We start from the raw sequence: 66,138 nt of genomic DNA, 5'->3' as shown, positions 1-66,138 counted from the left end.
ATACTTGTAATTTGAAATTTTTCTATCATTAGATGTACATCATATTTTTGCCGATATCATCAATAAAGTCTTTTCAGAATTCTTTCAACACACATGATTGAGAAAGTTATGCATTGATGTTTATTGAAGACACAATTAATGTGAACCCAAGTCAAACTCAGGTTCACATTGGGGGCAAAGAAAAAGCAGAGATTATTCCTTAATTCACTTGTTGAAATTTGTAGCAATTTACAAGTTGGAATTAAGCTGATTCCTTATCTTCACTTGTTGAAATTTGTAGCAATTTACAAGTTGAAGTTAAGCCGAGATTATTCCTTAATTCACTTGTTGAAATTTGTAGCAATTTACAAGTTGGAATTAAGCTGATTCCTTATCTTCACTTGTTGAAATTTGTAGCAATTTACAAGTTGAAGTTAAGCCAAGATTATTCCTTAATTCACTTGTTGAAATTTGTAGCAATTTACAAGTTGGAATTAAGCTGATTCCTTATCTTCACTTGTTGAAATTTTAAGCAATTTACAAGTTGAAGTTAAGCCGAGGTTATTGCTTAAGTTCTCATAGCAATATATGGGTTACTTAAACCTAAGGAAGATGCTTAACACTTGTTGAAATTTTAGCAATTTACAAGTTTATGTTAAGCCGACATATGGTCACCAGCCGAGGTATACAGAAACTTACAAGTTGAAGTAAAGGCTAAGTCTATTGTTTAAACACTTGTTGAAATTTATTTAACACTTAGAAAAGTCTACAGTATATGTTAACACTTGTTGAAATTTGTAGCAATTTACAAGATTGCAGGTCAGTATTTTGCCGAAGTAAAGTTTTGTAGTTATAGTCGAGGTATGTAACCCCGAGAAGATTGCACAAAGGATGCAACATGAAGAAGCATACAAAAATTTCCAAGTATAGAACTATGCAGAAGCAATCAACAGAACATCACAAGATTAAAAAGCATCTATAGAAAGAGCAGTTGCAGTTACATATTGAAAAAGTTATGTCGACCATAAGAAGGAGTTTTACACTATCTAGAAATTAAAAGAAAGTACAGAGTACAAAGTACAGAAAAAGAAGAAAAAAGTACAAAAGGCATTTTAAATCAAGACTCTTCAGTATTAGTAGCTACAGGGACTGGGACCTCGGACGATTCTGGTGGTACCTCGTCAGCCACTTGTTCCGCTTGTATCTCGGCATCAATCTCTGCGATTGTTGTCTCAACACTTCTTTCTATCAAGAGAAGATCGGACGATAGCTGCCCAGTGACAATTTCCTTAGCGACAATTTCCTTGGTTGCCCCCTCAACCTCATCACCCTCCTTATCCAAGGTTAAGTCCATAACCTGCTCAGCAGGAGGAGGGGACTTGGCTTCAACACCATCCTTGGATTTCCTCACCAAGGCTTCATCATCATTTTTCTCTTCATCCTCATCCTCAGCATCAGCCTCAGTCTCTGATTCGTCTTCAGTCTGACTTGGAGGAGGAAATGGTAAAGGAATGACATTGGCATTACGAAAAGGCGAGTCAACAGGAAGATCAAGCTTTTTAATCAAGGACATCCAACCAAGGGAAAATCCCCTGTTGCATGCCTGCCTGACTTGAAGTTTGTAGTCCTCTGCGACGTCGGCCATGCCCTGGGCATAGGCCTTTTCATCGGCCTCTTTGACTTCGGCCTCTTTGGTGGCCAGAGCTTGCTGGAGCTCTTTCTCCGCTTGGGCCTTCTTAGCCTCGGCCTCTCTTTTCTCAGCCTCAGTAACTTTTTTAACAGCCTCAGCGGATTCGGCCTTCTCAAGAGCTAAAGTTTGGGCCTTAGTAGCCGCCTCGGCCTGATCTTCTAATTTTTTTCATCCTTGATTCAAGAGATTTGATCTTTTTCTTCATGGAAGATGCTTCCCTCTTCATATCAACCAACCTTTGCCGATTTTCAAAGGATTGCATTGAAAATGAATGGGCACGTTGGATGGCCTGAGGAAAAAACAGAAGTATTAGAAAATATTCTCAGTAAAAAACAAGAAGGAAGAATCACAAGCACAGACAAGAACACTTACTTGGACGGAGTGTTGGAGCATAAGAGCGTAATTCTCATACTCACTAAGCTCAGCATTTCGGTTCAAATCCTTCGGAAGAAGAAGAGTAGTGCTGAGGGCAACACCAACGTTAATATCATCGGCACTTTCACTGGCCATGATAGGCCTATCCTCTAGAGTTAGTTCAGGAGCCCATGGAACGTCGGGCTTCTTTGACGCCGAGGTCGTCGCGGACGATGACCTTGGCCTCTTTGATTGTGTAGACCCTGAGGGTTGGCCCTCAGCAGACCTCTTGGTGGAAGCAGAGGTTGATTTTCTGCTTTCTGCCAGCTTAGAAATAGGCAAAGCATCCTCAGCCTCGGCATCTGTAGCCTTGGCCTTGGGCTGAGCCTTTTTAACTCTCTTTGGCTTTGGTGGGAGCATTGATTGCGTTGGTACAGCTTCGGCGCCAGTTGGAAGGTCGGCAAGAAGATCTTGAACGACAGGCCTTGGACGAACCATCTCGGCAGTCTTTACAAGTCTTCGTCGACGTTTACGTTCTGGAATTGGTATTAAGTAGGGGGCCGAAGTTGATGGAAGATCGGCTGGGTCAGAGGTGGATCCTTGATCTGTTCGGGATGAAGAAGCGGTTACAGTTGTAGCAGTAGGTGGAGAGAGACTCTTTTTCTTCCTTTTTGGGATGTCGGGCAAAGTGGATTTATATGTAGGGATGAAGTTTAGTAACAGTGGGGCTTTTCGTTTATGGACTGGAAGGTCAAGGAGTTTTTTCAGATCTGTTCCTGGAAAGAAGGATTGACGGAAGTTTTTCGGTGGCTGATGAAGATCTGCAGAACAAAGAAACAGACGTCAGAAACAGAAAGTATTAAAGACTTAAATAAAAACAACTAAGTGTTGGCTCAGGGCTCTTACCCTTGCCCTCTGTAATTGTTCGAGGAAGAGGGTAGAGGTGCACATCTTCGTCTGGGCCAAATTCCCAATTTTCCGACGCAATAACAAAGTCATCTCCAGCCCCTTTGTTGGAGTCTGGAAGGTCGGCTACAATTTTAAACTGGGTAGATCTCGGCTTAAGGTAATAAACGAAGCCCCTATCCTTCAGGTTGAGGGGACACATGGTATAGCAGTACTGAAGGTCAGCCAAGGTGATTCTAAGATTCTCCTGCCTAGCTAAAGCTATAATACCGTTAATCACCCTATAGGAGTTGATAGTAAGTTGCATGGGGTTCAGCCTGTAGAAATGAAGAACTTCACGAAAAAGGGGGTGAAGTGGAAGCCGAAGTCCACATTCGGTAAAAGCTACTATAGGAAAAGGCATTGTATGATCTGTGGGCATGATGGTATCATTATCCCCAGCTAGCTTAAGGTGAACATCGGCTGGGATAGAGAATTCCTGCCTAAAGTATTCAAGTTTTGTTGGGGTATTTACCCTATGCCTCCACATACCCATTATATCAGCTTAAAATGTGTTTCAGAAGATGGGCGTTTTAAAGGGTTGCAAGAACCTCGGCAAAGACCTAGGAAAGGACTGATAAGGTTTGTTTCAGTTTTCCCTAAAAATTGAAGGTTCTACACACAACTCCCAAGCCAAAGAACTATAAAGATCAAGATCGAAGGCACAGATCTAAACAAGAAAACAAAGGCGACGCTTCAGAATCAAAGAACAGAGGTATGATTCTCAGAAACAAAAGAAATACATAAGTAAAAAAAGAAGAAGAGAAAGTGGTAAAATAATGCAAGTGTTCAAGATGTAGCCATGATTCAAGATACAAACAGATCCAAGGCTTTGAACAAAAGCGATAATAGCAACAGGCAGACGGAAGCACATAGAGAGAATTAAGAAAGAAGGGAAGAATCTTACCAGAACAAATGAAGCCGGGGCAATGTTCGCCGAGCTCAGAAATCGGTTGCAACAGCAAAGAAAGTTTCGCAAGAATGGGAGATTAAGGACAGTTCCAGAAGAGAGATCGAAGAAATGGCAGATTCGAAGAAGAAAGAGCTTTCGGAGAGAGAAAAAAGCAAGAAATCAGAATGAAAAAGTGAAGGAAAAATAGAGACAAAGAAGAGTTTTGTCAAAAATTTGAAACGGCGGCAAAATTAGGGCAATTATTGCGCTTGGAGCAACGCACGCGTCAGACGGCGCAAACAAATGACAGACAGCTTTCAGGCGCGTCACAGACACGCTCCAATAAAGACAAAACACGTGAAAGGAACGATTAGATATGCATGACAGCTCATGCGCGTGGGAAAGTACGTTCGAAACCTTGTTCTCCGAAGAGAACACGTCGACTGGAAGAGGATTATCTCGGCTAAACAGTTTTTGAGCCATTACTCAGAAAAGAAATGTTGAAATGTCGATATAGGTTCCATCACCTCAGAATGCCGAGGTAATAGAACCTAGGAGGCAGTTGTGGAGATATATTTTCTGAATACCAACACGTGGCATGGTGACGCCGACGTGTCAGCCGAGGTGCCACGTGTCGTCATAGTTAAGCCGAGATGGTCTCGGAGTTGCCGAGGTTATCCCCGAAGATATCGGAATCCGAGATAAGCAGATAAGGGACAAGAGTCCTAAGACAAAGAGGGGACTTAACCAAGATAAAACTCTTAAGGGAGTTTATCTTTATCTCTTAAAGAGTCCAAAGTAAGCACTAAATTGGAGTTCATAGAAGTCATACTTCTAGTGGGACTTGGGTTGAGTATATTATAAAAAATAGGCACCCCCGTGGGTCTAAAGTATGCAATTTATGTTTTGAGTATTAAGTTTTGCACTTGATTATCTTTGAGAGATATACTGACTTGATCGTCGGAGTGCCCCCGGGTGGAAGAACCACCGCCGGAGCCTTTTCTTTCTGTTTCAGGTTGCTGAAGCCATCTATTCTGCCTCTGCTCTCCAGTTGATCACTAAGCAGGCAGTGTGGTCAGATTTTCACCCACACATTTGGAAATGATGGAGATGATATATATAGAGAGAGAGGGAGACAGAGAGAGAGAGGGGTGATGATGATGTGGAAATGGAAGATTAGGCGAGGGACGTTGGGACTAAAAGAAGCTCACCAACGACCAATTATATATTTTGTTTTCTATACAGTTGGGAAGTCTAATATAATATATTTGCGAGTGGGTCTCTCTATGTATATTCTTCGGAAAGCAACCTAACATCAGCAATAAACGTGACTTCCTCACCCAACACAAGTACAGGTTTTTGTGTGAAAATAGCAACAAACTTCTCCTTTCTCTCTTTTCGTTTGTTTTCAGAGATAGAATTGAAAAAATTAATAGTGAAGAGATTAATAATAAGAGAATTATTAGTGAGGGGATTGATAATGAGAAATTGTTAAATTATTTTTACATAAAATAATAAAACAAATAAAAAAAATATAAAAATTAAACATTAACATTTTAAAAAAAATTTCTAATATATAAAAAATAAAAAAATTTATAATCCTCTCATTATTTTTCTAATATCATCTCTACCTCCTCACTATGAATCCCCCTTCCAAGGGTCAAGAACGGATCCAAGATTATAACTTTGGGGGGGCCAAAGTACATTTAACCTCTAACAAATAAAATTTAAAGTTCAATACCAATTTCTACTAATATGGAAAAAATCAATAATGTTACGATAAAATATTAAACTATATATTCCTTGTCAACATAGTTGAGTACCAAAAGATGATTATACAATTGAGAATATTTTTTTGCCCATATTCACTTACAAAAAGTAGTAACTATTTCTACATGCATTTATATACTAAAATTAGGCATCTTCAATTGAACTCGACGCTCTTTCATAATATCAAAAGTATGGATGATAGAATCTACATCAAACCCTTGAGCAATGTTTTTTTCAATGTACGTAATCAAGTAACTAGCCAGAAAACCATCTTCTATCTCATTGCGCAATTTAGACTTAATGAGTTTCATAGCTAAAAATGCACGTTCTGATGTAACAATTGAAACAAATAAAGTCAACACAAGACGGATCAATCTATCAATAAGAGGATAACTTGTCGACTTTTTTATTTTTGCCAACATTTGACACAACTTAGAAATGGTTGACAGCTTCTGAAACTCGGAAAGTATGGAAATATCAAGCTTATAGTTTTCCAACTGATATTTCAAATGCAATTTTTCTTGCTTGGAGAAATCCATGGGATAAAATTTATTTGCAAGTTTGCAAATATCCTCAATTTTGAATGATCTATGACCATCCCTAGGATCCAAAACTGAGCTAAGAACAAGCAATTCCATTACATCTTCCTTAAACCTATTGTTTAATTCTTGTAATTGAGAATCAAATGTAACCATAAAAATATCAACTCGAAAATGATGTTCCATGGTGAGTTGATCTCTTTCAGAATGAGACCGACCTCGACCTCCTTTATAAGGACAACTCATATCAGGAATCTGTATACGATGATCATTAGAAAATAATTTAATTTTCTCCAACAATGGAACCCATCAATCTTCTCTAAATTTTTAAATAAGTATCTTCGTTGTAGATACCAAATGCATTGCATTTAATATATCTTAAGATTTACTTGCAAAGCTTGGCAAAGATCATCAGTAATCTCCATGATATCCCTCATAAGATGTAAGATGAAGACAAACTCAAAAGATGTAATGGAATCACAAACTCCATCTGCCTCAGCTCGTTGATTCGATTTGCTTCTATCATTAATTATGTTTCTTAGGACTGCACAAGTAACACTGAACATGTTTATCAAACTACAAATTGGGGGGCTACTCTATATAATTTTGAAATTATCTAAAAAAAATTTTGGAGTGCGAACTCTTATAATTTTAAATTATTTTAAAATTTCTAGTATAATATATGATATTTTTCAAATTTTTGGGGGTACGGCGGCCCCCCTTTGCCCCCTCTAGAACCATCCTTGCCAAGGATATTAGCAATACCAATGTATTAGTAGTCCCAAGGTCATCTCTCAAAACAAACAAGGTATTAGTAATATCAAAGTATTAGTAATCTCAATCTCCTTTTTATAATCCCAAACAATCAGGCCTCTCTCTCGGTTGCACTTGAGAGAGAGAGAGAGAGCAGGCATAAATTTGGAATTTGCACATGGAGATTTGTCCATCCTTTGCTTGCTTGCTTGAGAGATGGATTTGCCTAATTTCTTAATATTTCTATTAAATTAAACACAACTCTCATTAAAAAAAAAAATAATAATCAAACTCATCGCTCATATGACCTTTTGGTGCTTATAATTTGTTTTCTAATTTAATGGTGTTTATGTTTATTTTTCTTTTAGAATTGAGTCTCCCGGTTCAATTATTTGAATAATTTATTTTGTAAATCACTTTATCTATTATTCATGAAAAAAAAATTAATTTAATTTAATAATTGCAGTCTTTTAATTTTATTTCGTTTGTCTCCAACAAAAAAAAATGCCTATTTTCCAAAATATATTTGTCATCTTTTTTTTAAAATACAAATATAATAAAATAAAAATGATACGATTATCAAATCGATTTAATTTTTCCATAATATATATAGAAGACTTTACAAAATAAACGGTTAAGATCATCGAAACGGATCCGTAGTGAGCTCCATGAGCCCAAACAACCCCAACTTTTTTTTTTTTAAATCGAAACTTATAAATGGATTAAAAATTTATTTTAAAAAAATAAAAAAGTTGGATTAAAATGGACATTCACATAGAAAATAATTTTCACCATATTTAAAAAATAATGTGACTCGTCAAGATACATGAAAAATCACATGGGAGGCTATTATTTCAGTGCAATATTCTCATAATAAAGAAACAATAATCGATTCACAATGTGAAAAATATTTTAAATTTATGAATAAGTCAGTGATCGGATCTAAGCGAAAATGGGCCTATTTTCAAAATTGTATTAAAGGTAAAATTTTAAATTTTATTTTTATATTTATATTTAAAAAAAATACAAAAAATAATGTGACTCAAAAAGTTAAATATAGTTAATAAACTCACTTTTAACCTAATTGCCAAAAGAGGCAACTATCATTTGCAAAATAATTCTCACTGGTATTACCTTATATTTTCATAAATTTGTAATTATTTTTTATTTTCATTAATTTGTAATTTTTTTATTATTATATTGTTAATTGATTTGGTAGAAACATTTGTAACTTTAATAGTAATAACTTTGAACATGCACATGGGATCATGAGTTCAAATATTCATCAAGAATCATTGAAAAGAATTAAAATTTTAATTTATATTTTCATGCATTTTTGTAATTTTTTTAAATAGTTTAATATATACTTTTCAATTGTTATATTGTACGTACCTCTTAAAAAATATGTACAGTATACACATTATAATTAAATAATAAAATGATATAATTTCATACTTTTTAAGTCATAATTAAAAAAAAAATCAAAACCAAACAATACATGAGATATAATCAAAAATTTCATAAATCATAACTAAAATAAAGCCATTATTAAAAAAAATCATAAATAAAAAAAAGTTAATGACCTAAAAGTCTTATTTACAAATCTTATGGTAGCTCAGACCCTATCTAAGATTTTTTGAACCAATAAGTTTTATTTAGTAAAATTAAGAATATTATCAGTTTGTCATAATTTTTAAAATTAAGAATATTATCAATTTTACATAGTAATATTCCAGATAATTGTTTTATTAACTGATAAAAAAAATAAAGTATAAAATTAAACGTTTTTACCCTTCTACTTCTTGGTTTGAATGAACTATCTAATAAAACCGAAAAAATTGTCAGTTTTTTTCAATTTAAAAACTGAGAACATTATTAATTTTTTTATTTTTAAAGTTTTTTTTTTTCAATTTCGCACATAAATGTTTCATAATCATGCTCTTTTATAGACACAAAATTTTCAGTTTTGCACAAAAAAATAATTCAGTTTTTTAAATTTTTTAAAAATAATTTGCTAAAAAGTGTTTTTAGAAAATCATAATTTTCTGTTAAGTGTTTTTAAAAAATAGTTTTTTTTGGCACATAATTTTTTGAAAAGTGTTTTTAGAAAATCATTATTTTCTGTAAAGTGGTTTTAGAAAATAGTTTTTTTTTGGCACATAATTTTTTTTTTAGTTTTTTCAATTTGAAAGTTAATATTTTAAAATTTTAAAAATCAAAATAAATGTCAAATCATTATATTCCTTTACATAATCATAAATAATGAATAATCATTATTTAAAGGATAATTTCGACTATTAAAAATTTAATAAGGCTTAAAGGTTAAATTTTTTTTAATTAAGATTTAATGAAATATAAATTTATAAATTAAGATTTATATGTAAATGCCTCAATAAAAAAAAATAATATACCTTAAAATACATATAATATAAAAGGTGTATAATAAAATTTTCAGAATCAAATAATCACTGCCCTCCCTTTTCAAAAAAAAAAAAAAAAAAAAGCTAATCCAACGTCTGGTCGATCATTTGATTTAAAAAATTATTCAGCTTGTTTGGTTGTGTTTTTTCAAGAATACTTTTAAGAAAATTCTACTTTCTTATTTTCTGTGTTTTTTTTTGTTTTTATTGAATTTTTTTAATATTTTAAGTAATTTTTTTTTTACTTTTTAGACATACTTAACATAAATATACCTAAACAGTAAAAAAATTGTAAAAAAAATTATTTAAAAATTCATTAAATATCAAAAATTTTAAAAAAAATATGAGAATTCAATACATTCTTTTTGTATTTTTATGTATTTATTAAAATTTTAAAATATTTTTTTATAAATTTTTTATTTTTTAGATATATCTAAGTAAAATGTATCTAAAAAGATAAAAAAAATTATTTAAAATTTTAAAAATATTCACTAAAAATAAAAAATTACGAAAACTAAAAAATTAAATTTGTAAAAAACTTAATCTAAAAAAGTAAACCAAACACATTGATTAAGATATTCTATCATTAGACGTATGATTTGTCTGGAAATCACAGAGATTCACTGTATTTTGGCAATGATTAGCCATCAAGCACGGCAGCATATAGAGAATTTTCATTTATTTATTTTTTTTGGAGTATTTTTTCCTTTGAAATTGTATTGAACAATCAAAACACAGGGTTGTTTTGGGAAGATGATAAAAAGTAATTTTTTGAATTTTAACCAAGTTTTTGGTTTTTTTAGACAAATGGTTTGGGAAGTTGGTAAAAAGTGACTTTTGACTTTTTTGATTAATATTTGTTTATGATGTCAAATCATAATAAAATGACTAAACTACCCCCATTTATTTAAAATATTTACAACTGAACCTATGTAACACATTGTGACCCATGAGGGGTAAAATTATAATTGCACCGTTGGCTAAAAACCAACTTGCCAAATGAAAAAAAAGCCAAAAAAGCCAACTTTTGGCTTTTGCTACTAACAAAAAAAAATGGCTTTTAGCCAAGTTCCCAAAATAACCCACAATCTCGGAATTTGCACATCGCACGACACGACACAAATGGTACAAATCACTCTGTTTGGTTTGAGTTTTTTAGATTAAATTTTTTAAAAATTAAATTTTTTAATTTCATATTTTTTTTATTTTTAGTGAATATTTTTAAAATTTTAAACATTTTTTTTATTTTTTTAGATGTACCTTCCTTAGATGTGTCTAAAAAGTAAAAAAATTATTAAAAAATATTTTAAAAAATTAAGAAATACATAAAAATACAAAAAATGTACTAAATTCTTGTATTTTTTTATATTTTTGGTATTTAGTGAATTTTTAAAAGATTTTTTTATAATTTTTTTACTTTTTAGATGTATTTATGTTAGGTGTGTCTAAAAAGTAAAAAATTTGCATAAAATATTTTAAAAATTCAGTAAAAACAAAAAAACACAGAAAATAAGAGTGTAGAATTTTCTGAAAACTGTTTTTAAAAAATGAAAACCAAGTTTCTATAGATTTTTTTTTAATACGAATTATTTTATGTAATTTTAAAAATTATAAATAATATTTTGTTATAATTTTTTATTTAATAAAATTAATAAAAATAAAATAAATTTGTTAGCTATTATCTTGCACAGTAATAAAATTATTTGAATTTTTAATTAAATTATATTTCTTTCTCTTTTTTTTTGGTTACTAATTAAAACATATTTATGATATTATTAAAAATTATTAATTGACTTAATAATTTTTTAATAAAATGAGTCAGACTTAAAAGGGTAGGATATAATTTTTAAAACTATATAAAATAATCTATATTTTAAATAAATCTCAAAAAGTATATTTATAATGTAATCAAAAATAAAAAAGTTAATGCGTAATAATTTGAATATGAACTCAATTACAAGTATTTAATAATATTTTTTTAATGTCATATGAATTGTATAGAAATTTAGGCACATATTAATGAGTGCCTTGAGACATTGGTTAATATTAGGATTGAGCTAAGAAAATATTTTGAAAATAGATAAAAATATTAGAAAAAATGTATTAATTTTAATAAAAAAAATACATTAAATTCAGTGAAAAATATCTCATCATATTCTTTATTTTTTTTTATTTGTGCCTTTTTTTGTACTCTAGAAATACTTGCTCGCAAAACCTATAAAAATTAATAAGTTATGATTAGTTATAGATTTGATGATGTTGAATTTCATTGATGATTCTCCCCTTAGTTAAATGGTTATATATTATGGGACAAATGTTTTTATATAACTTCGGGTTTGTTTGGTGAAATAATAGTTTGAGAGATTGAGAGAGGATAGAGAGATGAAATAATAGTTTGAGAGAGTGAGAGAGGATAGAGAGAGAGAGAGAGACACTGAATTGTTTCTGTAATTGTATGTATTTACAAAGAGATGTACACGCTCTTTATAGAGAAGAGAAGACAACATAGGATGCCAATTGAGGCACCGAAAGCATAAAGCAAGGGGGGACACTAATTATTAAAGCTAAACACTAACATATAATAATATACTAACAATACTAACATATAATAATATACTAACATCCCCCCGCAAACTCAAGGAGGGAAAGCATCAACCAAGTTGAGTTTGGAAACAAGATCATTGAAGCGGCCAGGAGGATGAGCCTTAGTGAAGATGTCAGCGGGTTGATCGACGGAAGCAATAGGGAGAAGATGAACAGTACCACAGGTAACATGCTGGCGAATGAAATGACAATCAATCTCAATATGTTTGGTGCGATCATGAAAAACATCATTGTGAGCAATCTGAATGGCACTCTGATTGTCACAATAGAGAGGGGTAGGACTAGAAGAAGAAACACCCATATCAGCAAGGAGCCAGCGAAGCCAGAGAAGTTCTTGAGTAGTATCAGCAAGAGCTCGGTATTCAGCTTCGGTGCTAGAGCGGGCAGTGAGGGATTATTTTTTGCTACGCCAAGCAAGAAGAGAATCCCCTAAGAAGAAGCAGAAACCCGTGGTAGAGCGTCGATCCGTAGGATCCCCAGCCCAATCAGCATCGGAAAAGGCACGCAGTTCAAGAAAGGAGGAAGCAGGGAAGTGAAGGCCATGGAACAGAGTGCCTTTGAGGTAGCGAAGGATGCGGAGTAGAGCAGTATAGTGGGGAGTACGGGGAGCCGACATGTATTGACTGACAATGTGAACAGCATAGGCAATATCAGGACGAGTTACTGTGAGATAGACAAGACTGCCGACGAGCTGGCGATAAAGAGTAGCATCTGAGAGAAGAGTCCCATCGAGAGGAGTGAGACGAATCTGAGGATCAACTGGAGTAGAGGTAGTTTTGCAATCAGTAAGACCAGCACGAGCCAGAAGATCGGATGCATATTTGGCCGGGGACAAATAGGAACCAGTAGAATCATGAGAGACTTCAAGGCCTAATAAGTAGTTAAGAGTACCAAGGTCCTTCTTCTCAAACTGTCAATGGAGAAACTGTTTGAGGTGGAGAATACCAGCTTCATCATTACCAGTGATAATCATATCATCCACATACAGAAGAAGAAGAGTGGTACCATGAGAAGTAGTCCGTATAAAAAGAGCAGAGTCATAGGAGCTAGAGGTGAACCCGAAGTCATGAATGGTAGAACTGGACGTAGCAAACCAAGCACGAGGCGCTTGCTTAAGGCCATAGAGAGCACGCTGTAGTTTGCAAACCTGATGAGGTAGAAAAGTGGACCCAGGTGGAGGTTGCATGTAGACCTCCTCAAGAAGATGACCATTGAGGAAAGCATTTTTGACATCCATCTGAAAGAGCCCCCAGTGGCGAACAGCAGCAACAGCAAGTAAACTGCGAACAGAGGTAAGTCGAGCAACATGAGAGAATGTCTCCTCATAATCAATACCATATTCCTGGTTGAAACCCTTGGCAACAAGACGAGCTTTGTAGTGTTCAATAGAGCCATCAGAATGTGTTTTGATTTTGTAAACCCATTTGCATCCAATCGCAGTCTTGCCAGGAGGAAGATCAACAAGATCCCAAGTATGAGCTGTGTCCAAGGCCTGGAGTTCATCAGTCATAGCTTGCTGCCAAAAAGGATTAGTACAAGCCTCATGATAGGAGGTAGGTTCATAAGTAGAGAAGGCAGCAGATCCAACAATATAATCACGAAGATGGATAGGAGGTTGAGTTACCCGGCATGGTCGACCCGTAGGAGGATAAGTGGGAGGAAGAACCGGTGGAGAAGGAGGTGTGGCAATAAGAGGTAGATCTTCAGGGAGAGCAGGCTGGACGGGATCAGGAGTGAGCAAGGGCGTCTCGATGAAGGAGGAACCTGTATCAAAATCAGCAGAGAAAAGATCTATGGAAGGATTAGTAAACAGTACAGTAGTGGAAAGTACGGGTAAGTGAAAGGAGGATAGCGAGGAAAACATTTGGTGCTCCTAGAAAACGACATGGCGGGAGATACGAAGACGTTTAGAGAGAGGATCCCAACAGCGAAAGACTTTATGTTCAATTCCATACCCAAGAAAGCAACAAAGATGAGAACGAGATTCAAGCTTGGTGTGTTCATGGGATTGAAGTAGAATAAAGCAGGCAGAGCCAAAAACCCGGAGATTGGCGTAAGGAGGGGGAGTACCATGCAGACGTTCAAAGGGAGTTTGATTATGGATGACAGGGGTAGGAGCACAGTTGATAGTGTAAACAGCAGTGAGGGCAGCTTCCCCCCAAAAGTTTTCAGGGCAGGAAGAAGAGAGAAGGAGAGCGTGAGTAGTGTCAAGAATATGCCTATGTTTCCGTTCAGCGCGGCCATTTTGCTGGAACGTGCCAGCACAAGAACGATGAGGCAGTGTACCATGATGCTGAAGAAAAGAAAGGAAATCTGAATCCCGATATTCCATAGCATTGTCAGAGCGAAAAATTTTGATGGCTTTGGAGAATTGGGTGTGGACCATTTGGGCAAATCTATAATAAATATGTTTAAGTTCAGACCTATTTTTCATGAGAAAAAGGCAAGTAAACCGGGAAAAATCATCAATAAAAACAACAAAATAGCGGGATCCCCCCATAGTAGTAGTAGGGGAGGGTCCCCAAATATCCGAATGTATAAGATCAAAAGGTGCAAGGGAAACAGAAGTACTTTTATTAAATGATAAAGCAGGTTGTTTGGCAAGTTGACAGGGTATACAATCGAAATGATCGGGAATTACATGACCCAACTGTCCACTAGAAACCAAAGACTTTAAGCGATTAACAGAAATATGCCCTAAGCGACAATGCCAAAGATGAAAGGGAGATAATGAGGAAGTAGATGTAGGAGCAGCGATCTGAGGAGAGGCAGGAACATGAAGGTGAATGAGTTCATAGAGACGTCCACGCTTACGGCCGATCCCAATAGTCTGTCCTGTCTGAGGGTCCTGTACCAAACAATCAGTAGCAGAAAATGTGACAGTTAGACCAAGTTCACATAATTGACCAATGGAAATAAGGTTTAAGGTGAGAGCAGGGATATGATAAACTTGAGGTATAGATAAAGAAGAGGTGGAAACAGTACCAACATGACGGACAGACATGAGGGAACCATCAGCTGTATGAATTGAGGGAAAATGAGGAGATGAGGAGAAGGAAGAAAAGATAGTAGAACTGGAGGTCATATGATTACAACAGGCAGAGTCAAAATACCAAGAAGAGTTACCTGGGATTACAGACAAAGCAGTAGGATGAGGTGTACCAGAAAGGGAGAGAAGTTGTTTGAGCATGGCCTCTACATCCGTCGGAGAAAAGTGAGGGGTAGACGGAGCAGGTGACTCAGAGAACCCCGCAGAGGCAGAAGCATCAGTGTGATGAGACTGATTCCCGGAAGCAGCAGTAGCAGTGTGATGAGACTGATTCCCGGAACGATGAAAGCTTCCCCGGGAAGAGCCACCGCGAGAGGAGTAGCTATTGGAGGATGATCGGGATGGATTGTGAAAACAATCCTGTTGCAGATGACCAGGACCAAGTTTGTTACAGTAGCAACAGGATCTGACGGGGCAATTGACCAGGAGATGGGTTGAAGGAACGCCCCGATTCTGACAATAGAGGCAAGCAGTGGTCCGCTGGGTAAATGATGGCCGGTACGGAGGAGTGGCAAGAACAGAGTCCACATGATGAGTTTGAAGTGTACCGAGACGAGTCTCCTCTGATAGCAACTCAGAAATTGCTTGTTCAAGAGTGGGCAATGGATGGCGATGAAGCAGAGAGGTACGTACGGGCTCAAAAGAGGAAGTAAGAGCCATGAGAAAGTGCACCAACCTTTGCTGGTTGCGATAGATAGTAAATAAAACAGTATCTTCGTGGTTATGCCAAGTTGGTTCTGAAAGAGCAAGCTGATCCCAAATAGAGTACATTTGAGAAAGAAAGTCATTAATGGACTGAGTAGATTCTTGGCGCATGCGGTGAAGTTGGTTCTGAAGTTGATATTGATGGGCAAGACCAGTAATCTGGTATCGTTCTTTCAAAAAATTCCAGATGTCCTTTGCAGGAGTAGTTACAGAGTCAAGCTGAAAGCGACCAAACTGAAGACTGATAGAGGTAACAGAGGTATTACGAAACCAGGTAATGATTTGGTAATTCTTACTGTCCCATTCCTCAAGTCGGTCTTCATATGTAGCAGTAGGAGCAGTAGTTTCATTAGTGGCACTGTCTTTCACCGGTTTAGTCACATCCCCGGTGACAATTCGCCAGAGCTTCTTGCCTTTAAGGAAGGAGGACATGGCTTGGGCCCACAGAACATAGTTTGAACCATTCAAAATAACGGAAATGGGATGGGAGGCATCATGACGATCCATAATACTAGTTGAGTAAGGTTAAAGCAATAGGAATAGACCTGTATGAGCAAAATTAGGTAAAACAGAGTGTACCAGTGAGTCCGGAAGGTCGAAAATAGCAAGGAAATGCATGCTGGACAGAGATGATGTCAGCAATGATGTCAGCGGCGCACGTTAGCAGAGTGCAGGGAGGAGCACGCTAGCAGGAAGGCGGCGGCGCACGGTAGCGGACAGGCGCAGGCGCGGCGCACGGTAGCTGTTTTGGCGCACACGGGTGCACACTAGTGAAGCGGCGCATGAGAGGCGTATAGTAGCAGGCACGGCGTACGGGAGAGGTAGGGCTGACGTCAGCCGCGGACGTATGGGTGCGTGTGGGCGCGTGGCGGAAGTGAGCAACAACAGATGGCGCGTGCGGGCGCGTGTGAGAGTGGTGGCGGAAGTGGTGACGCGCAGAGGACAAAGGCGGCGCATGTGGGCGCGTGGAAGGTTTTCTGAGAACGGGCTTGGTGCCGTTGGAATCGTGAAGAAATTTCGAGCGGTTTGATGTAGTGCCACTGTGTACGGGACTAAACACCAAAATCGAAAATTGCCAGAAATGTAACACTGGACTCTAATACCATGAAATAATAGTTTGAGAGAGTGAGAGAGGATATAGAGATGAAATAATAGTTTGAGAGAGTGAGAGAGGATAGAGAGAGAGAGAGAGACACTGAATTGTTTCTGTAATTGTATGTATTTACAAAGAGATGTACACTCTCTTTATAGAGAGGAGAAGACAACATAGGATGCCAATTGAGGCACCGAAAGCATAAAGCAAGGGGGGACACTAATTATTAAAGCTAAACACTAACATATAATAATATACTAACAATACTAACATATAATAATATACTAACATTTGGGAAGTAGATTGACTTTTTTGCTATTTTAGCCTAGAGTTAAAAAATTTAGTTTGGAAAGGATTTTTTAGTTTTTTTGACTTTTTGTGAGAAAAAAAATAATAATTATGGGTTGGATGTAATATTTTGTCTTATTGGATTAAAAAGTTTATATATATATATTTTTTGTGACTATTTTAGCCAAAAAAGTCCAAGCTCCAACTTCCCAAACGAGCTCTTCATAAATGTTACAATTGAATTGAAATTTTTTTTATTATAATAGGAAAAATAAGTACTTCAAAAAGATATTAAACTCTTTTTTATTTGAATTAAATCCACAACTTCATACTACAACGCTAGTTAATTTTGGACTAAATTTTGATCAAGGAAATAAAAAAATTAATCTTCTATTTGGATACAACCAACTTATAATAGGAAACTAATTGGGTTAACTCAATTAGTTATGGTTGTACACTTCTATCTAAAAATTCTACTTATTAAAGACAAAGATTGATAATTCTTCTCCTATTATGAAACTTTTTTCAACTGTTTTTTTTTTCTTTTTTTCCTATTTTGGTGCTAATTATTGGACTGATGTATATATAATTATTTGATTGTAATTTTTTATATTATAAATACTTTTGCCAAGTGCTAAGAGAGAAGTAATTGAATAGTGAAGTCTTCGTCAGTCGAATATTTGTTAAACAAGTCATTTTTTACTAGTTCAGTCATGTACTGGGCCCTTTTTCTAGAATTTTACCCCTGTTTTTGTGTATAGACCTATTCAACTATTCCACATATCTTGCTTCTTGTTTTTAATCTGATTCATACATAAATCAAATATAACAATAATTAATACAACAAAACTCACACCCAGGTGAAAAATTTTAAACCACTAACCTCCTAATCAGATACATTAGTTCTAACTAGTTTCACATATCGTGCCAATTTTAACCTCTCAATTATTATTATATGATTATTTTTACCCAATAAATTAATAATAAACAACTTTTATTTCTTAATATTTTCACCCTTTTGCTTAATAGATAAATAAATGATTGAAGGCAACTTATTAGATAACTCGAGGGACTTTTTCACTTGTTAGAGTCCTTGTCCCCTTTTTCGTATACCTATATTAATATAGATCTAGAATTAAAGGAAATAGAATGAAAAAAGAAAAAAAAAAGTTTAGAAAATAAAGTGGACTATGTTTTTTTTTTTTTTTTTAAAGGTTAGAAAAATAAAAACAAAATGAATAGAGATTTGTAATAATAATGAAAATAATAATTTATCCGTTTACCATAAAAAAGATAGAAATTGATGAATATGTATATGGGTCTTTTTACTTTTATTTCATTTATTTTTTGGAAGATAAATATCAAAATATGTTAAAAATATGACATTTAGTCATAAATTTATATTCACCTACTTATATTAAATTATTTTCTTATATTCTAATAAGTCTTGTGAGCGACATAATTATCAAACTAATAATAATATTCATATTAACTGTCAAAATTCACACGTCAACGTAAACATTCACACTGTAAAACATGAATGCTCATATCACTAAATTGCTAAGTGTTTAAAACAATATTTGTAAAGATAAAATTATCCATCAAATATCTTAAATATAAGAATTATGATTTATTTAATCAAATATTTAAATAATAGACTTAAAAAAGAGCATATTAGGAGTTGCAAATGAAGACTATCGTAGGATAGTTAACAAAACCATACTTGGGATTTACCTTTGTGCTTATGAGTGACGTGGAATTACACAACGTAGAACAAGTTGAAAGAGCTAGAGTAATGCTAGAATGATAAGTATAAATAGAGAGTTTTTAAAATATACAAAAAAAAAAAAAATAAATTTAAAAAAAAAAGTTTTCTTAAAGTAGATTATTCCATAATTTGACAAACAAAAAAATATGATGATTGTTACTTTCTCTTCTCTTTTTGGGCTAGTCTTCCTCTTAATAACCTCACCTTTTTTCTTTTCTTTTTTTTCTTCTTTTCACTTTTCTTTTCAACTTTAATATAGGCTTGTTTTGAAAAATAGGTTAAGACTTTTTAACTTTTTAAATTTATTTTATAAAAATGTATTAAAAATAGAAAATGTGATATAACTCAAAAAAATTACTTTTAGCCAAGCTATCAAAACAAGTCATAAAATGACTTATTTCAGTACAGAAGAGTCATCCAATGGAGTCACTTTGCGGGTGTATGGAAAGTGAATTTTTTTTGTAAGGTTTTTTAGTTGTAGGATATTATTGGAGAAAAAAACTTTTGTATTTGGGAAGATAGTTGGGTTTTTTTGTGATTTGATGTGATGTTTGTAAGAGAAAAAGTGAAATGATTATGAGGTTTGATGTGATATTTTGTTTGGATTTATTTTTTTTGATTTTGTAAAATATTTGTCTTATAGTGAAAAAAAATAAAAAATAAAATCCAAAAATCAAGTTCTCAAAAGCACTTGCAATAAATTAGAGAGTGCAACCATGTAGCCATTTTCTAATACTATATAAATTAATAAATTTTATTAAAAAATTATTATTTGTTAATGTGATACTTAGGCCTCGTTTGGCAACCGAACTTTTTAGTCAAAAAGTCAAAAAGTTACTAAATTAGCCAAAAAGCCAACAACTCATACCAAAAAGTCAACGTTTCTCTTTTTTTCTCTACTTTTTGCACATCTTTTCGTAAAAAGTCAAAAAGTCATCCCAAACATACTAGTTTTTTTTAACTCATATTTTAACCAAATAACCAAAAAGTTACTAAATTAACCTGTTCCCAAACGAAGCCTTATTACATTATTGAAGTGGGTGATGTTTTATATTTTAATTTTTTTTATTGCATGACACGTTGGTTACTAACAAAAAATTTATTAGTTTGCTTAACAACCATCTCTACATTTTCATTTTTTTTTTTTCACTTTGAGATAGAAAATTATGTTTTATATTTAACTAATTTTAGATCATTTTATTATTTGTATTATAAATTTTTTTTGTTACACAATTTCAACCATAGATGTCTTTTTAATCATGTAATTTTTTCAAAACAATATAATTTTTTATTAAATACAATTAATATTAATCTCGTTTTAAAGGTATCATCAATATCTACTCAATAGTACTAATTTTATAATAATCAGTGTTACATTTTAAAAGTTATACAGTAAGAAAAGAGAGAATGAGTGTGCCCACACCCGATTTGATAGAAAAAAGTGTGAGGAAAATAAAACCAAAAAGGGTAAAGAGGTCCATTAAACAAAGAATGACGTAGACTTATTATCGCCAAAGCAAAATATATAATATAACATTTTCAATGCATAATTTTTACATGCCACTGCTATTAGAATTTTGTGAAAGTTACCATTAACTTCCCCCATATTCTACTGCACAATATATTCCCCTTTAAAATAAAGTTGATCTATTATCGCTAAAACAATAGGTATAATATAACATTGCCAATGCATTAATAGTGGTACATTACTTTAACGGGTAATGTTTTGATACCAAATTTTCTATCAAGCAAATAATTAAATGTCTCATATAAGTGAACCCCACATCCATGTAAGATATTTGATCATTTATTTAATAGAAAATTTAGAACTTATAACATTTTTCTTACTTTGACAACTACTATAAGTGACGGGGCTAAATAAGAAGTGCGTCAGACTCAAACCTTAGGCCGGTCCAATCCCCTAAGCCCAAATCCAAATGGGTTAGACGAGCATGTGGGCAACTCAATTAAGCCCAACTCAATTACTAACAGTCCACCCAAGTCCTCAAGCACTTGGGCCCAACTTACAATGGAAAGGCCAGCCCAGTTGCAATACTGGGCTAGGGCCGAGCTGCATGACCCCTCCTATGGGCCAAACTGATGGGTCGAACCCATCATCAGAACCAAAGTGGGCCGAATCCGTACACAAATGTCTGAATGGGATAGCCCATCCCAATAGTAGCCTCGCAAAGGGCTGAGCTAAGGTACAACGATGCCGAGCTGAGGGAATCTCTCAAAAAAACGTGGAAGCTATGAGCATATGTATGTGCAAGTTGCCACCTCACCTGGTCCCCTACACCTAGAATCACAGAAGCAGTTAAACCAGAAGAATGTGGTTTGTTATTAGCATGACTAGAATGAGTATAAGCACCTCTAGACAATTACCAGATGGTCCCCCACTGGGGACCATGCTAAAAGGAAGCTTGGCAGCACCAGAGCTCCATGAAACCATCTTGGAAAACAAGTAAGGAGCTCTATATAAACTATACTAACTTCACATTGAAGGTAATTGATCTAAGCTGAACCCCACTTACTACAAACTCAACTCTCTACACTTCTTCTCCGATAACTGATTCCCACACCGAAGGGGTTATTCGGCCAACCCCAGCCAGGCAGCTCTTACGGTGTTTCTTGCTGCAGGGACCTCATTCCTTGGATAGTCCAACCGAGTTTGGAGCCCTGATCCACTTTCATCTAGTGCAGTATTCAGTACGCACAATTGGTGCAGTGAGCATGGATCACTTTGTCTCTGAGCTCTGCACTCAGTTCTGACGATGGGGATTGAGGACATCCCATCATCGACACATACTCCATAGACGGAGAAGACAAAAGACAAAGGCTTGTCACTCCCAACAGTCCTAGAAGAACAAACTGGAAACAATAACCGGACCCCCGAATCCGTTGAGCATCGATTACCCTTCACTGGAGGTTCTTCTCATCACTTTATTCTGGAAAAGGATTACAGAGATCGAATCATAGACTCTATGGGGATGGAGATACAGGAGCTGAAAGCGCAACTTAAAACGGTATTGGGTGATCCAACAGAAAAGAAGATTGAAGCAGAGCCCTCTCGCTTACGACGGAGGAGCTTATCTAGAGAACCACCAGCAAAGAAGTTCCCCAAAAATGAGTCTGGGCAACAAAGCCAGCCAATCCCGGTACAGAGTGAAGTGACGAGCAGCCACACCCATGGGTCACGCTGTAGAAGGGCTAAGAGGCAGAAGACGGTTAGCCAACAGACTAAGTACCCTCCTCAAGACCTTCATACTTGGCTAATTGGCAACAAGTAGAACGAACAACGTTGGGATCATCTAGACCGTACCATTCACCAGAGAGAGCACCGAGCATTAGATAGGCTTGTCTCTTCCCCATTCTCCCCAGAAATTGAGGCCATGAGACCCCCCAAGAAATTCACCCTGCTAAAGTTCACGTTGTACGATGGAAAGTCAGACCTATTGACGCATATTAGCCATTATAGACAGATGATGTCTCTATGAAACCGAGATGAGGCATTGATGTGCAAAGTCTTCCCGTCCAGCTTGGGAGAAACCGAACTTCGATGGTTCAATCGACTTCCCGCTAGATCAATTTATGACTGGAAGCAGCTCTTTGAAGAGTTTTTAGCCAGGTTTGTCTCCAACACTAAGATTCCGAAAAAGTCGGATACACTGTTCGGTCTCCGAAAGGAGCAGGAAGAAATGCTACGCAGTTATGCTAGGAGGTATTGAGAAGAGTACAATGACTTAGAGGAAAACGTTTGCAGTGAGCAGATGGTTGTTATGTTCTTCAAACATGGTCTGCGCCCGGAAAGTAAGTTGAGACAGTTACTTACCAAGCGCCTGCCCATAATATTGAAAGATTTACGTGCGGGGATTGAGTAGTATGCTTGCCTCGAGGATGACCAGATCCCCATCGAGATAGCATCCGCAGAACAAACAACTCGGCACAAGAAAAAAAACGGACCGAGGGGAACACCGGGGACTCACACTGAATGAGGTAGATAAGTCCAAATCTCATGAAGCAGTCGTGACCGTATTTAAGGAACCCATCTATCGTATCCTGGAAAAGATCAAGAGGGAGCCCTTCTTTATTTGGCTGCCGAAAATGTTAGGAGATCCAGCTCGGCGTAATCAGAAGCTTAGATGTATCTATCACCAAGACAAGGGGCATATGACTCAGAACTGCAGAGTGCTGAAACAACACTTAGAAGACCTAGTAGCAGCCGGACATTTCTGGGATTGCATTGATCAGGATAAAGCAGTGACTGAGCCGGGGAACCCACCACCAGAACCGAACATTGAGCATCCACTTCAGCTGATAATAAATGTGATCCATGGAACAGCGATCCAGGAACGTAAAGAGGCACTGAAAGAAGAGATTGCTAAGGCTGTGCAAATTCAGCAGGTCGTGTCAGTAGGGCCCGCATCGAAAAAGGTATGCACGGCACCCAAATCCCCCTTTTGCACTGTTTCGTTCACTAGAAAGGATTTAGAATGCATACAACACCCACATACTGATGCACTGATTATAACTGTGGGAATTGGAAATGGTTTGACGTAAAACGAGTCCTGGTAGATCAAGGCAGTACAACAGACATATTGTATTATGACTTGTTCAGAAAGCTTGGTCTCTCCGAGCAGCATCTCACCCCAGCGGCAGCTCCGTTAGTTGGCTTTAATTCACAGCTAGAATGGCCGCTTGGCAGAATAGTGTTGCTAGTTGTGGCATGAACGAAGACCCTCCAGATAGAGTTTCTAGTTATTAATACACCTTCCCCTTACAAAGCCATACTTGGTCGTCCATGGATTCACCAAATGGAAGCGGTCCCTTCAACCTACCACCAGCTCATTCGTTTCCTAACAGAACACGGAGTAAAGCAGATCTCAAGGAATCAAGTTGCGTCCAAACATTGCTTTACGGCGGCATTAAAGGCTAAGCAACTTTGTAACTGGGTACGGTCAGTGGAAGTGGCCGAACAGCCAGTCTTGGAAGATGTAGGGGAAGCCCTAGAGGAAAAGATGGTAGAGGATTTGGAGAAAGTCCTAGTAAATGAGGATGATCCAGAAAAGTACTTCCTTATCGGTACCTCGCTAGGCGCTGATGAGAAACTTCAGCTGCTTGAACTGCTGAGGGAAAATATGGAGGTATTCGCGTGGTCAGCATATGATACTCCAGGATTGAACCCAAAATTTGCTTGCCACAAACTCAACATCAACCCTTCCGCTTAGCCTGTTGTACAGAAAAGTCAGAGATTTTCAGTTGAGCACACTGAGGCAGTAATTACCGAAGTTGAAAAACTCCTAGCATCGAGAGCAATCAGAGAAGTCCAGTACCCACAATGGTTGTCCAACACAGTTGTAGTAAAAAAGGAGAACGGAAAATGGAGGGTCTGTGTTGACTTCACCTGCCTAAACAAAGCTTGTCCCAAAGACAGTTTTCCTTTGCCTCGCATCGATCAACTGGTAGACTTAACAGCAAGGCATGAGCGCATGAGCTTTCTGGATGCTTATAGCGGTTATCACCAGATACCACTGTTCGGTCCGGATCAAGAGAAGACAGCATTTATCACTTCAAGGGGCATTATTGCTAAAAGTAATGTCGTTCGGCCTCAAGAACGCCGGAGCAACTTACCAGCGAATGATCACTCGGATGTTCAAGGACCAACTCAGAAAGACCATGGAAGCATATATTGATGATATGGTAGTAAAAAGCAAGCTCTCTACAAACCACCTTGCAGACTTAGGAGAAGTCTTTGGTATCCTAAAGAATCATCAACTTCACCTTAATGCCTTGAAATGCGCTTTCGGGGTAGGAACAAGAAAGTTCTTGGGGTATATGGTCACTCACAGAGGAATCGAAGCAAATCCAGATCAAATCAAAGCCATACAAGAGCTTGAAGTACCAACGAAGGCTAAAGAGCTACAAAAGCTGGCCGGAATGGCGGCCGCCCTAAATCGGTTCATCAGCAAGTTCTCAGACCGGATGAAGCCTTTTTTCCAGCTGTTGAGAAAAAAGGCAGCGTTTGAATGGAGTCTCGAGTGTATTGAAGCATTGCAAAGTCTCAAAAGATACCTCAGTACACCACCTCTTCTGTCCACTCCAGAATCAGGGGAGGAGTTGTACCTATATCTAGCAGTCTTAGATCACGCCGTAAGCGCGGTATTGATTCGAGAAGTTAACAAGAAATAGACACTACGCCAAATTTGATCTTTAACGGCGGTTTCATTCACGGTGGTAACAAGACTGTCGTTAAAAATATACTTAAAATGGCGGTAAAGATATCGCCTCTAAAATTTTAGTATTCACGGCAGTTACGAAAAACAGCCGATAAAATGTGAGTGTTAATGACGAAAAAACAGAGTGAAACTGAAGGGTCAGTCTTTTATGGCAGTTGTTTGAAGACTGCCGTAAATGTAGTCCACATTTTTTTAATTCCCTCTCAAAAAAAATTGGATTCCCTCCCATTAATTGTTAAACGGCATCGTATTTTACCTATTTCTTCTAATTGATTAGTTTTTTTTCCTTACATCTCTAACTTCTGGAAGAGAGGCTTTGCAAAGTGAAACGAAAAGTCACCATTGTCGTTTGAAGGTCGTATGAAGTACCAGCATCGGAGGTCGTTCGAAGCACCATTGTCGCACTATAGCACCATCGTTAGAGGTAAGAGATCTTTGCCTACCTTCTGATTCCCCTATTGGCTTCATGTTGCCTCCATTGGTTTCTTTTTCCATGCTTTTCCTTCTCTTTCTATTGCCATTCTACCTTTGCCGATAGTGTTTCTATGAAGCTATCAATGATTAGAGGAAAGGTAATTTCATTTTAGGGTTTGTTTCAATGGAATCAAGTATCAACTATACATTTCTTAAATCTCCCTCTTATTATTAGTTTTGATACACATACATATACATATATACACATATACATATATATATATATATATATATAGGTTAACAAAGATTAAAGAAGCCAAAATAAACAAACCCATAAATCAAAACACAGTTTTTCAGGGAGATTTTTGTGGGTTCACAGATTAGAGACATTGAAATTGGGGATTTTTGCATATACATGCAGGCTCTCTTTCCTTCAAGAGAGCCTTCCCTCTCACTTATCAGTTTGGATCTCTCTTTCATTGAAGAAATTTTATAGAGTTTTGAGCAAAACCCAAGTTGAGAAAGACCTCCATTTCACTAAATGTTCTTTTTGCTAATCAAAAAAAATGATTGAACTCATTTTATTAGTTATTGAAATTCAGAATTATTATGCTTTTGTATGTTCAAATTTTGAATTTTAGTGGCACTCACCACCTGTTTGATGAAATGTCTATTATGTCTTGTGTTTGTTAAACCTGTAATATGAAGGGTAATGGATTATTTATTAAGGCCTATAATATGTAGACTTGCATATATTTCAACTTGTAAGTATTGTAATATGTAGACTTGCATATATTTCAACTTGTAACTATTGCCATGTAGAGATGTACAGGCAATGATCTTCACTTAAATCTTTTTGGATAGATTCCCATAATAAATAAATAAATAAATAAATAAGTAGGCACATAAGTTTTATAGCGACCCCGGTCTTTTCCCATTTAATTATTGTATCCGGACTGTTCCGTAGATTCTGTCATTGTATAATGGTTGTTGTTGTTATTTCTTATTTTCTCTTTTGGAATTATAGGATGTGTTGGGCAGGTTTGTTTCAGGTTGGTTGGGTTTAGAAACCAAGAGTTGCTGTCCAGGTTTTTGGTTCTTCGCTCGAGCGAGGAGTTGTTCGCTCGAGCGAGAGGTAGTGTTTGATTTGGACCTGTAGCTGTGCATTCTTGGCTCGAGCGAGCTTTTCTTCGCTCGAGCGAGTTAGTTCATCCTTCGCTCGAGCTATAGTTCCTTCGCTCGAGCGTGTGTCTGGGTTCAGACCTGAGGGTTTGAGTTCTTCGCTCGACCGAGCTTTCTTTCGCTCGAGCGAGCATTTGAGTTGTTGGCTCGAGCAAGGCTTCCTTGGCTCGAGCGTAGTTTCTCTGTGTCTGGTCGCTCGAGCGACCAAGTCTTCGCTCGAGCGAGCCTGTCCAGTTTATATACACAGCAGCGGGATTTGATCAGTCTTTTTCATATTCTTTTGATTCAAAACCCCAGGTTCGACTTCTCTCTCTCCCTACTCACCTTCTTTCTTAGATTTGATCCACTTAGGGTGTGTTTCTACCCTAGATCCTTCATTAAAAAGATAGAGTGAGGCAAGGGCTACCATTTAATCTGAGCATTTGACGATTTGGAGCACTTTGGTTTTTTGGGCACTCATCTCTTTCTTCACCTTTTTGGGTTGTTTTCTTTGAGGTAGGGATTTCCTACTCCATTTTATAGGTTATGTTCTAAGTTTTGGTATTTTAATATGTTGGGAATACTTTGGTAAATTTTGGGAAAAACCTTAGTTGAATTATTGAATTGATCTGTATAAGTAATTCATGGAATTGGGAAAAGATGGTTAAATTCATGGAATTGGGGAATTCATTGATTAAATGGCATAATTGGATAATTTGAATAATTTGTCTATTGAATTGTGGACATAGTTATTTTCAGTTTAGAAATAACTGTTTTGGACTATCGGTGGAGGATAGTCATGATTGTTATAGACATTGCATGTGGATTAGGAATAACTGGAACTAATCACATGGGTTAAGTCATTAATTTTGACTGTGGCATTGATACAGAAAATACGTGTATTGATTGAGCATTGCATTTGCATACATTGTTTGTGTGTGGGAGGAGATAGGGGATGTACTCCACGGTTTAGGGGAAGACAGGGGATAGACCTCTAAACCGGATTTTGTTTGGGAGGAGATAGGGGATGGACTCCATTAGCATCACTTTTATGTGTGCTTATTTATATAGAAGTGTTTTATTGATACAGCACTAAAATGTGTATCAATCTGGAAGTATGAAGTGTTTGTTTTGAGCTTGAGTCTCATTTGTTAGTTGATATTGGAAGGATGTGAATATGATATATGGGATTCACAGTTGTAAGTTTGGCCAAGTTCTGAGCCATGTTGATAAAATTGGAAAGTAAAATGTATCTTAGACAATAGTGTCATGAGACTGTAAAATAAAGTAATTGATTATCTTGGTTAACCATCTGTTGAATGCTATTGCTTTATTCATTGCTTATATGTGGTTTAGTATATTTCTACTGGGCTGTGGCTCACCCTTTATGGGAACATCATTTTCAGGTTCAGGTGATAAACTACCTCCAAGGAATTAGCTTGGGAGGGTTTGGCTTCTGGATTGAAGAAGACAATTTTTCTGTTATTTGCTTTTATTTGTTAGCACATGTAAAAACTCAAGCCTAGGGCTTTTCTTGAATTGAGTTAGAATTCGAATGTTTGTAACCAAGTGTTGGCTTGGAAAGATGTAAGCCTGTAGGGCATTTTATTTGATTATTTAGTAATACTCTGATGAATGAATTAATAAAATGTCTTCTTTAAATAATGCATGTCAATGATATATAATAGATTAATTTTGAGGGCGTGACAACTTGGTATCAGAGCGTACCGGGTTTGAATACTTTGGGTACGTGGGAAGTGATTAGTATCACATTGGGTTCGTCTCGTTTGATAGAGACTTAGTGTAATGTTATATGCTTATGTGATAACATGTTTATGTGATTATGTGGGTATGGAATGTAGTTTCTAGGATGTTGATTGGACCCTTGAGTTTCTTGTAGTCTTGTTGGAAAGGCACTTGATCACTGCTGCTTCCAACCGGAACTATAGTAACGCATTGGGACTATCATTATCCGGGAATGAAATTCGTAGGTGCTTATGTGATTATGTGCTTACGTGGAATGAATTATTGTTGTCCATTGAATTAGGACGCGAGTGTTTAGCTTCGGCACATTTATTAATGTGCTAATGTCTTTGTTTCCTTTATTAGGATGTCAGGACGAGGACGAGGACGCGGTAGGCGTGGTAGGCCGGGTAGGCAGGAGTTGCCTGTGCCAGAAGAGATTCCGGCAGTTCAGGAGGGAATTGGCCAAGCCAATGTGGCCGAGCCAGTAGGCCAGCAGGCTATGGGCGCTCTCGCCCGAGAGATAGCAGGGGCATTCAGGGAGTCAGTAGGCATTCTTAGAGCTGAGAATCAAGCTCAGGCTGGTATTGCGGATGCAGGACCTTCCTTTTTGAAGAGGGAGTTCTTCCGGTCCAATCCGGATGAATTTGTGGGTGATCCTAAAGAGCCACTTAAGGCAGATGAATGGCTCGAACAGACAACGAAGACGTTTGAGATGCTTGGCATCGAAGACGAGGGGTTGAAAGTGACCTTGGCATCTTTCCAGTTGAAGGGGGATGCGGGTCAGTGGTGGAAATTTACTAAGGGGCGTATAGGAGGTACATGGGAGGCTTTTGTGAATGCATTCCAGGAGAAGTTTTTATCTCCGGCAGTCAGGGAGAAGCTGCGAGACCAGTTTTGTCAGCTTAAGCAGGCGAGTTCTTCAGTGGCCGAATTTGAGGCTGCATTTACTAGTTTGTCCAGGTTTGCACCTGAGTTGGCGGCGTCTGAGGAACGCCGTTGTATTGAGTTTGAGAAGAAGTTGAGGCGTGGCCTCAAGCTGAGAGTTGGGGGAACTATGATTCGAGATTATGGGCGTATGGTTGATGCTGCAGCCCATATGGAGATCATGATGCAGGAGGAGGAGGAAGGGCAGAAGGGCTTCAAGAGGAGTCAGGATGGTCAGAATGATGGTAGGAGACAGAAGGGTTTTAATCCCCAGCAGTCTCAGGGTAGCTTTTCTCGATCGACTTTTCCTGTACCGAGTGTTAGTTCGGGGAAAGGCAGCCAGGGAGACGTTACCTGTTTCAAGTGTGGCCAGCTGGGCCACAAGTCTCCAGTTTGTCCTCAGAGGGGAGGAGTTCAGAGAGCAGCATCTTCTTCGGCTCGATCTCAGAGCCAGAGTCAGGGTAGAGGTCAGCCACTCTCGTGTTATCAGTGTGGTCAGCCAGGGCATATGAAGAGGTATTGCCCGCAGTTGGGTGGCACATCTGGTGCATCTGGTTTGAGGCCGATTCAGGGTCAGCAGCCAGCTCAGTCGGGTCAGGCCTCAAAGGCCAATCAGGGGGCTTCATCGTCTCAGTCGGTGCAGCAATCTTATGCTCCTAGGGTTGAGCAGGTTGATCAGAGGTCGTCTGGGCGCGTGTATGCTGTTACCGCACAGGATCTTGTGCCAGCACCATCAGTTGTGAGAGGTACCTTCTTGTTTTGCAACTCGGTTGCTAATGTTTTGATTGATACGGGTGCATCTCATTCCTTTGTGTCTGCTGCATTTGCATCTGTTTTGGAGTTGGAATTAGCACAGTTAGCATCTCCTATATGTGTAGTATCACCTCTTGGGGGTGAATTGATTTTGAAACAAGGCGTTAGGGGTTGTGATATAGAGGTTGATTATCATAGAATCCCATTTTCCTTTGTAGTTATGCCTATGAGGGGTTTCGATGTTATTTTAGGTATGGACTGGTTATCATCATACCGGGCAGTGATTGATTGCTACCGCCAGAGGGTCACTTGTTGTACCGTGAGCGGAGAGTATTTTCATTTTCTGGGGGACCGGGTTGGTGATGTGTTGCCACCGGGGTATGTTCGGCGAGGAAGGAGTGAGCTTAGTGGGCTACTAGCTAACCTTTTGATTAGTGAGGATAATGAGACTCAGATTGTGTTGCCAAGGGTGGTTTGTGAGTACTCGGATGTCTTTCCCGAGGATCTTGTTGGTTTGCCACCGCATCGGGAGATTGAGTTCTCTATTGACCTAGTGCCCGGCACGGCGCCGATTTCCATGGCACCTTATCGTTTTGCCCCAGCCGAGTTAGTTGAGTTGAAGATCCAACTCCAGGAGTTGCTAGATAAGGGCTTTATACGTCCTAGTGTTTCACCGTGGGGAGCACCGGCCCTCTTTGTTAAAAAGAAAGGTGGTGCTTTGAGACTTTGTATAGATTATCGAAAATTGAATCGGGCTACGGTTAAGAATAAGTACCCTATGCCTCGTATCGATGATTTGTTTGACCAGTTGAAGGGTTCCCGTTGTTTCTCTAAGATAGACTTGAGATCGGGTTACCACCAGTTGAGGGTCAGGGAAGAGGATATTCCGAAGACGGCATTCCGTACGCGGTATGGCCATTATGAGTTTTTGGTGATGCCATTCGGGCTCACCAATGCACCGGCAGTTTTTATGGATTTGATGAATCGGATCTTCCGGGAATTCTTGGATCGGTTTGTAGTCGTTTTTGTGGACGACATCCTTATCTATTCGCCTTCTGAGGAGGAGCACGAGGCACATTTGAGGGTGGTGCTTGAGTTACTTAGAGCCCATAGGCTGTATGCCAAGTTTGGAAAGTGTGAGTTCTGGCTGAAAGAAGTCAAATTCTTAGGCCATGTGGTATTCGGTGAAGGAGTGTCTGTTGATACATCCAAGGTAGAGGCAGTGCAGGATTGGGCACAGCCTAAGAGTGTATTTGAGATCCGCAGTTTTCTGGGGTTAGCTGGGTATTACCGTCGGTTTGTGAAAGATTTCTCCAGGTTAGCATCACCATTGACTAAACTGACTCGGAAGGGAGTCAAATTTGTATGGAGTGAGACTTGTGAAAAGTCGTTTCAGGAGTTGAAAGTTAGACTGACTACCGCTCCAGTATTGATTATTCCAGAGAGAGGGTGGGGTTATGCAGTCTATTGTGACGCCTCACGAGAGGGTCTGGGTTGTGTGTTAATGCAAGAAGGGAAAGTAGTTGCCTATGGCTCTCGTCAGTTGAAAATTCACGAGCAGAATTACCCTACACATGATCTAGAGTTAGCAGCAGTGATATTTGCCTTGAAGATTTGGAGGCATTATCTTTATGGTGAGAAATTCGAGGTGTTCTCGGATCATAAGAGTTTGAAGTATTTATTTACACAGAAAGACTTAAACTTGAGGCAGAGGAGGTGGATGGAGTTCATAGAGGATTATGACTTTGAGTTGCATTATCATCCGGGAAAGGCCAATGTGGTGGCCGATGCCCTTTGCAGGAAACCTGTTGGTGACATAGCTAGCATAGCCATCCGAGAGTGGGAGATGTTGGGTGCACTTGGAGAGTTTGATTTACTTATGGGCGAATCCGTTGAGACTGCGGCCTTGTTTTCTGTTGTTGCACAGCCTACACTTGTGACTCGAGTGTTAGAGGCTCAGAGAGGTGACCTTGAGGTAGACTCTCTCCGTGAGAAGATTTCCAGTGGAAAGGTTGAGAAAGGTTTTTCGGTGTATTCCGACCTGAGTGTGAGATACCGAGACCGTCCGTTTGTGCCGGAGTCTTGCCGAGAGGAGGTACTCCGAGAGTTTCATCATTCACGCCTTGCGGTGCACCCGGGAGGCACTAAGATGTATCGGGATTTGGGTCGTCAGTTATGGTGGCGGGGTATGAAGAGAGATGTGGCAACTTTCGTATCTAAGTGTCTTACTTGTCAGCAAGTGAAGGCCGAACATCAGAGGCCAGCGGGTTTGTTGCAACCCTTGCCTATTGCCGAGTGGAAGTGGGAGCATGTCACTATGGACTTCGTTGTAGGTCTTCCGAGGACTCAGCGGGGTAGTGATGCTATTTGGGTGGTTGTAGACCGGTTGACTAAGTCGGCGCACTTTATTTCTATGCGCATGAGAGATTCGGTAGATCATCTTGCCGACTTGTATATTCGGGACATAGTGAGATTGCATGGGGTCCCAGTGACGATCGTCTCAGATAGAGATCCTCGTTTTACTGCTAGGTTGTGGCAGAGTTTGCAGAGTGCCTTAGGCACTAAGTTGACCTTTAGCACGGCTTATCATCCTCAGACTGACGGACAGTCCGAGCGTACTATTCAGATACTTGAGGATGTGCTTCGGGGTTGTGTTCTAGACTTTAGTGGGTCGTGGGAGAGGCACTTGCCGTTGGTGGAGTTTGCCTACAACAACAGTTTCCAGTCTAGTATCGGTATGGCACCATTTGAGGCCTTGTATGGCCGACCGTGTAGATCTCCTGTGTGTTGGGCCGAGGTGGGTGATGCACCTCTGTTGGGTCCAGAGTTGGTGAGGGAAACTACGGAGAAAGTTGAGCTTATCCGTAAGAGGCTTGTTACAGCACAGAGTCGTCAGAAATCGTATGCCGACCGTAGGAGGAGACCTTTGGTGTTTGAGGTGGGTGATCATGTCTTTCTGAAGATATCACCTAGACGGGGTTTGATGAGGTTTGGGAAGAGTGGGAAGTTGTCCCCTCGATTCATTGGTCCGTTTGAGATCCTTGAGAGGATTGGCGAGGCTGCTTATCGTTTAGCTTTGCCGCCGCAGTTGTCTGGAGTACATGACGTGTTTCATGTGAGTATGCTTCGGAAGTATGAGCCGGATCCATCACATGTGTTGGATTGGACCGATTTAGTGGTTGATGTGGATATTTCGTATGAGGAGAGACCGGTTCGGGTATTGGATAGGCGGGATCAAGTCTTGCGAGGCAAGACCATCCCTTTGGTCAAAATTTTGTGGAAACACCACGGAGTGGAGGAAGCCACTTGTGAACGTGAATTGGAAGTCCGCGAGAAATATCCGGACATGTTTGTTGATTTGTAATCTTATAACTAGATTCTGTTATATTGTTGAACTTAAGAGCTTTACATATGTCTTAAGTTGTAAAACATTGAGTATGTTTTGGTAATTGGTTGTATCTTGAAACTTGTTTCATTATAGAAGATTAGTGTAACATTGTATATGTTGGTTACATTGTTGGATGTGTTATATATATCATGCAATTGAATATGATATGGAAATTGTTAACATTGAAGGGAATAATGCATAATAGTGGTGCAGGTTGAAATATATGTTGTTTTATATATATTGTGGGATACCTCTTGATAAAAGATGAAGTGACCAGTATTGGGTCAAGTTGTTTATTATTGTTATATACTATCTTTGGGTATTAAAAAAAAAAAAAAAAAAAAACTGTTTTCAAATTTGTGCCTAATTTCGGGGACGAAATTCTTTGAAGGGGGGGAGGTTATAGCGACCCCGGTCTTTTCCCATTTAATTATTGTATCCGGACTGTTCCGTAGATTCTGTCATTGTATAATGGTTGTTGTTGTTATTTCTTATTTTCTCTTTTGGAATTATAGGATGTGTTGGGCAGGTTTGTTTCAGGTTGGTTGGGTTTAGAAACCAAGAGTTGCTGTCCAGGTTTTTGGTTCTTCGCTCGAGCGAGGAGTTGTTCGCTCGAGCGAGAGGTAGTGTTTGATTTGGACCTGTAGCTGTGCATTCTTGGCTCGAGCGAGCTTTTCTTCGCTCGAGCGAGTTAGTTCATCCTTCGCTCGAGCTATAGTTCCTTCGCTCGAGCGTGTGTCTGGGTTCAGACCTGAGGGTTTGAGTTCTTCGCTCGACCGAGCTTTCTTTCGCTCGAGCGAGCATTTGAGTTGTTGGCTCGAGCAAGGCTTCCTTGGCTCGAGCGTAGTTTCTCTGTGTCTGGTCGCTCGAGCGACCAAGTCTTCGCTCGAGCGAGCCTGTCCAGTTTATATACACAGCAGCGGGATTTGATCAGTCTTTTTCATATTCTTTTGATTCAAAACCCCAGGTTCGACTTCTCTCTCTCCCTACTCACCTTCTTTCTTAGATTTGATCCACTTAGGGTGTGTTTCTACCCTAGATCCTTCATTAAAAAGATAGAGTGAGGCAAGGGCTACCATTTAATCTGAGCATTTGACGATTTGGAGCACTTTGGTATTTTGGGCACTCATCTCTTTCTTCACCTTTTTGGGTTGTTTTCTTTGAGGTAGGGATTTCCTACTCCATTTTATAGGTTATGTTCTAAGTTTTGGTATTTTAATATGTTGGGAATACTTTGGTAAATTTTGGGAAAAACCTTAGTTGAATTATTGAATTGATTTGTATAAGTAATTCATGGAATTGGGAAAAGATGGTTAAATTCATGGAATTGGGGAATTCATTGATTAAATGGCATAATTGGATAATTTGAATAATTTGTCTATTGAATTGTGGACATAGTTATTTTCAGTTTAGAAATAACTGTTTTGGACTATCGGTGGAGGATAGTCATGATTGTTGTAGACATTGCATGTGGATTAGGAATAACTGGAACTAATCACATGGGTTAAGTCATTAATTTTGACTGTGGCATTGATACAGAAAATACGTGTATTGATTGAGCATTGCATTTGCATACATTGTTTGTGTGTGGGAGGAGATAGGGGATGTACTCCACGGTTTAGGGGAAGACAGGGGATAGACCTCTAAACCGGATTTTGTTTGGGAGGAGATAGGGGATGGACTCCATTAGCATCACTTTTATGTGTGCTTATTTATATAGAAGTGTTTTATTGATACAGCACTAAAATGTGTATCAATCTGGAAGTATGAAGTGCTTGTTTTGAGCTTGAGTCTCATTTGTTAGTTGATATTGGAAGGATGTGAATATGATATATGGGATTCACAGTTGTAAGTTTGGCCAGGTTCTGAGCCATGTTGATAAAATTGGAAAGTAAAATGTATCTTAGACAATAGTGTCATGAGACTGTAAAATAAAGTAATTGATTATCTTGGTTAACCATCTGTTGAATGCTATTGCTTTATTCATTGCTTATATGTGGTTTAGTATATTTCTACTGGGCTGTGGCTCACCCTTTATGGGAACATCATTTTCAGGTTCAGGTGATAAACTACCTCCAAGGAATTAGCTTGGGAGGGTTTGGCTTCTGGATTGAAGAAGACAATTTTTCTGTTATTTGCTTTTATTTGTTAGCACATGTAAAAACTCAAGCCTAGGGCTTTTCTTGTATTGAGTTAGAACTCGAATGTTTGTAACCAAGTGTTGGCTTGGAAAGATGTAAGCCTGTAGGGCATTTTATTTGATTATTTAGTAATACTCTGATGAATGAATTAATAAAATGTCTTCTTTAAATAATGCATGTCAATGATATATAATAGATTAATTTTGAGGGCGTGACAAGTTTGTTTCCACTAAACCCAACTATCAGGTATTGTCAAGTAATAATTAGAGACAAATCATAATGGATGTTCTACACACACACACACACACACAAAAATAAAAAAAAACTTTGCCTGCACACACCTACAACAATTTGAATTTCAAACCTTCCTAATGACTGCCCATCTTACTTTCCAGTCTTTTTTGCTTACGACAGTCCCAACCTAGAAAAGCACCATAAAAATCTTTATCTCAAATCTGAATAGACTTTGATAAGAAACCAATCTAAAGATTTAAACTTTCAAACTCTTATAGCAATTCAAAACTGCCACTGACTACTATCACAAACATTTCACATGACTATCAAGAGGCATTGCCACAAAAAACCTTCATAACAGTCCTAGCTACAATAGTTGATGCTAGAAACTCCAAATTTAACCAAAAGACTAACAATGAGTAATATCAGTTCATGTAATTTTTTCATGTACTCAAATAAGTAGTGGATATCATAACACAATTCCTTAAACAAAGACTTAGCTTTTGGAAAAATTATGTTTGTAGTACATGAAAAAATAGTTCTTGGAGTCTTTGTTCCTAAGGATGATGTAGAATTAGTTAGTTGTATGATGCAGAATTTTAAGGACAAAACAGCATTGAAAATAGCATACAGAATTTTCAAGGATTGCATCATGTATACTTAATACAGAATTTTTAAACAGCATATAGAATTTTCATTATGATTAATTTTCTGAATTTTCTGAAACAGAAGATTTAAAATTCTGAATTTTAAAATAGCATACAGAATTTTTAAAACAGAAGTTTTAAAATTCAGAAAATTTATGAATTTTCTGAAAACAGCATCATAATTTTATAAACTTCTGAATTTTAAACAGCATACAGTATTTTATGATTAAATAGAAGTTTTCAGAAAATTCAGAAGTTTAAAAATTATGTTTAAACAGAAGTTTTTAAAAATTCAAAAAATTCAGAATTTGTAAGGACAATTATGTATACAGAATTTTCAAGGACTTCTTAAACAAATTTTGTTCTTAAACATCTCCCACAAATTCAGAATTTAGCTGTTTTGTCCTTAAACATTGTATCATAAACATTGAAAAAATTTTGTCCTTAAACATACAATCCTTGAAAAAATTCTGTCCTTAAACAAAGACTTTTTGGAACTAAGATGCCAACTGTCCTATATTTATGATTCTTTCTTTTTGTGTTGATATGTATCAAAATAAGTTATTTGAAGACACTTGCCAGTCCAACTAACTAAGGCAAATGATTCTCTATATTTATATTTAGAGACTTGCACCTTCTTTTTTTTTTGAATTTCTTTATTGTATATAATCATGCTAATTATATGTTGACTCATACTTTTTAATTTCTTTGTTATATACGTGTTTACATATAAAATTTCAGGTAATCTTGAAGATAATTGGTATGGATAAGGATTGGATTCATATAAAAAATAGGTTAGACCCTACATATGTGCAAGGGGTTGAAAAGTTTATTGAGTTTGCTTATGCTAATAAGCCTTTAGAGTCGAAGATATTTTGTTCGTGTAAGAAATGTGTTAACCTGAGATATGAGACGCCTAAATGGCGTAAGAGAGCGCATCATCATAAATGGGTTTAACACTAACTACATAAGATGGACAATTCATGGGGAGGCCTTGGCTCCATGTGGTAGAAATGAAGTGAATGAAAATCAAGAATTCGATGTAATTGATGATATGATTGGTTTGGTACATGACACATTTCGAGTTCCAATGGAAGATGGTGTCTTTACTAAAAATCAAATACATGGAAATATGGGATTGGGGCCTAATGAAGAGACAAAGAAATTCTTTAAACTATTAGAAGATGCACAACGTGAGTTGTACCCAAGTTGCAAGAGGTTCACAACTCTTTCTTTTGTTGTTCGATTGTTGCACATAAAGGTACTTAATGGATGGACTGATACATCATTTGATATGTTGCTTGAGTTGTTGAAGGAGACATTTCCCGAGGGTGAAACATTGCCGGACTCATACTATGAAGCAAAGAAGTTCAACGAAGCCTTAGGCTTTAGTTACACAAAGTATGATGCTTGTCCTAAGGATTGTATGCTGTTTTGGAAAGACAAAAAAATGCTTGATAAATGTGAAATTTGTGGGAGATCAAGATATAATGAATCAAAATTTCGTTTAGAGGATGGAACCACTAAAGTAACACAAATTCCTGCCAAACAAGTAAGGCATTTTCCTTTAAAGCCAAGGCTCCAAAGGCTATTCATGTCAACAAAAACAGCATCACTCATGACATGGCGTGCAAATGAACGCACCAATGATGGGATATTGAGACATCTAGCTGATTCACTTGCATGGAAAACTTTTGATGAAAAAAATCAAGATTTTGCTAGTGGCAGTTGAAATGTCAGACTTGGATTAGCATCTGATGGTTTTAACCCATTTAGGACAATGATCATTGCTCATAGCACGTGGCCTGTTGTGATGATGTCATATAACTTGCCTTCTTGGTTATGCATGAAGCAACCATATTTCATGTTATCTTTGCTTATTGATGGGCCTCATGGTCTTGGAAATGATATTGATGTGTATTTGCAACCTTTAATTGACGAGTTAAAGGAATTATGGACTGATGACATACTTACTTATGATGCATCAAGCAACCTGATGTTTCATATGCGTGCAGCTTTGTTGTGGACCATAAGTGATTTTCCTACATATGCTAATTTATTTGGATGGAGTACAAAAGGAGCATTGGCTTGTCCATCTTGTAATAAAGATACCCATTCTAGATGGTTAAAACATAGTTGAAAGTATTGTTATATGGGACATAGGCGGTTCTTAGATGAAGGGCATAAGTTTCGGAAAGATGCAATAGGTTTTGATGGAAGTGTTGAAACAAAGAAAATGCCACCTCAATTATCCGGTGATGATATTTTCAAACAAATAGAATTCATTGAGAACAAATATGGGAAGGGTGATGGAAATGAAAAGACACGTGTGTCTAAAAAAAGAAAAGTTATTGAGGATGGGAGAGGCATTCATAAAACCTTGAGAGAAGAATATAATTGGAGAAAGCAAACTATTTTTTTTCCAATTACCATATTGGAAGGACAATTTAATTCGACACAATCTTGATGTTATGTACATTGAGAAAAATGTGTGAAAATATACTTTGGACCCTATTGAATGTTGTGGGAAAAACAAAGGATAGTCTAAAAGCTCGTCGTGACCTTCAAGAGATGGGACTTTCTAAAGCTCTTCACCCTCAACAACGGCCAAATGGTAAAGTTTTTTTACCTACAACTTGTTTCACAATGAATAAAGAGCACAAAAAAATATTTTGCAAGGTGCTAAAAAATGTGAAAGTTCCGGATGGATACTCGTCAAGTATTTCACGCCGTGTACAACTCAAAGAGAGAACTATTCAAGGCTTAAGAGCCATGATTGCCATATTCTAATGCAACAACTGTTGCCTCTAGCTGTGAGAAGGACACTGCCTAAGAATGTTTGTGAAACCTTGATTGAATAGGTACTTTTTTTAGACAGTTATGTTCAAAAGCAATACATCCAAATGATTGTGGTCGTCTTGAAGAGAAAATTAGATTGACTCTTTGCCATCTTAAGAAAATTTTTCCACCTTCCTTCTTTGATATCATGGAGCATTTGCCTGTTCATTTAGCAGAAGAGGCAAGACTTGCTGGACCAGTGCATTACAGATGGATGTATGCTATTGAGAGGTATGCATTAATTTTTCAATTTTAGGTACATATAAATGACGTGCCCTGGTCAAGCTTATCTTCTAACTAAATAAATTTTATTTTTTCATAGGTATTTGCTTACACTTAAAAAGTACGTGCGTAATCGAAGCCATCCAGAGGGTTCCATTGCAGAAGGGTATTTAGCAGAAGAGTGTTTGACATTTTGTAGTCGATATTTGCATGATGTTGAGACAAAATTAAATCGGCCGATACGAAATTATGAGGGTGAACAAAGAGGACGTTCTTTAGGGAAAGGGAAAGGGAAATTATTCCTACTTGATAAAACTGCATGGGAACAAGCACATAGATATATGCTAGCCAACTCTAATGTAGTCACTCCATTCCGAGAGTAAGAAATCTACTAAATTAAATATTCAATTTCTAGTCAATTAAATAACATATTTAATATCCTATACCTATTCTCAATCATGCAGGAAACACATTCAAGTGCTTAAAGCTGATAGACATCGTTTAAGTGAGCGTGATCTTATGAGAAAGCACAACGAAGAATTTCCTCTTTGGTTTAGAGAGCACGTAAGTCATACATGCAAACATTGGATTAAAATAGTGGTATATGTATATATAATGGTATCTCTGATATGTGATTTCTAATACATTAGATTAAAATGTAGGTTCAACACTTGCAACAAACTGAAAATGCAAACATCTCAGATGAAATAAAAATTTTGTTCGTAGCACCAGACAATTGGGCAAGAAGATACAGTGGGTATATTATAAATGGGTTTAGGTTTCACACTAAACAACGTGAGGAGAGTAGAAAAACTCAAAACAGTGGAGTGTCATTGACTGCATATACACAAAGTTAGGCAAGTTTAAGAGATAGATGACCAATTAGTGGAGAAGTTACTTTCTACGGGGCTTTGACTGATATAATTGAGTTGAGATATTCTAATGACTTCAAGTTTGTGTTATTCAAATGTAATTGGGTTGATAACAATGTGGGGAAGAGGCAAGATGAGTTCAAGTTCACACTTGTGAATTTTAAGCATCTTTGGTATCAACAAAATTGAATGTCAGATGAACCATTCATCTTTGCATCCCAAGCACAACAAGTTTGGTATATTCAAGACCTTATTGAGAAAGATTGGCATATAGTTGTGGAGATGACACCCAGGGATTTGTATGATATGCGCGGGAGGGAATCTTTTGAAGATGCAATAACATGTCCGCAAGTTGAGCCATATTCTAGTCAACATCTAGATGATTCAACATACATTCAGGAGGATGAAGTTGATTGGGTTCGGTCAAATGTGAATGGAACAACTGTTGATGGTGGTGATGATGCCACTATAGATTATAGTGGTGAAGAGGAGGATTATGATGATGATAGTGATGAAAAAGAAGATGATTATGATGATGACAGTGATGATATTTATGTTGATGGTGGTGACAGTGATGATGACGACTATGATAATGATTATTAATTCTTCTTTTGTGCATGATTCTATGTTATCCTAAAAGTTAGCACATGTAAGACAGTGAGACTTATTTACTTTTTATTTAATTTGTATTCATTAGTTAGTGTTCATATATTCATTAGCATCTAACTAATAAGTATTCAAATGTGTTTTTTTTTCTTTTTTTTTAGATGACTACGAAACGAAAGCAGCCTTATTGGACAGCTGGCTCCATGGCTAATGTTTCATAACCAGCACCTACTACTAATCAGTCACAACATCAACCACAGCCTCAGTCTCAGCCACAACCGACACAGTTGCAACCACAGCCACAATCACAGCCGCAACAGCAGGCACTACAACCTTGCATCCTTGCATAAGTTTGCATATATAATTTCATATTTATTTGCACATCCTTTCATCTAACTAATAAGCATTCAAATGTGTTTTTTTTTTTTTCTTTCTTTTTTTTTTTTTTTTAAGATGACTACAAAACGAAAGCAGCCTTGTTGGACAGCTGGCTCCATGGCTAATGTTTCACAACCAGCACCTACGACTAATCCGTCACAGCATCCGCCACAGCCTCAGTCGCAGCTACAACCGGCATAGCAATAATCACAGCTACAACCACAGGCACTACAACCTTGCATCCTTGCATAAGTTTGTATATATAATTTCATACTTAAGTTTGTAGCACATAAGTTTGCATACATAATTTCATACTTATTTGTACATCCTTGCATCCAAGTAACAAGTGTTCAAATACTTTTTTGTTTTGTTTTGTTTTGTTTTTTTCCAGATGACTATGAAACGAAAGCAACCCCGTTGGACAGCTGGCTCCATAGCTGATGTTTCACAACCAGTATCTATTACTAATCAGTCACATCCTCAGCCCCAGCCTCTGCCACAGTCGCAGTCAGAATCACAGTCGCAACCACTACAACCTCTTTGCAACAATATGACTCCAACCTTGAGCTCTTCCTAACAAAGTAATCATGAATTGCAGTCATCAAGTGGAGCAGGTAATTTAATTTGAATAGCCATCAAGCATAGAGCAATTACCATTACATGTTACGCTATGAATTAGAACCTTGAGCTGAAATTCACATGTTTACTTAATTTTTGCTTTCTTTTATGCCTATTTTATAAAAGTTTCAATAGCTACCAGCACGGGTTAATCAGCAATTAGACAGACAAGAGGGGCTGGTCGTCCTTTTGCCAGATGGGGCACGGGACAAAAGTTAAAGGTTACATTAAATGAAGAGAATCAACCTATTGGCGATGAAGCTACAAAATTACAAAGTCAGTTAGGCATTCTAGCCAAGAATGAGAATTTTGCACCATTAACTTTCAATGATTGGAGAGCTCCACAGTTAAACCCCTATAAAGAACGTATATGGCAGGAAGTTAAGGTATGAAAATGCAAGTACTATATAATTCTTATTCTTGTACTCATACTTTAATTAACAAATATATTTGTTTGATATCTCGTTATATATATAGGAAAACACTGATGCACCAGATATTTTCAAGCATAATTGCTTGATGTCAGTTGGAAAGAAATGGAAAGACTGGAAAGACCAACTGAAAAGAAAGCACTTCAACAAGTACCAAACTAATGAAGAACGCTTAGCAAATTGTCCCGATAGGGTGGATCCTAGTCAATGGAAGATTCTCGTTCAATTTTGGAATAGTCTAGAGGCACAGGTATTAATTGTTGCATTCTATAATTTTTTTACCTTAAAATTCTGTTTTTTATGACCTGATAATGACTTATTGTGGTTGTTATTCCAGTTATGGTCAATAAAGTCTTTGGCGATGCTTCGAGTAATGTTTGAGGATGACTGATTTTAGTGTTAGTTAAGACATAATGATGACTTGTTACGGTATTGATTACATGACTTATTATGATTATTATTTTGGTTATGACCATAAAGATAGCTGCCCTTGACTGAAGTAAAATAAAATCTCAATTAGTTTATGAATATAGAGCAAAGCATTGTCTAAACACATGCATATATTTGCCAAAGAATATGGTGTATAAAGGTTTGGCTATTAAGCTCTTTTGTTAAAAGGTCTAAATTGCTTCAAGAGTTGTTGGAGAAAGACTTGTACCAAATCTTGATATCTATTTATTGTGACAGGAACGCAGTACAAACAACAGTGACAATCGAAAAAAATTGACAATGTGCCATACAAGTGGGAAAAAGGCCCATTGTCGGGTAAAGGATGAGGTAAATGATAGGTTAACAAATTTTTCTCAATATGCATTGTATTTGGTAAAGTTGTAATATGTATTTATTGTTCCTAATAATGAAGATGTATAAGAGAGATAAGGTGCAACCAGATCGGATAATGGTCTACATAGAGACACACACAAAGAAGAATGGAGATCCAGTTGATGAGGCATCAGATGTAGCCATTGTATGTGTAATAATATGAATGTTTACGATTAATTATTTACCTATTCATGTTCTAATAATTTTTTTTTCTTATATTTTAGTCTCGTTTGAAAGAGGGATTGTCTCAAGTGCCCGAGTCCTTACAAACTGAAAAATTTCGAGAGAAGCTATCCACTGAGGTCTTAGGAGTAGATGGGCATGGTCGTGTATGTACCTATGGATTAGGACCTTGCCCATCTCAGGTGTTTGGGACAAGATATTCTGGACCTCGACAACGTATAGACATGGATAAATTGCGCACAGAGGTACGAGAAGAGGTGCGACAGGAATTATTAGCTGAGTGGGGTGAAAGGTTTACTCAGTTAGAGCGCAAGTGTGACAAAATGCAAGCTCATGTGGAAACTATGGGATATCCAATGCCTCAATCACCATCAATGCCTTCACATATTGGAGGGGTAATGTGTATTTAATCCTAGTTTAATTTAAGTATGTTTTACTATAATAAATTGGATATTGTAAAGTTAGCTAATTATATGGTTATGTTTAAACAGAATGGTTCCAGATCATTATTCAATATGCAACAGGTTCCAAATGCCTCTAGTTCTCACTAGTTGAATGAAGAGCTAATGGTATCACATGAAGTAAGACAATGTTTACGCATAATGAGTATTTAAACATATTTATTAAATTTTTTCATAAACATTATTATTAGTTCTATTTATTCAAGGAATACTAGTTAAATTTTTGGGTTAGTTAGAAAACACATTATTGCCTCCCTATAGTTTAAAAATATACACATCTCTGGTATGGAGTAAAATGCAAACGTTATTTTCTTTTGTTTTTGAGCTAAACTAGAAGAGGGTAAAGTGTATTTAATCCTAAATACTTTAATGTGATTGCTTTTATACACAACATTTACACATTAATTTTTTTTGAAGGTTGTACAAGAAGTAGAATTACTTACTTCTAAATTGCCAAAACAAGTTGTGGCAATTGGCATAGTTATTTCTAAGGACCCATCCAAAGTAGTAGGTGGACAACGATTAGGGCCAGAATTTTGGGAAGTTCGTATTACGAAAGTGATAAAGCCTCGTCAAAATTTGGTGAAAGCTCTTGAAGGCGTCAAAACAGTTGGAGATGCACTTCACAAATGTGTAGCTTGGCCTTCGTTTGATGTAATGCATATGCACTAATACTATATTTATTATATTTTTAAATCTTAGTGGTAGCTAAATTTATATCTTTTTATACATGTGCAGATTGAGGATCCATTTGTAGACTTTGCAGATTGAGGGGAATTAGATGGACCATGTAGATAAAGGACATACTTTTTGGAACTTTTATTTTGGCACTTGTGTTTTGAGACAAATATTTTGCAACTAATTGCTACATTTGCAAGTTTGAAAGGAGCTAGATAGAACATGTAGATAATGTACATGCTTTTTGGGACTTTTTATTTTGGCACTTGTGTTTTGAGACAAAATTTTGGAACTAGTTGCAGCATTTTGCAGATTGGGGGAGCTAGGTGGACCATGTAAATGCAAATGTCTTTTGGGACTTTTATTTTGACACTATATTTTGAGACAAATATTTTGAACTAATTGCTACAAATGACATGTATTTTGGAACTAATTGCTACAAGTGACATGTATTTGGAACTTTGCTACATGTGACATGTATTTTGGAATAGATTTTGTTAATTGAATATGGTGTATGGATTTGTATGGCTATAAATTGTATTGTGGCAGCTTATATATTGTTATATTGAATGTATGGAAGCTTTAGTAGGTTATACACTTCTATTGAATGATTTTCATTGAGTACACTAGCAGGTATTGAATAAAAATGTATAAACAAAGTCAGTTTAACAAATGGTTCATAATTCTTGGTGGTTTAATTTTGTCGCTAAAAGAAAATTACATTTATTTTGAAATATATTTAACGGCAGTAAATAAATGCCACTAATTGTTGTAATCTTTTGCGGCAGTAAAATACTGCCATTTTTTATTCTAAAAATACTGTCGCTAACAAAAGGTTCATAATTAACGGCAGTTTAATTTTGTCGCTAAAAGAAAATTATATTTAATTTTGAAAATTATTTAACGGTGGTAAATAAATGCCGTTAATTTTTGTAGTCTTTTGCGGCAGTAAATAATTGCCGTTTTTGACTCTAAAATACCGTCATTAAAGGCATGACATTTACGACGGTTCTACAAACCGCCTCCAATTTTCAAGATCGTCGATTTTTTATGTGGCGGTTAATAACCGTCGTGAATATCACCGTTATTAATAATGGCGGTAAAATAACCGCCGTTAAATTATTTTCGACACTTGTATAGACGACGGTTACACTTTTTGTTGTCTTACCGCCGTTAAAAGTTTTTGTGACGGTTGTATGGTTATTAACGGCGGTTACAAACCGCCGTTAAAGGCAAATTCTGGCGTAGTGAGAGGCCAGTATAATATGTTAGCAAGACTTTACTAGATGCCGAGACACGGTACCTACCCTTGGAAAAGTTAGCTTACGCGCTGCTTATCGCCTTAAGAAAGTTGCAACATTACTTCCAGGGGCATACCATCAATGTCTTCACTGAATTCCCCCTTAGATATGTATTCAGCTAAGCAGATTTCTCTAGCCGAACAGCAAAATAGGCGGTAGAACTTGGTGAGTTTGACATTTGGTATAACCCAGGACATCAATCAAGGCCCAGGTCTTAGCAGATTTCGTCGCAGAATTTACTCCCACCCAGAGTACCAAGCCAGGGAGTCCCAGTTCGGCACAAGTGCCACGCACCACCGAATAGGGAAAACACTGCACTTCGGAAGCATGAAAACTCTTTATTGGAAACATCTGACAGCTTTATGTCGAGGGATCATCCAATAACCGAGGCTCGGGGGCAGGAGTAGTACTTATCTCACCAGAGGGATTTATTTGAGAGCAGGCTCTCAGGCTCGGTTGGAAGGCTTCTAACAACGAGGCGGAATACGAAGCATTGTTGGCTGGCTTACGCAGTGCCGAACACTTCAGTGCAGAACAACTTCTTATTTTCAGTGACGCACAACTGGTGGTAAACCAGCTTTCTGGGGTCTATGAAACACGAGACGAAAGAATGGCTATGTACGCAAGCAAGGCCAAAGATCTACTCAAAAATTTTTGATTCATACAAGTGGAACGAATCAGTCGGGACAAAAATAGCCATGCTGATGCTCTAGCTTGCCTCGGCTCATCAGTAGATACCAAAGATGCTAGAAAAGTTTGGGTTGAGTTCGTGCCAGAACCAAGCATTGCATCTCCAGTCCTCTGCAGCAACTTAGAGCCAAGCTGGATGGATCCGATACTTGCTTTTCTAAAATCTGGCACTCTCCCCGAAGATAAAAAGGAAGCCAACAAAATCAGACATAGGTCAGCTTGGTTTTGGATCTCACCATCTGGGAAGCTGTACAGACGCTCCTATCTCGGCCCTTATCTTCTATGTGTGCATCCAAATCTGGTCGAAAATGTTCTCTACGAAATTTACGATGGGATTTGTGGATGCCACATTGGTGGAAGGTCACTGGCGCACCGAGCCCTCACTCATGGGTACTGGTGGCCGCGGATGCAACAAGATGCACAACAGTACGTTTAGAAGTGCGATAAATGTCAGAGGTTTGCTCTACTAATTCATCAGCCAGCCAAAAGTCTCACTCTACTCACCAGCCCATGGCCCTTTGCCTAATGGGGTTTGGATATTGTCGGACCGTTGGCACGAGGCACTGGGAACAGATGATTTTCCGTCGCTACAACCGACTATTTCACTAAGTGGGTTGAAGTCGAAGCACTAGCAAGTATCAAAGAAGCGGAAACAAAACGGTTCGTCCTGAGGAACGTGGTGGTACGTTTTGGCATCCCGCGGGTACTGATTGCAGATAATGGAACACAGTTCGATGGAAAAATCTTCAGAAAGTTTTGTGTTGACCTCAGAATCGAGTATCGAAACTCTTCTCCAGGGTACCCACAAAGTAATGGGCAGGCAGAAGCGTCAAACAAAACCATCATCAACGAAGTAAAGAAACGGCTTGAGCATGTGAAAGGAAAATGGGTTGAAGAGTTACCCCACGTGCTATGGGCGTACCGAACCACAGAACGGCGCTCAACGGGGGAAACACCTTACTCTCTGACTTATGGAATAGAGGCCATCATCCCACTTGAAGTAGGTCTCCCAACCCTCCGGTCTGAATTGTTTGAAAGCACCAGTAATGAGGAAGTTATTGCATATGCACTGGATATGGCAGAAGGCCGAAGAGAAGCCGCACTGATCAGACTTGTAGCATATCAGCAGCAGCTCATCAAAAGTTTCAACCAAAAAGTTTTCCCAAGGCAATTCACACCTGGAGAACTGGTTTTGAGGAAAGTTATGGATCACAAAATGGTGCCTAGCGAAGGAAAACTTGGGCCTAACTAGAAATGAAGCTTACTACCTAGAGAATCTAAAAGGCCGAGCCATACCTCGGCCCTGAAATGTAGCAAATCTCAAGAAATACTATCCATAGAATTAATCCCTAACTTCTCTATCAGGATGTAAAGACATTTATCTTTTGGCCAATACAAATGCCTCCACATTTTTCTCAAGACTATCAAATTTTTGTAATTAGCTTTGGTGTTCACCAAACAAAATTAGCTTTGATGTTTATCAAACAGAATTAGCTTTGGTACTAATCAAATGGAAATAGCTTTGATGTTTATCAAACAGAATTAGCTTTGATGTTTATCAAGCGGAATTAGCTTTGGTACTTACCAAACCGAATTAGCTTTGATGTTTATCAAACGGAATTAGTTTTGATGTGTATCAAACGAACTCAGCTTTGGTCTTAACCCAAATGGACTTAGTTTCAGAACAACTGAACGGAATTAAAATTTAGTTAGCACTCAAACATGCCAAGTGGAACTGCTTGGTGGAATTATGTTTGGCAACTAAATTGGACTTTAGCCAAGTGGAATTGCTTGGTGGAAACCGCACTAACATATCTTAAGTAAACATCTCTGAGTCTACTAAATCTCTTAAATATCGTCACATCGACACTTTAGTACTACTGCATACAAACAGAGTTGGAACAAACTAGGCTAAATTCTATTGGGAGCAAACTTCCAGCACTAGTCTTACTTAACTCCAGCTGGGGGCAAACAATTGTTTTTTCAAACCAACCTAGACCTGAGTAAAACACCTCTCCATACCTTTATCCCATTCAAATGCACTTATGCTATCAAAGTTGCAACAGACTTAAGCAGCTCTGCCAAGAGAGCACAGTCTTCAGTACTGATCTTGCTTAGCTCCAGCTGGGGGCAAACAATTATTTTTTAGAACCAACGTGGACCTAAGTAAGACCCTCTTCCTTTTAGTACAAAACCAAGCACAGCCATCAACGTATTCGCTAACCAGACCAAGCATCTGTTCGGCCCCGAGGTCCCAACAATGCTCGGCCGGGGGCAAACAATATAGAACCAGAACGAGCATCCATTCGGTCCTGAGGTCCCAACAGTGCGCGACCGGGGGGACAACAGTACAGAAAACATTCAGATGTAAAAGTCAAAAAGTATCAGATTGCAAAATCATAAGAAAAATTCCATTATTCAACAAAGGCACAGATGGCCTCATAGCCAGCAACAAAGAAAAGAAGAAAAATTATCTTGGCAAGTATAAAGAGAGGACTCATCAAGGGGACCGAGCCACAGTACATCCGAAACATGAAAACAAAAGAAAGTCCAAAAAGCAAAAACTTCAAATATTTCCAAAGAAAACTTCAGCTTTCATCAACAGAGGGAACCTCAGGAGCAGTGTCCACGATCTTGTCCAGGCCGTCTCGGGCAGGAAAAGTAGTGGCAGCTCCAACTTCTTGAGAAGTTGAAGCTTTCTTAACCACATCTCCCGCGGCTTCGTCTCTAGGGTTCTACCCCCTTCAACATTCACCGTTTCAATGGTAACATCACTCTCTTGAGCCTTGTTTGCAGAATCAATTTATGGGGAAACCTCAGCCGTAAGAACTGCAGGGGCAGAAACAGAGACAACCTTTGAACCCAAGGACTTTGAGGGAACTAGGACATCCTAAAACAGAGGAGAGCCTTCAGGAACCAGAGCAGCGGCTAGAGCACTCGACCAACCCTTCAGAAAGAGCTTGTCTCGCAGCACCAGCACTTCCTCTTTATAGGTAGCCCCAGCCTTATCCCAACCTTGTTGCCAATACTTGGCCTCCAATGCAGAATGCTCAGCAGCCATTACCGCGATAACGGTCTCCAGCTCTGCCATTTTTCCTTCAAGCTGGGCCTACGCGCCAATAGCAGCCTTCTTTGACTTCTCAACCGAAACAGCAACCTTGTTCAGACAGAATGCCTCCCTCTCGGCAGTTCTGCGTCTTTCGTTTTCGGCCTCCAGGCTCACTGTCAGTCTCTCAGCATTCATAACGGCTTTCAGTACGGCCTTCTCCACTTGCTCCGCTCTGGTGATGGACAGATGCATCCTCTGAATACACTACAACGGATTGCAAAGTATTAAAAGAAAGGAAGCAGCAACATAACACCAAAAACAAGCAAAACAAGAAAGCACTTACAGCAATCATCATCTGAAGGGTCCCCTTCAGAACAGGAATATCGCAGGGCTCATTATGATCAGCCATGCCACATCGGCGGCTCCCACTTCTCAAATACCTCATCCTCAATAGAATCTTCAGAAACTTCCCCAACTACCGCCTTGCCAGTCTCTCTCTCCCTCTTCTTCGCTCTCCCAGCAACTGAAGTGAAGGGCTCGGCAGTAGTAGCATGAGTTCCAGAAGCCCCTACCTCCAATTTCACATCCAAGAGGCTCTTCGCCTCGGCCTTCAACAAAGAAGTCTCTAAAGCACCAGAGGCGCCAAAAGCCCTAGCCTCCAAATCCACTAGCACTCTTCTTTTCGACACAGACCCGCCCTTTGCGAAACTGGAGGTAGGAGATGACGTCCTCTCAGGCAATACACCCTGGCTTCAGCGGCGATTCGTAACCAGAGGGGTGAGAGATGTATCAGTCTCAGTGTCAGAATCTAGAAGGGATGCAGCAAGCCTGGCTTTCTTCGGAATGGTGGAATGGTAAGTTGCTTGGTAATCCAACAACTCAGGTACGGACCTCTTCTTGTACCTCAGAATGGCTTTGATGGCCTTAGTGTTTTCCCGGTTTAGCCTGCGCTGAAAATGAGAAGCCTCTGCAAAAAAGAAGTACCACATTAAAGCAACATCCAAAACAATGCAAGGAATACAAAAGACACTAGAGGGAAAGACCCGAACTTGGATAGCCATCCTTCTGGGGCATCCGTTCGGATTGGAATTTAGTCCCAGCAGGGAACTCCCAGTTACCACCAACTTGCAGGAAATCATCATTATGTTTGTCTGAATCAGGCAAGCCAGTCACCAGATGACAATCGATCGAACGAATATGCAGATAATACGTGCTGTGATCCTTGTTGTGCGAAAGAGTGTAGCAGCCTAAAATGTCCCAGATATCGAGATTCAAACCCAACCGTTTGTTGAGGGTGGACACACCACAGACGACACAGAATAGGTTAACGGACACTTGCATTGGGGTGAGTTGAACTTGGTGCAGAAATCGGCGCACCAAAGGGTCGAGGGGAAACTGAACCCCTCCCTGAATGATGGCTACAATCAGAAAGGCGACAGTACTCCTAGTGTCCATACGCTTGGCATCGACCTTTGCCAGCGAAAGGGTCACATCATCAGGGATATTATAGTCACGACGAAACATGGCCATAGCCTCGAGAGTATTAACTAGTGAGCGGAACTTCCTCATTAAACAAACCTAATGGGACATGGGTAGAACTCAGATAATAAGATGTGGAATACAATGGTGCAAGGGCCAAATAAGATGATCAAAACAGAAAAAGATAAGGAAGAAGAATCACAGGAGAACTTACAGAGATCAGAGCAGCGGTGGTGAGCAAGCGATGCTGAAGCAAGAGCAGCAGCAGAACGTCTGGACAGAGCACCAACGAGACTGGCTTAGAGGAACGGAAAGGGTTTTTTGAAACTCTCTAGAAGAATGAAAAGTAGATAAAGGGTTTTTGGATTGACAGCCCAGAGCATTTATTGCAACAACCAGCGTGAAGGTACACAAAGCACAACCATCAGTATGGAATCGGCGTACTATCTCTGCACACTTATCCCACGCCGCCACGCGTCACCACGAAAGGACGCATGCAGGGGTTGTGTGTCAGGATTGAACCGTCACTAAGGCCGAACTGGGGCAGAACTGAAGTGACGTGACGTTTGGAGTACAGAACCATAGCTTCCCCCAAGGGGAACCTTAGCGCGAGCAAGGGGGAAAATGAAGGGGCTAAATAAGAAGTAGGTCAAACTCAAATCTTGGGCCAGTCCAATCCCCTAAGCCTAAATCCAAATAGGTCAGACGAGCATGTGGGTAACCCAATTAAGCCCAACTCAATTACTAACAGTTCACCCAAGTCCTCAAGCACTTGGGCCCAACTCGCAGTGGAAAAGCCAGCCCAGCTGTAATACTGGGCTAGGGCCAAGCTGCAGGACCCATCCTATGGGCCGAACTAATGGGTCAAACCCATCATCAAAACCAAAGTGGGTCGAATCCGTACACAAATGTCTGAATGGGCTAGCCCATCCCAACAGTAGCCTCGCAAAGGGCCGAGCTGAGGCACAACGGTGCCGAGCTGAGAGAATCTCTCAAAGAAACGTGGAAGCTATGAGCATATACATGTGCGAGTTGCCACCTCAGCTGGTCCCCTACACCTGGAATCACGGAAGTAGTTAAACTAGAGGAATATGGTTTGTTATCAGCATGACTACAATGAGTATAAGCACCTCTAGACAACTACCAGATGATCCCCCACCTGGGGCCATGCTAAAAAGAAGCTTGGCAGCATCAAAGCTCCATGAAACCATCTTGGGAAACAAGCAAGGAGCTCTATATAAACTATACTAACTTCACATTGAAGGTAATTGATCTAAGCTGAACCCCACTTACTACAAACTCAACTCTCTACACTTCTTCTCCGATCACTAATTCCCATACCAGAGGGGTTATCCGGCCAACCCCGGCCGGGCAGCTTTTACGATGCTTCTTGCTGCAGGGACCTCATTCCTTGGATAGTCTAACCGAGTGTGGAGCCCCGATCCACTTTCATCTAGTGCGGTATCCGGTATGCACAATAAGTACCTAAAAATAGACTCAATCCTTAAAATACATAATACCATTGTAAGTAATATACATTTAGCTAGCTTGTTTATTTTCCTTCCATGATTCATCCTTGTTTTTTTCTTAATAATTTTTTTAATGGAGTAAAAATGTGGTATCCCTAGCTAGTGTGTTGATTCTAAGTCAAGCGATACAACATAGGCCGCAAATCTACAATATGTTTTAGTACATCAAGTTGTAACATGCCTTACATGTGTTTTACATTGTGTTTATTGATGTGAGTAATGTATATTTTAAAAGTTATACATATTTTATCAAAACTGCCTTGTTTTGTTTAGAAACATTGGGACGTGCGCCCGATGTTCATACCACCCTCCAGTGTTTGCACCACTCTCTTTTCTCTCTCGCACGTGACGTGTTAGGATGTTGTGGTTAAAAGCACCCGGGCCGATTCCTTTGCTTATACCGCTCTTTGTTTTGGCTGCATAATACTTTGGATGTGTTTCGATTGTTATTGCTGTCCTCTTTTGGTTCGGAACCTTAGGGTGTGTCCCTAGGTTCATATCATCTTTCCTCGCATGTGCCATGCATTAAGATCTTGTTTCACACCTCGAGTGCACCCGTGGGTTATGATGTTCTTTGCCTTTTCTACGTGATGCGTAGTTAAGACTGCATAATTTTCTTACATCCTTTCTGCACAGGGTGCGGTTCGGCTTGTGATTCTCACGCATGACATGTTTATTCACTTACTTTTTCTCATGTGTGAGATTACTGTACCTTGTTGGTTTGCTTAAAATATCGCATTTTCTTTGCATAACACATGCTTTTGAATGCTTCATTGTAGTCTCATTGAATGATCATAAGTTATGTTCTTGCACTGTGCATATCATTTGCATTTTGTCCCAGCCTACGGGCGCAACTATGTATTGTTATATTGAATGTTTGTCTAGACCTTGTGGTTATGTGCCACTCGCACTATTTTGTCAAAGTTCTTGACGTGCAAAGTAACCACCAGCATGTCGTTGTGGGGGTTCTGCAACCTTGCTAGGTCTCTGTTAGAGAAATAAATCACGTTCTTCTCTTTTGTCTTCCCTTTCTTCAAGATTAGTTGAACGCTTAACACCTCCTTCATGTGTTCTGTGCTTTTTTTTTTTTTTTTTTTTTTTTTATCATTCTTCTAAGCTCCCCCCCTCAAGATAACGGTCTAGATAGCATGCCACCGTAATGACTATTCACAACACATATTTAATGTTTTACTTACACCGTCATATTCAATGACATACTTCAATTGATTAGTTTCAATTCACCTAATACACATACAACTTCTACAACAATCATGGCTATCCTCCACCGATAGCTCCAAACATATATTTCTAAATAGATATATTATTTATTAATAGATGAATTATCAAATTTTCCATAGGTGAATGATTAAGCAAATCTAACTACACCATTCATTCACACAACTTTCCAATTTCATATTTCTCACACTAATTCCATTATTTATACCAAATAATTATTTAGCTCATATTAGAGCAAATTTCCTCATTTCTCCAATACCACCCCAAAGGTCAAATACATCTATTATAACACAAAGTCACCTTCTATCCCAATCCCATGGTCAAATATACAACAATACAAAAAACCCCATCTTCATAAATTTGAACCTAACCCTAGGTTTCCTTTAAACATCTCAAATCTCACCATATATTCATAACAACAACTACCTAGGTTAAAAGTCATAAACAAGTGTAGAAGATCCCTACCTCAAGTGTAGAAGCCCAATGGAGAAGAAGAAGAACTTCAAAGATGACCAAACTGGATTTTGCTCGGATGAAATAGAAGCCCCCACAATGCTCTATCTATTTAATAAAGGGACTAGGGTTGAGAGATCCCCAAATCAAGGTGCATTTGTAAAGAGAGAGTGTGCCGGATTAGAGTTTTGGGATGAAAAGAAATCAAAAAGTAAAGTAAAATATCTCTGCTGCGAACTGATATACATGGTCTTCGCTCGAGCGAAGAGTTGTCGCTCGAGCGACCCGACACAACAAATGACCTCGCTCGAGCACAGAATGCAAAGCTTCAGGTCTGTCATAGATGCACACGCACACTCGAGCACAACAAGCCTCGCTCGAGTGAAGGAACAAATAACACAAGCTCGCTCGAGCGCAAGAAACCTCGCTCGAGCGAAGAGCTCCACTTTCCCCGAAAAAGCTGCGTCTGGAAAGAAACCTGAGAACTCCTAATTCTCGCTCGAGCGCAAGAAACCTCACTCGAGCGAAGAAGCAAATTACAAAAAGTTCGCTCGAGCGTAAGAAGCCTCGCTCGAGCGAAGAGGCCAAAATCTGGGCATCAACAATCTAAACCAATTAACAACAGATCTGTTCTAAACTCGCCCAACAAATTCCAAAACTCAAATACAAAGAGTCAAAAGGAAAAAACAGGACATGGATACAATATTTAACCACCAAACCCGAGTCTGGAATACATCAAAGCTCGTGTCAAAACCGGGATCGCTATATAATCTGTTATTTTGCCTTTCTTTTCCTTTCTTCCTTTTGTTGTTTTTTTACTGATAGTCAATTACAAAAAAATAATAAAAGCTCTATAGATGTATTTTCTTTTATTAAAATAGCAGAATGAAATTAATTTTCTATTTAATTATTTCCTACTGCCATTTTTCCTTGGCCTGCACCATTTAATTTGTTAAGCTTGGAATTGTTTAGTAAGTTGCGATTCCAGCCCTAAGCCCTTAGGATTGGGTCGTGACATCTCTCCTCTCTTTTTCACTGAGAATATTCAGACTTGTGTTTCTGAACAAATAAGGTATGTTTGGGTCTGTGTTCCTGAACTAATAAACCCATGTGGGCATATGTTCACGAACTTGATAAAACAAAAACCCTTGCAAATATAAATAATTTTAATCCTTTGAAGTGTATCAAATTTTTATGTTCGAACATGTGTTCCTGAATAAATAACCAATGTTCGAGCCTGTGTTCCTGAATTTTGGTCATATATTCGGGAGTTCAGTACCGAAAAAAATACGAACCACTATCACAATTTTCGCTGTGTTTTTCAAGAAAATTATCCTTATAAGGTCAGCCTCCTTTGAGCTAAAAATACCATAAGTTATGAACATCTTCTAAACTTACATTGTTGTAATTGAATATTTGCCTCTGTTGCCGTTGGAGGGTTGCCAAGGTTTTAAGGGTGGAATTTGGGGAAGATGGATGAGTGGTGATAGAGGTAATAAAAAATAAAAATAAGGAACTAGAGAGAGAAAGAGAAATATTTGATAGAAAAAAGTCCGAGAGGAGAATAAAAAAATAAAAAAGGTAAGAGGTACTTTAAAAAAAAATGTTTGTAAATAAAGTTTTCACTTGCTAACCATTCGCTAGTAATAATTTTCCACATATTGCACACCACGGTAGTTTTCTTTTAAAATAAGGGAAAATTACAAATTAGTTATACCTTAAAAAAATAATTACATATATATGGAAAATTTTATGCTATTAATAATTAAAATTTACAAAATTTATCATTAATTTGATTTTTTTTTCCTTCAAAATATACACTAATTTGTTATTCTCCTTAAAATAGCATGGTGGACAATCAAAGTATATCCTTGTTGATCATGACTTAAAAGTAAAAAATAATAACAATAATAATAATAATAATAATAATAATAATTAAATTGATTTTCATATTTAATTTTTATATAAAATTTGTCATTAGAATAATGTAACAGTGTGCTAAGTCCCAATGTTACCACATAATAATAAAAATAATATTATTATTATTAGTACTCATCTCATCTCCTACACCAAATGAGACCCAAATTGATTATGAATAAAATCAATTCTCAATAGCCTATTATCCATGCATGTGAGCATAAGTCATGGGTTGCTTGGGGAGGTGGTAAACAGTTCGTCAAATCTGGTGCGCCAACTACGTATACATTTATTTGAAAGAGCCATCACTTGTTACTTAATTAATATCAAAATCTTCTTCAGACTTACATAATGCCCAAGCCAATTCTTATCGAGTCAAGCCAACCTCACTACACATGGGTTGATTTGGTTCGGGTTTAAACTCAACTCAGACCCAACCCAATCTAAAACCAACCAATAAATCCTAATTCAGTTCGGTTCTAATAATTTTCATGATTTATTGTAACGATTATGCACCTGGCCCAATTCTTGCAGGCTGCACATAATGTTGGGCCTAAAACAAAGTTAGGCCCACCAACTACCTTATTGTTATTTAGCTATAAGTTGATATACGTACTTTGGGAAGTGATTTTTTATTTTTATTTTTATTTTTATTTATTGGCTTATTATGAAAAAATGTGTAAAAAAGTAAAAAAAAATGATGTGATCCAAGGGGTTCCTTTGAATGATTTAAATAAGTATATTTTTTGACTTTTTACGAAAAAATGTATAGAAAAGTAGAAAGATGATGTAGCCTAAATAAGTGTACTTATTTAGTTTATGTCAAATAGTGCTCAAATAAGCCAATAAGTTGGCATTTTTTTGCCTTCTCAAAAGAGGCCCCGTGAATAGAGAAGTATTTGTTCTCTACCAATGTAGGACAAGTAAGAATATCAATGATAGGTAGAGACCAGTGAATAGAGAAGCGTTTGTTCTCTATTAATGTAAAACAAATAAGAATATCAATAATAGGTGAGAGGATTTGTATATATTTCTAGAGGATTTGTATATATTTGTAGCAAAGCTCATATTTTAAGCTGATTTGAAAAGGAGTGGGAATGATAGCAAGGTTAAGTGGGAAAAATAAAATAAAAAATTAATTTTATGGGATTGGTTATGGGATTGATTCGGTTTAATCAATGCTCAAATGAAGAACTGAATCAAAGAGGTCAATTCCTAAAATCATTATTGGTTTGGCTCTGATTCTCGATTTTCAATTCTTACCAGTCAAATGTGCACTCTGAAGTGAATTTATGGAGGGAAAGGAAAAAATTGAATAAAATATAAGTTAATTTTTTTTTTTTTTTACTTTTTTCTTTCATTTTTCTTTTTTTTTCATGTCCCTCCCTTAAATTCTTAATCCAAACACAACGTAAAAAAATAATAGTGTGATGATTAAATTTTAGTATCAACTAATGTGACATCTTGTATGATATTAACAGCATTTTGTAATAAGTCTCACAAAATATTAATATTAGCATTCATTTTACATAAAATTTAGTCTCGTCAAATAGTAGTAAATAATAGTCAGTCTAACTTTACCACCGTTGTCGAAAATATAATTGAATCAATGCTTGCTCTCAACTCAAAAGACATTTGAATGTGATTTGGTATGATAGTTGATTGCTCAAAATAATATTATATTTTTAACATATGTTTTGTCGATGATTATTTTATTTAAGTTGACCAGTAAAGTTAGAGGGTTGAGCTAAATAAATCTAATATAATCAACACAGTTAGCATTTGGTAGATGCATTAGGTGGATTAGGATTAAGAATTTGCATGCATTATGATTATGTGTTATGTGACACGTAAATATATTTAAAAAAATACACTTTTATAACTATAACAATTGAAAAATATATTCAATCTAAAATTGGGGCGGCTCGACCCTTAATAAAAGTTACCACCAAGGGTGGCGGCCTCATGTGGAGATGCGAAATGCCGGCTTTGTCCAATTGACTCTCTTCGGAATGCCGGCTTTGTCCAATTGACTCTCTTCGGAGACGCCATGCTATATTCCAATTGATACTTCGTCTCTTCTGTGACACATGCTTGAGCTCCATTGGGTGCCTCGGTGATGGGTCCCTTCCTATGAATTGAGTTAAATTTAGCTATCAACCGGTTACCCTAGGGTCAAGCCCTACGGATGTTGTGATATCGGCACGAAACATCCTTTTTTTTTTAATTTATTTATAAAAAAAAAAAAACTTAATAGAAGTTTAAGATAAAATCTAAGCAAGAAGCCTTTTTTATATTTGAATAATATTATATATTATAAATTTTTAAAATAAAATGCATTTTTTTTCTATATTTCTAATTAGAATTCAAAATCATTCACAATCTATATAACAAAATAAGGCTGGTTTTGAAAATGTCTGAGGCATTTGTCTTGTGTGGACATTTGGATAGCTCGGGTCAATTTGAAGGAGAAGATTGAGATCATACGGTTAAGATTTAGTATCTTTCTATTTCAAATTTTAATGGTTGATCTAGATTGGACTAAATTATAACGGGGCGTGCTTTTAAGTACGAGTTAATCCTAGTTTTTAATATGGAAGGTCAAGGGATCTATCCTTATTAAATCTTACGTGTGAATTTTCAATTGTAATTCTCTATATTGTAAATACTCCTACTGATTGATCCAGAAAAAAAATAAAAAATAAAAAATAAATAAAATTATGAAATTGGGCTAAGGGCTTGGACAAGGTTCGCTAAGAGATGAATGGTTGAGAATATAAATAATAAAATTATTTCTCTTTATCAGAACAGACAATAGATCATAAATTTGAACTCACTATCTATGCAATAATTATAATATTTTGTACTTATTTTTTATGAAAGAGAGCTTACACTTTTTGATTGATTAAGTCTTACAAAAACCCTAATTGGCAAGCCTTCCTTTGGCCGAAGTTTTGTTTGGCAGTGTGAATTTAGACCTTGAATTTGGAATTGAAGGCTGTCCCAATCGGTTTTCTTTTTCTTTTCTTTTCTTTTTTTTGTGTGTGTGTGTGTGTTTTGTTTGACACTGAAATTCAAACCTTGAATTTGGAATTAAAAGCTATCTCGATCATTTTTTATTTTTCAAGACCTTAAATTTGGAATTGAAGGCTGTCTCAATCACTTTTTTTCTTTTCTTTTACTTATTTATTTTCTTTTTTTCTTTTTAAGTTCTGTTTGTAGTATGAAATTAGACCTTGAATTTGGAGATTAAGTTTATCTATTTTATTATATATATATATATATATATATGAGAGGGTAATTTATATGAAAATTGGGCCGAGCTGGGTAATGGGCCGTTATGAACCACAGTGCGAAGGGCTGAGTAAAAAGGCCATCAAGTTACTCCGGCCCAAGAGAGGTGTAAAGTTACTCCGGTCCCAAGGAGCTTAGCTCGGTCACCATACTAAAACTTATACCGATTATGGCGCAGTATGGTTAGCTCGGTCTAAACCTTCCTAAAAGTTAGCTCAGTTTAGACTTACCACGGTTTGTACAGGAGGAACTGAGGTAAGGGCAATAAAAGGACGAACCGAACTAAGGATAGTTCAGTCTGTTCTACGGCTAAGCATAGCCATGCGTACCTCGGCCACATTGGACTCCGACCATGGTAAAACCATCTCACTTGGTTTAAACAGTGAGGGGGGTGTTGAAGGATAGGTATTATCTTTCAGGAGTATGAATCATAGGAGGACTCTACATGGAAGAGTAAGAGTCCTACTTGGATTGTGCCACACGGAACCTATAAAAGCTCACAAAAATCACCTATGGAGAGGTAACACAACTTTGATTCCTGAATACACAGAGCTTTTGTCTACTTGTCTATTTTGCTGACTTAGGCATCGGAGGGGTTTCTGGCGCACACCCCCCGACTAGCTCACGTTTGTGTTTTCAGGGAGTAAAGTGACGAGGTTTGGAGGAACGTGGACTTGATCAACAGGATTATACGAGAAGGTTTATTTCTTTCCCGTACAATTGGCGCCGTCTGTGGGAATTCAGACAAGAACAAAACCTCTTGATCAAGTTTTTCCTCTTTAGAAGCAATGACGCATAACGAAGATTTGCCGCAGTCCGCCATCGACGGACAAACACCAGAGGGGGGTGCAAGACGCGAAGGCCTACCTTCTATCCCTCCTATGGCGGACTTAGAGCCACAGCGACAAAGTCCCAAGAGGGATACAAGGGAGAGGAGACGGACTAACAGCCCCCGTCACTCTCGTTCACGAAGTCCTGGCAAACAAAGGCGGAGGATTGATCCTCAAGTTCTGGAAGACCGCGTGAAGGAGCAAGATGAATTAATAAGGAAGATGGCGGCAGACATGGAGGCCATGAAGCGCCAGATGAAGGGAAAAGGAGTGGCGACAGGAGAGGGGCGCAAAAGCAAGACGCCCCCTCGCCGCTCAGAAGACCGTGGAAGGCATTCCACACCATCACAAGCAGAGAGTAGAAGCCTCAAGACAGGCGATACTCAATCCAGAACCTCCAGAACTCGTTTCTCCAGGTCTGAGAGAACGAGATCATTGAGGTCTTACACGGAGGGAAGTACCTATCGACCCTCGCGCTCGCACCAGACATCATCCAAGCAGACAGAGTTACCAAGATCATTCGATTTGCGGAACATGTTGGAAGAAAATGCACGATGGAAGGAGGATACTAGGGCGCGCAACCCTCACAGGGTATCTACCTTTCAGCGGTTGGCTCCTCGGACGTATGGAAGCGTCGAGGTCGGAATGCTATTGCCACGCCCTGCCTACGAACCAACGGACAAAGCATTAGCAAGGTTGCAGACCTCGCCGTTCGTTCCGGCAATTAAAAACGCGCCCCTTCCTTCAGGTTTCCTTCAACCCAAATTCATCACGTACGAGGGGAAGACGGACCCCTACATACACCTAAGCCACTTCCGCCAGGTTATGGCGGTATATCGGCGAAACGAGGCTTTGATGTGCATCCTCTTCCCATCAAGCCTTGGTGACCTAGGCTTGACTTGGTTCGAAAAACTTCCAGAAGGCAGCATAGCCTCTTGGGCACAATTGGCGGAGGCGTTTGTCACGAGGTTCAGAACGAACACCAAAACCCCGATGGAGATTGACCAGTTAGTCTCCATCGACATGGGCGAAAAGGAGACACTAAGATCCTACAATAATCGCTACTGGGAGACATTCAACCAGATTGGGGACTGCCCCACCAATCTCGCCATTGCACAGTACAAAAGAGGCCTTCCAGTCGGAAACAGACTAAGGGACTCAATCACCATGACACCGCCCCTCACCATGGAGGCCTTGATGGAAAGAGTGCATCAGTACATCAGGGTGGAAGAGGATGGCGCCTGTGCTAAAATAAAATCTGGCACGACCGCAATACTAGATAAAAAGACCACAGCAAAGATCAACACGGTAGAACGTCCGAACAAAAACGGACGAGGCAGGCGAGACAACGGACAAGACCAGGATAAAAGATGGTTGAGAGTCCGCACTGCCATAACCACGGTATTCAAGAAACCGATCTACTGGATTTTGAGCGAAATACGCGATGAACCTTTCGTCAGATGGCCAGCTAAGCTAGGAGAAGCACAGAAAGACTACGACGAAAGATCGCGATGTACCTTCCACAAAGAAAAGGGGCACCGTACTGAAAATTGCATGCTATTGAGACAGCACCTGGAGGAGTTGGTGGCAGCTGGTCACCTGGATAAATACATTGAAGGAGGAACGCAACCAGTCCCCCAGGACCACAATAACCCCAATGGAATGCCAATTGACGCCCCGCCTCAAGGAGTAATCAATGTAATACAAGGAGTATTCGAACCTGAGCGTGTATGCGAGCTCAGAGGGCCGATCAAGAAGGCTGAGCACTTAAGGGAGATACTAAGTGCCCAACTTACCATCAAAAAGGGGAGAACAGAGGCCAAGAACGCCATGTCTTTTTTAGACAAAGACTTGGAAAGAATATATTGCCCTCACAACGATGCACTGGTCATCACCCTCCGCATCAAGGACTACGACATCAAACGAATTTTGATAGACCAAGGTAGCTCGTGTGAGATAATGTACTACGATACCTTCAAACAACTGAAATTGGAGGACAAAGACCTGGCACCAGCTGTATCCCCCATGATCGGATTCAACTCAATGCCAGAATGGCCAGTCGGCAAAATTATCCTGCCAGTCAGGGTAGGGAGCGTGACAAAACAAGTGAAATTTTGGTTATTAAAGGTCCCTTCCACTTACAACATAATCTTGGGAAGAACATGGCTCAATGCCATGAAATCAGTAGCATCATCCTACCATCAAGTAATGCGATTTCCCAACGAAGCCGGAATAATTGAAGAGGTCTTTGGAGATCAAATTATGTCCAAACAATGCTTCGTCACAGTTAATGGCAGCCGTGCTGCCAAGGGATATGTTCATTCGGTGGAAGAACCTGAGAGCAACGAACTATTCGCAGATGTCGGCAAAACAGCTGATCAAAAAACGGTGGAAGACTTGGTAGAGGTAAGAATAGATGAAAAGAACCCGGATAAGTTCTTTTTGTTCGGTTCGTCGCTGTCCAGCACTAAGAGATTAAAGGTCTTGGAATTCTTGACCTCTAACATCGAAGTGTTCGCCTGGACACCTTATGACATGCCAGGCATTGATCCAAACTTCATCTGTCACCAACTCAATGTCCACCCATCCGCCAGACCAATCATTCAGCGCACTCATAGATCGGCACTCCACCACGCCGAAATAGTGGCGGAAGAAGTGGGAAATCTGCTAGAGGCAGGAGCTATCAGAGAGGTGCACTACCCCAGATGGATTTCCAACACAGTCGTGGTGTCAAAAAAGAATGGCAAATGGCGTGTCTGCGTCGACTATAAGACAGTCAACAAAGCATGCCCAAAGGACAGCTTCCCCCTACCACGGATAGATCAATTGGTAAACCTAACAGCGGGGCACAACCGGCTTAGCTTTTTGGATGCATACAGAGGCTACCATCAGATCGCCATGTACGAACCAGACCAGGAGGTCACGTCCTTTACAACTCCAAGAGGACTGTATTGCTACAAGGTCATGCCCTTTGGCCTAAAGAATGCAGGGGCAACATTCCAACGGATGGTCACCAAGATGTTTGAACCATTGTTAGGCAAAACAATGGAATCTGACATCGACGACATGGTGGTCAAAAGCAAGGACAAGAATGACCATCTAAGGGACCTAGGTGAGATGTTTCAGATTCTGAAGAAACACAAGTTGCGCCTTAATGCATCTAAGTGCGCGTTCGATGTAGGATCTAGCAAATTTCTGGGCTTCCTAGTAACCAACCGGGGTATAGAGGCAGACCCCTCCCAGATCAAAGCTATTCAGGATCTGAAGAGGCCTAACTCAGTAAAAGAGGTATAGCATCTCACCGGCATGGCAGCTGCACTCAACAGATTCATTAGCCGGTTGTCAGACAGACTACGACCATTTTTTCAAGCATTAAAAGCCAAGTTCGAGTGGGAGGAAGAATGCGACCGCACACTAGAAAACTTGAAAGAATACATGTCTTCTCCACCACTGCTTGTCACCCCAATACCTGGAGAAGAACTCTTCTTGTACCTGGCAATCTCTCAATACGCAATTAGCGCAGTATTGGTCCGTGCGGAAGGAATCCAACATCTGTCCATCTATTATGTCAGCAAGACATTGCTGGGTGCCGAAACAAGATACTTGCCACTGGAAAAACTGGCCTTGGCCTTGATGATGGCCTCAAGAAAGTTATCGCATTACTTTCACGCCCACACCATAGTCGTCCTCACATCTTTCCCATTAAAAGCTTTGTTTGAGAGGGCAAACTTTTCTGGGCGAATCTTGAAGTGGGCAGTAGAGTTGGGACAATTCGACATTAAGTTCCAACCCAGAACCGCAATAAAGGCCCAAACTTTGGCAGACTTTGCCGCAGAATTTACCCCGGGAAGTCATCATATCTGCCCAATCGACTTGACTAACATAACCAAACTAGGGATGGAAGTTGATGCCGGAATAGCGCAACCCCTGGTGCAGGATACTTAGTCGGACCCCAAGGCAAACCAGAATAATGAGAGCAAGGAAGAAACGAACTATGCTACACCAAGCCAAGGCTCACCAACAAATAAAGACTTGGTTCAATCAGATAGCGAGGGACAGACAGCCAGTATGGACCTTGAAGAGAACACCAGCAACATTCTTGACCCCACGACATCATCTGACCCCTCCACCTGCTGGAAGTTGTTCGTTGGAGAGATGTGGAAGCTCTTCGTGGACGGAGCATCTAACCGACATGGTGCAGGACTTGGCATAGTCCTCATCTCACTAGACGGCCTGGTTGTAGAGCAAGCAATCAACCTTGGCTTCCCAGCATCAAACAACGAAGCAGAGTATGAAGCACTTCTTGCAGGACTCAAATCAGCATTCTATATGAAGACCACCGAATTAATGGTCTACACCGACTCACAGCTGGTGGTAAACCAAATTTATGGCGACTATGAAGCAAAGGATGACAGGATGGCCAAATACTAAGAATTGGTCAAAACAGAGATCAAGAAATTTGAAGTAGTAAGGATAGAACAGATTGGTAGGGAGGAAAATAGCAGAGCAGACGAACTAGCAGGCTTTGCATCAATGGCAGATACATCCATCCCTCACCCGCTACTAATTGACTACCTACCAAGACCAAGCATTGAGGACCCCGATGTAGAAGAGGTGTGTTGCACCAAATTAGGCCCCTCATGGATGGATCCCGGATGGATCCCATCGTACTGTTCTTAAAAGACGGCGTCCTACAGGAAGACAAGAAAGAAGCCAACAAAATTAGAGCAAAGTCACAGCGATTTTGGCTCTCCCCATCTATGGCATTATACAAAAAGTCATCCTCAGGACCTTATCTAAAGTGTGTCCACCCCAGCAAAGTAGAAGCATTCTTGTTCGAAAGACACGAAAGGGTGTGCGGAAGCCACCAAGGAGGAAGATCGTTAGCTTACAGAGTCATTTCACAAGGATACTGGTGGCCATACATGCAGGCTCCGGTTGATCAACTTTATTAGAATTAACATCATCCTCTACATCTTCAATAGGTGGCTGCATATCTCCCCCATTTTCATCATCAACTGAAGATGAAGGAGATGGATCCATGTCAATGAGATCACTAGTTTTTGGCTCCGGTTGATCACCTTTGCCAAAATCTTCAATTGTTTGGTCTTCAAGAAACACAACATCATGGCTTCGAATAACTTTCTTGTCGACCGGATCCCACAATCTATACCCGAATTCATCATGTCCATAACCAAGAAAAATACATTGTCTTGACTTAATATCAAGCTTGGACCTCTCATCCTTTGGAATGTGAACAAAAACTCGGTAACCAAACACTCTCAAGTGCTCATAAGACACATCTTTACCGGTCCAAACTCTTTCTGGAACATCACCATTCGAAGGATAGCAATGAGACAAATTAATCACGTCAACCGCTATCCTCAATGACTCACCCCAAAAGGATCTTGGCAATTTAACTTGTAAAAGCAAACATCTTGTTCTTTCCATAATGGTGCGGTTCATCCTCTCGGCAACGCCATTTTGTTGAGGAGTCTTCTTAACTGTCTTTTGGTGCCGAATACCTTGGCTGCGACAATACTCATCAAATGGTTTAATGTATTCACCACCATTGTCTGATCGGATGCACTTCAATTTCTGCCCAGTTTCTCTTTCAACCATGACCTGAAAATGCTTAAATACTTCTAGAACTTGATCTTTAATTTTCAGTAGAAAAGCCCAAACTTTCCTTGAAGAATCATCAATGAAAGTAACAAAATAAAGTGCACCACTATGTGTTCTAACTTTCAAAGGACCA

The 66,138-nt window shown here is 38.6% G+C and overlaps 3 protein-coding genes and 1 long non-coding RNA gene across 4 annotated transcripts; 3 read left to right on the top strand and 1 right to left on the bottom strand.

Annotated features, from left to right (window-relative positions):
* Window positions 1-5,761: 5,761 nt before the first annotated feature.
* Window positions 5,762-22,221, bottom strand: LOC114281084 (uncharacterized). Its single transcript, XM_082908305.1, has 6 exons — window positions 22,098-22,221; window positions 21,813-21,942; window positions 21,473-21,707; window positions 21,235-21,301; window positions 6,559-6,713; window positions 5,762-6,424 (listed from the first exon to the last, which is right to left on the bottom strand). Exons 1-6 carry the CDS (start codon window positions 22,219-22,221, stop codon window positions 5,762-5,764), a joined length of 1,374 nt encoding a protein of 457 aa, XP_082764431.1.
* A 15,179-nt stretch (window positions 22,222-37,400) lies between these two features.
* LOC145813035 (uncharacterized) lies at window positions 37,401-38,225 on the top strand. The gene has a single exon (XM_082908298.1). It carries the CDS (start codon window positions 37,401-37,403, stop codon window positions 38,223-38,225), a length of 825 nt encoding a protein of 274 aa, XP_082764424.1.
* Window positions 38,226-41,766: 3,541 nt separating this feature from the next.
* LOC114276298 (uncharacterized) lies at window positions 41,767-42,685 on the top strand. The gene is made up of 3 exons (XR_014360281.1): window positions 41,767-42,023; window positions 42,154-42,413; window positions 42,505-42,685. It is a non-coding gene; the product is annotated as an uncharacterized LOC114276298 (long non-coding RNA).
* Window positions 42,686-43,149: 464 nt separating this feature from the next.
* LOC145788870 (uncharacterized) lies at window positions 43,150-43,957 on the top strand. The gene is made up of 3 exons (XM_082913510.1): window positions 43,150-43,235; window positions 43,321-43,425; window positions 43,505-43,957. Exons 1-3 carry the CDS (start codon window positions 43,188-43,190, stop codon window positions 43,871-43,873), a joined length of 522 nt encoding a protein of 173 aa, XP_082769636.1. The 5' UTR covers window positions 43,150-43,187; the 3' UTR covers window positions 43,874-43,957.
* Window positions 43,958-66,138: the final 22,181 nt, after the last annotated feature.

This window comes from Camellia sinensis, chromosome 2 (genome assembly GCF_055761805.1).
Source record: "Camellia sinensis isolate YWXY chromosome 2, ASM5576180v1, whole genome shotgun sequence".
In the NCBI taxonomy this organism is placed as follows: domain Eukaryota; kingdom Viridiplantae; phylum Streptophyta; class Magnoliopsida; order Ericales; family Theaceae; genus Camellia; species Camellia sinensis.
Note: the sequence above shows the minus strand (reverse complement) of the source record. Positions and strands in the feature narration are given on the sequence as shown.

Bases quoted from the DNA above. Each gene is read 5' to 3' on its own strand.
- LOC145813035 (XM_082908298.1), top strand. From the start codon at position 37,401: ATGAGACGCCTAAATGGCGTAAGAGAGCGCATCATCATAAATGGGTTT.
- LOC145788870 (XM_082913510.1), top strand. From the start codon at position 43,188: ATGTGCCATACAAGTGGGAAAAAGGCCCATTGTCGGGTAAAGGATGAG. The intron at 43,236-43,320 runs GTAAATGATAGG...CTAATAATGAAG, and splicing joins ATTGTCGGGTAAAGGATGAG to ATGTATAAGAGAGATAAGGT. The intron at 43,426-43,504 runs GTATGTGTAATA...CTTATATTTTAG, and splicing joins AGGCATCAGATGTAGCCATT to TCTCGTTTGAAAGAGGGATT.
- LOC114281084 (XM_082908305.1), bottom strand. From the start codon at position 22,221: ATGGGGAAGAGACAAGCCTATCTAATGCTCGGTGCTCTCTCTGGTGAA. The intron at 21,943-22,097 runs GTACTTAGTCTG...GTGGTTCTCTAG, and splicing joins GTATGAAGGTCTTGAGGAGG to ATAAGCTCCTCCGTCGTAAG. The intron at 21,302-21,472 runs GTAAGAGCTGCC...TTGTTTTCCAAG, and splicing joins TCCCTGCAGCAAGAAACACC to ATGGTTTCATGGAGCTCTGG.